The sequence below is a fragment of the Rhinopithecus roxellana genome, chromosome 15 (assembly GCF_007565055.1).
Source record: "Rhinopithecus roxellana isolate Shanxi Qingling chromosome 15, ASM756505v1, whole genome shotgun sequence".
Lineage (NCBI taxonomy): Eukaryota > Metazoa > Chordata > Mammalia > Primates > Cercopithecidae > Rhinopithecus > Rhinopithecus roxellana.
In genome coordinates, this window is record NC_044563.1 from 76,216,765 (window position 1) to 76,288,853 (window position 72,089).

Below are 72,089 nucleotides of genomic sequence, written 5' to 3' on the forward strand. Positions count from 1 at the left end.
ACATCTTGGGAGCCATTATTCAACCTACACCACAGAGTAAGGAACAAACACACACTACTGTAGACATATATCAATAAATGAATTAACAAGTGTTTATTAAACACTTACTATTTGCCAAGCTGTAATAGGGAAGGTATAAGAAATACATATCAGTATAAAACATGTTCTCTTCATTCAAGGACCTCACACTATTGTTAGGAAGAGGAAATGAATACCTCTGAAACAAGTACATTCTAAACTCTAGGGTACTAACTATAAATGCCATAGGGCTACAGAAAACTCACTTGAGTTGTATAGGTTGGAAGAACCCATGAAATTTTCATAGGGAAAACACAGAGGCTTCAAATAGATATGTAGAACATATGTGGGACAGGAAGTGAGGGAGGAAGAGATGCAATTCTAAATGACCTGGGCTGTAAGAGCTGAGATGTGGCCACAAAAATGGAACAAGGCTGAGACACACACAGATTTCCTCAGCTATGGGGTAAACAAACTAGGGGCCACAGGCCAAATGCAGTCCTCTACCTATTTTTATAAGTAAAGTTTTATTGAAACACAGATGTGTTCATTAGATCTTTGGTTGTTTTTGTGCTACAATGGCAGAGATAGACAGTTGCAATGAGGACCACACAGCCCCTGTGACGGTTAATTTTAGGTATCACCTTGACTGGATTTAGAGAAGTCTGGATGGCTGGTGAAAGCATTGTTTCTTGGTGTGTCTGTGAGGGTGTTTCTAGAGGGAATTGGTGTGTAAGTCAGCAGACTGAGAGAGTAAAACCTGCCCTCAATGTGGGCAGGCATCACCCAAAGAGCTGGGGCCCAGTTGAAACAAACAAGTAGAAAAGCAAGAATTCTCTCCTCTCCTCTCCTCTCCTCTCCTCTCCTCTCCCCTTCCCTTCCCTTCCCTTCCCTTCCCTTCCCTTCCCTTCTTTCTCTCTGTCTCTCTCTCTGTCTCTCTGTCTCTGTCTCTCTCTCTTCCTGATCAGGATGCCTTTTTTCTCCTGCCCTTGGACCTCAGACTTCAGGTTCTTCAGCTTTTGGATTCAGGGACTAGAACTAGTGTCTCCCAGGGGCCCTTGAGCCTTTGGCCTTGGACTAGGGGCCTCAACATCAGATTTCCTCATTCTGAGGCTTCTGGTGTTGGACTGAGATGCGCTACTGGCATCTGTGGTTCTCCAGCTTGGCAATGGTTGACTGTGGGACTTCTCTGCCTCTGTGATCTTCTCTGCCACTGTGATCTACCGTATGAGCCAATTTCCCTAATAAGCCCCTTCTCATATGTCCTATTTGTTCTGCCTCTCTGGAGAATCCTGCCTAATAACACCTGCAAAGCCTAAAATATTTACGTCTGGCCCCTTATAGAAAAAGTTTGCCATCCCCTTCCCTGGGTGAGGAATACTCACTGAGTAGGAAAGGCACTAGAAAGGACTCCAAGCAGAGACACCCCAATAAGGAGATCACGCCAGCTGAGGCCTCTCTTTAGTTCACCTTACCACAGTGGTTTCTGTTCTCAAAACTTCCACCTGGCACTACATTTTACAGGCCCTCTCCTGAAGTTTGCATTGGGTCCCCTGGCATTAGTCATTAGCTAGTGAAGTCATGCTTGGGAGAGAGCCAGGTGGAGGCAGGGACAACACAGGGAAGAAACGTAGGAGGCTGGTTCTTTGGGTTTCTGGGCTTATCATTCTTGGCTTCTGTATCTCTGATGGCTGATCATGGGACTTCTTTGCCTTATGGAATGTAAACCAGATCATCCAAGCCCTCATCTGCTAGCCTGGTTCTTGAAAAGATCTCGTGGATGACAAATATCTCTGATACGATCCTCAGAAGAAGTGAACTGCAATACAGCTCAGGATGTGTTTTCATAGTTGTTTCAAGGAGACAGGTGTGTTGGTGTAAATTCAGAGTGTGAAAGTGTGCTTCCTAGAAGGCTCAGGTCAAGGATTTAGTCTCCCCTTTAGTTTGCTGCATTCCATTCTTCTGAATGCAGCCCCTGTACCAGCCACACATTTCATAAAGGCCTCTTGTATGTCAGAAAAGGGACTGGACAAGAGAAACAGCATGATTCACTTAGCAGATGCCTGCCTACTCCTAACAACTGAGTTTGTGTGTTCAACAGATATTTATTTTGTATATAGACTGTGAAGAAAACAACAACAACAACATAATAGTCCCTGTCATCCTGGGAACTCTGAACCTTACTTAACTACAGAAAGATCAACACAAACACGCAAGGAACAGTTAAGTAAGAAGAGAAGACAGAATGTGATAAAAGCGTCAAAGTGAGGGAGACAGATGGCAAGTGTGATAGGAAGAGTTTGCAGAAGAAGGAGACAAATGTGAGGTAGATGTGCACAGAACAGTTTGGGAAAGGCTTTAGGGAAAATGGAATTGGAACTAGTCTTGAAAAATCGGTCACATTCAGATTGGGAGAGTGGAAATGGAATGCATTGATTATGGAAGGAAAAAAATGATCAAAGTTTGGAATTGTAATTATGAATAAAATCTAGAAAACAAATGAATAGCACCATTGGGAAGTTAGGTTAGTAAATTGTACATCCAAGGTACAAGATATTGCAGAGAGATAATCGTACCTACAGCAGTCTTCCTGTGGGTTTAAGACCATTGATCATCAGTCAAATAAATATGAGCTGAAAAACAGTGCTAGATGACAATGTATGATAATTGTCAAATGGCTGGTATGAGCAGTAACTACCATAACCAGGACATCCTGATGGGGATGGTCATGGATATCTGATGGAATATTATGTTTGAAAAGTCAGGTGTACTTTGTCCAGGCACTACATGGTTTTTGCTGATTATTACTTTTACTTGCTACCACCCAAGGGTGAAAGGGGAGATGAATGTACTCGGCTCTTACTGTTTACAGCCTTGGGACCATAGACCTTGTTTCCCAATTCTGTCTAGACTTCCTCCCCAGAGCTGTGTTGTCTAGACCACAAGTTCTGGTCTAAGTTCAAGAATAGGCTGGAATGATGCTTTGAACTCAATTCAAGGTTGTTTTTATTTGGACTGGCAACAAAGTCGTGCAATGGATAAAAACAAGATAAGCAGAAAGGTGAATGTGTAAGGCTCTCCATTGTACATCTGGTTGTCAGTAATATGTACCTAAAGTACAGTTGACTCAGCATTGCACTGCAGCCAAATGTGCTCCAAGTTGAATAAATCAGAGCTGTGGATTCGCTGCCTTCTTTATCCACAGACAGAACAGCACCCTCAAACAATGAATACCAAATATTTTGCTAAGAAATCCATCTCTCCTAGACCTAATGACCATGATCTAGAACTTAACGCTCTTGATTAAACAACACTGAAGCTATCTCTCTTATGTGCACCTGCACTACAGGATTTAAGAAATGTTCAATTATGTCCACTTTGAGCTTTGTGTGGAGATGCCTAGTCTTAGCCTGTCATATAAGATACCAGTAACCTCACATTTTTCCTACTCTTTAGAGTGCACGAAACCATGCCAGTGTGAAAATTCTCTATGTATAAGCTGTATATGGAGAACAAGATCAAATATAATGCAGACGAATATAAGGTTGTAGTTTTATCCTGTTTGGAAGGTGTCCTCACAAGGATTTCCTCAGTTCTGGGTCATTTCTGCTTAGTAATCTCGTTGGACACTGATGACTTTTACTTTTCCAGACAATGCCAGATTATATTTTCCAAAGTTGACTGCAACAATAATTTCCCATCCCACATGATCTTCTACAAGGTCATCTCAGAACATCCCCATCAAGAGGTAACCAAGAGCATGCGGTAGAAGTGATGCTTCCTAACTTTTGAGGTGAGGTCAGAAAAGGTCATACAGCATCTCCCTGACTCTCTTAGAAAGTTCACTGTTAAGATCCTCCCTCTTGAAACCCAGATGCCATTCTGTAATAAACCCAACCACTTGGAAAAGCCGTATGTAGATGTTTCAGTTGACAGTGCTGGCAGAGCCCAGCCTTTAAGCCAGTCATGGACGTGTGAGTGATGAGGCCTCCGGATTCCTGCTTCTGGGGGTACTGGTCACTCCAGCATTGGAGTCCTCCCAGCTAAGGACCAAGGCATGGTGGAGCAGAGACATCTCCTTTGGCCCTGCCCAAATTCCTGACTCACAAAAGCTCTAATGAAATGTTATTGTCTTACACTACTAAGTTTGGGGTGGTTTGTGGCACAAAAAGAATAACTGGAACGTAGACCCAACCACAGATTTGAGCTAAAAACAAAATCCTCCTTCTGCTTCCTTTTTCACATTTGTCCAAAGTCCAGTTTACTCTCAATTAATATTTTCCAGCCCTTTCCTTGAATATCTTAATGCATTTTTTCTTTATTAGCTCTTGATTAGCTCTTTCACTTCTACACTAGGATTGCATGTGTCTTTATTGTTAAGCTTCTTATTCTTTGATGAAGAAATAAGATGAATACTATGTATTTTAAAAATGGTTTGATATAATCCAGTCTATCCCTTCTAAAATTACTAGGAATGCTGTGTATGCTTTTAGGGTCATACTATAAAAATATATATAATTTGTGATGTGTTTAACAGAGAGTAACTCTGAATGTTTAGGGACTTTACATGTAGTTATTGAATGACTGAAAGAGTAAAGGTAGCTCCGGCTGGAGTAAAAACACAATAAACTATTCAAGAGGTGGGGGTGGGGTGGTGAATTTGAAATTGCTATTATAAGAAATGAAAGCCTAAGAAGAGAGATGAGTATTATTTTGTTTGGGCTCTAAGGGCAAAACCGGGATCAGTGGATAGGATGACAGGCAGATTTTATATCAGTGTAAAGACTTTCCTAACACTAGAAATGACTAAAGATAAAATGGACAGTTATAAGAAGCGAATTGCCCATCACTGGAGATTTTAAAGCAGTGACTGAATGTCTACTTGATAAGAATGTTGTAGAGAAAAATTGTGCATTGAACAGGGGGAAGCAGAGGGTGGAGAGTGGCAGGAAGACATGGATCTTTCTGGTCCCTCTCAAGCCCAGAAGTCTATGAATACTTTATGTTACTTTAGTTCCAGTGGGAAAATGGCAGCATCTATTTATAGAGCTACTGATGTCAACAATGATTTCTGCCAGAGGTGTGAGTCTTTGTAAATGGTTCAAGCTTTGGGGCAAATAAATGGACAATTCAGTGGAGAGGATCCATTGATCAGAATGAAGATAAGTGGAAAGTAATTAAATGAGACAGGTATCAGTAGGAGGGTTTCCAAGTGTAACTAAGTTAAACGTTGAGTGTGATTGGAAGGTGAGGAGAACATGACTGCCATGCTTTCCTCTGGGGTCCTTCGAAATAAGGAAACTGGTGGAACGGGGAGGATAGGACAAGAGTCTGTGAGTCAACAAAACTCTGCTCAGGAAGGAATATCAGAGCTTGCTTGGAGTGACTGTGTTCTTAAGTTCATTAACAGAACAAAAAAATCAAAAGTATGAAAGTGATGCTGGCACTGATTGAAATAAGCAGATGGTTAAAACCACCTGTAGGAGAACCTACTTTTGCCAAGTCAAGAAACAGCAGCACCCACCCAAGCAGAGCCTGAGAAACAGAGTAGGCTGGTGTATTCGTTTCCCAGGGCTATTGTAACAAAGTACCACAAACTGCATGGCTTACAATAACAGAAATTTATTATCTCACAGTTTGGGAGGCCAGAAGTCTGAGATCAAGGTGTTGGCAGGGCCATGCTCCCTCTGCAGGCTCCAGGAAAAGAATCCTTCCATCTCTCTTTGGTGGCCACCAGCAATCCTTGCTGTCCTTTGGCTTGTAGCTGCATCACTCCAGCTCTTCACATGCCCTGCCTCTTCACATGGTCCTCTTTCCCACGTGTTTGTTGCTTCACATGAATCCATAGAAGGAACCAGTCACTAGATGCAGCGCCCACCCTCATGCAGTATGACCTCATTTTAATTACATCTGCAAAAACTCTATTCCTGAAGAAGGTCACATTCTGACGTTTTGTGTGGACATGCATTTTGGGGAGACACTATTCTACCAGTACAATTAGGAGCCCCAAATTTTGTGAAATAGCACCTGAAACCAGTTGAAAATAGAGAGAAAAGGGCACCAATCTGTGTCCGTGTGTTATTCTTATTTTTAAATTTTCACTTACCATTTTTCTCATTTTAGCAACAACTATAGCTTAATACTTGCTCTTTCCTTTGTGCCTCACACTGTGCTAAGCTCTTCACATGCATTCTCTCACTTCATCTTTATGAGGTGGGTGCAATTACTAGCCCCATTTTATAGAAGAGCTCATGGAAGATTAGAAAGGATAAGAAACCTGCTTAAATTCACTTCAGTGATAACTACCACAAGGCCCCAAGTCAAGATCTGTGTGACTGGAAGTCTGATAGAGACATGTGCGTGATTACTGATTAATACGTACTTACCTTGTTATTTTTCTGAAGTCATGTTTATATTAACATCCTAACTGGGTGGAATATATGAATTAATCTCAAGATTCTAGTTATCTCTGCTTGAGAAGGAACTTACTCTTTTGGGCATTCGTTATCCATTCACTTCGTGGTAACTATGTTGGACTGGAAGCATAGTTCCAGTCCACCGGGATCGACCTCCTACAGTACGGGAAGGAGTCTAAATTTGGCAAAATGAAAGTATTTTCAAAACATCTATGTGTACATACAGCATGTGTAAGTTGCCCTGGTACCCAATCAAAAGGGAGTTGCCATTAATAAGGGGGCGATTCCTCACACATGATTATTATTACTGTCATTAATTTTTAAATCATAATTTTTAAGGCATTGATTCTCAGCCAGGGGGATTTTGTCCCCCAGGGGACACCTGGCAATGTTTGGAGACATCAGTTGTTGCAACTGGCGGGGAGGATGCTATTGCATCTAGTGGGGTAAAGGTCAGGGATGCTACTAAACATTCTACAATGCACAGCACAGCTCCCCCAACAATGCAGAATTATTGAGCCCTACATCTATCTCTAGGGTGCTGAGGTTGAAAAATGCTATTTTAACAGTCTGTGGTAAAAGAAGGTGCTCCCTAGGGTTCTCACCACTAAACACAGGGTTTCACTGCTTTTCTCCAGGCCTCTGACACTTAGTAACATTTTTTATGATCTGCAAACTAGTGACTACTCTCTCAGTACTGATGATAATTGATAATGACGGTTAATAGTTTTTGAGTTCTTGCCTCGTGCTAGGCATTGTTCTAAACACTTTTCATATATTGACTCAATCCTTGCTGTGACTCTTTAGTGAAGTACCACTATTATTCTTATTGTACAAACGAGGAAACTAAGGCACAGACAGTTTGAGAAACATGCCCAAGGCTACAGAACTAGTGTGGGGCAGAGGCAGGATGCTACTGTGCTTTCATTCCTTTCTTCTTCCTCCAGCCGTGGACCAGACTGATTACCTGGGTACATGTCCTGAGGTACAATGCAATGGATGGGAGTCATACTCCCATTGAACAGACGGGGAATTGGAGGCATTAATCAGAGAGGCGGAAACTGGCACATTCGCCCATGGGTATCAGGCAAAACCACTTTCATGGAGTACTCAGCCATGTTTGTTTCCAATTCACATGTTGAACATGGATTTGTTTCCCAGTAAGTCCTGTGTGAGAGGGTGATGTACCTAGCAGAGTTTGAATAACTCTAGTAGTGCCACATGAATACTGCTGGCTGGATAAAAGGATGCATGCGTACGTGGATGGATGGATAGATGGCTGAATACTGAGCCACTAGGAGGGTTTAAGGAATGGTACATTGGTGCATTAGGGCAGAGGGGCTTTATTCCTAATACTGTAACCAGGATCAACAGTTCCATGTTCTTAAAGGTGACAGCAAAGCTGGGAGCCTGCAGAGCTGGAGAAAGCCAGAGACCAGAGATAGAAACAAAACCTACAGTTTGCCTGAAGCCAAGTATCATAGAACCTGCAGGCCCTTATTTGTCACACCCTGGAAGTAACTCACCATTAACGTGTTTGTATTTTCGTTGTCCTTCTAAACCAGGGTTTCTCAACCTCAGCACTATGGACATTTACGACCTGATAATTCTGTGTTTGGGGGCTTTCCTGTGTATTTTAGGATGTTTGGCAGTCTCCCTGGCTTCTGCTCACTGAATTCTGATAACACCCACCCCACCCCAAGCCATAGCAATAAAAAATGTCTCCAGACACTTTTGAATGTCTCCTAGGGGGCCCAAATGACCCACAATTGAGAAAACTGTTCGATACCTAGTTCCTACGGGACAGAGTTTGGGTTTCTTCACCTTATTGTCTATTGTAGAGCTTGGCACAGTAATTAAAACTTCATAAATGTCTGTGGACCAATAGATTGCTTATCTCCTTTGGCAGCGAAAAAGTCAAATTCCGGGGAGAAAATGCAGAAAAAAATAATGAAGGGAAAGAGAAAGGAAGGAAAGAAGAGCAGGAGGGAGGGAAGGAGGGAGAAGGAAGGCTGCTTGTAGACAACAGCGATGCGCCACCCATGACCTCCTCATGTGCTGGTGGCTCAGCAGCAGATACAAAACAAACTCTCCAACTCAGCAAGGAGCTTCAGGTGACTTCACCTCTGTTTGAACCAGAAAACTCACACTGTTTTGTATTCATGTTGTTTAAAGGGGACCAGGGTTGTCTTTGTGTGTGCATGGATGTGTGTGTGTGCGTGAAAGTATAATTACCCATCACTGATTAATCTTCAGACTGAGTCAAGCATTCATTGCAAATCCTTGAAACAAACAAGTCTATTTATATTTTAATTATTTTTTTGGATTTCAAGTTGATTTGTCTTTCTTCTGCATATTTATGAAGCTGTGGATCCTATGGTAACCTTACCCTTACCTCTTGTGGAGCAGGAGGAAGAGAAAGAAAAAGAGAAAGAAACACAGAGAACTGGCTTTACCCCTTTTCTTCCCTTCCCTTCCCTTCCCCAGAAGCCACAGCATTCCCACAGCTCTAGAGGACAGTGAGGACAATACAAGAACAAAGGCAGTTTTTTTCAATTAAGGTGTAATTAATTAATTAGGACCCCCTGCCCATGGCTGTCATTCTTATTTAAGGTGACCTCAGCTCTTGCTGAAATCTGATTTTGGTCCCGGTTCCCTCTGCCTCCTTGTTACCATTATCTTCAATCCTCCTGCGCCTTTATTACAACTATGTTTTCAAAAGACATTAATTTTTTTCTTAAATCATGCAGATTCTTAAATAAAATTTGATCAATGAATTTGAGTTATTGGAGAAATTGTGCAGGTTTTTTTCTGCCTGGCAGTCCACAGTTCATAGATGTGAAAAAACACAAATGCGAGGCCAAGGGTGAGCTGTTCACTGAATTGGCAAGTGGATCTACAGTCCCACCTCCATTGATGATCCACTAACGTGTGCCAAAATGGCAACACATTTAAATAACTGGGTCTAGTGGCTCAAGGGTATGCTGGGCACTACCTAGCTAGTGCTTTGTCTTCTATAGTAGATTATTTTTCAGCAAATCCTCACTCCCACTGACTGACTTCCAAGGAGGAATACACTTCCCAACTCAATGGATGCTGGGCTTGGCCATTTGACTTGCTTTGGCTGCATGGTGAGAGGAACATGCTTTCTTATTTCTTGCTGAGGCCAAAGGGATGTTAACAGATGCGATGCAAGCAGAGGCTTGGGTTCATATGTTCCTGATTATTGCTGTGAAAAGAGCATGCTTTGGGAAATTGCTGGTCCAAAAAGCATGAGAGAAACATCCTCATTGAACTAGATCTACAACTTGCAGCTAAGCCCAGCTGAGCCGGTTCTAGATCAACTAAAGTCCAGCTGACTGTCAGATGTGTGAGCAAGAAATTAATGCTTGTAGTTTTATGCCACTGGATTTACAGTTCATTGTCTTATAGTTTCAAGATGCCTCAGCACACTCAGCTTTATCAAAAATGTCTTTTAGACATAGGATCTTCTGTTAGAGCCAGATCTCAGGAGACTAGTCTGCCCTTTCACAGCACACAAACAGTGGCTTATCTAGGTCCATCGTATTATTACTAAATTACTATTATCACTATTATGTAATAACTGTTTGCTGAAAACTATTTTGCTTTCAACGTATTTGAAACACTTTGCTTATCTAACACATCAAAGCTGTAAAGTCATATTACTTTCCTCTCCATTTCACAAGAGAGAAGATAAGCTCAGAAGACTGGACCTATGTTGAATGGTTTGGCTAGGATGATGGAGTCAGTATGAGGAAGATCTTGGACCTTAGTCTTCTCTTTGTCTCACTCTTTTATCACTCTGTGTTGTCAGTAGTACATCCACATTAAATTGAGTGGTGACAATTTGTTCAGAGACAAAGTAGGTCTTCAGTTTTCAATCTTGCCCCCTCTGCAGCCCCCTTCAGCCTTGTGGACATGGGCCAGACACACTGCATCTCGACCTCTTGGGACGTGTTCTCAGATGCAGAAGACAGAAATTTAACAGTTCACCGTCAGGCTGGGCATGGTGGCTCACGCCTGTAATCCCAGCACTTTGGGAGGCTGAGGTGGGTGGATCACCTGAGGTCAGGGGTTCGAGACCAGCCTAGCCAACATGGTGAAACCCCGTCTCTACCAAAAATACAAAAATTAGCTGAGCATGGTGGTATGCACCTGTAATCCCAGCTACTCTGGAGGATGAGGCACAAGAATCTCTTGATCCCGGGAGGCGGAGGTTGCAGCAAGCCGAGATCATGCCACTGCACTCCAGCCTGGGTGACAGAGTGAGATTCTGTCTCAAAACAAAAACAAAAAACAGTTCACCCTCTTTCATCCCTCCTTCCTCGCCCTACCCCACTGCCTACACCCTAAGAGAGACTACCTGTCTCTAAACATCTTACAGTTCTATTCTGAAAAGTCAGTCCCACTGAGGGTGTCCTAACATCAAATTATCTCAAGAGATGATAACGGAGATCAGCAAACTTTTTCTATGAAAGGCCACATGTAAATTTTTGGGCTTGGGACAGCCATACAGCCTATGCAGGTGTAGGTGTGAAAGCAGCTATAGACACTATGTAAACCTATAGGCCAAAAAATCCCCTTTATTTACCAAAACAAAGGGTGGGCAGAACTTAGCCCACTGGCTGTCAGTTTGCCCACCCTGGTTTATAGACTTACAGAGAAGAGAACTGAACACAAATTATGACATCAACCCTTGCCCCTCCTTTGAAGTTACACCTTCTAGTAAGGCAATAAGAATGCTTTTCCTTTCTTCCTCTTCCTTCTTTCCTTTCTTCCTTTCTCTCTCTCTTCCTTCTTTTTTTCCTTTTAACTTCTAGTCTTTCTTCCTCCTTTTATTTTCCTTTTCCTTCTTCTTCTTTTTTTACTTCTAGTCTTTCTTCCTTTCTGCATCTCTTTCTTCCATCCTACCAGCAAATATTTACTGAGCACCTACTTCACAGCCTCTGCCCTGAGCTCTGCTGACTCCTCCCCACTGTAAGCTCTAAGCACTTTGTTTCTAGCGGTGCCCTGGGGAGCAAAGAGGGAAGGGATCAGTTGGTGGGGAGGTGAAAAAGGGAGGACAATCCACAAAAAAGGGGGGTTTGCTGTAGGATCCTCAACCCCAGCAGGAGGCATAAAGGTACAGGGGTCTACTCCCGAGTCTCTGTTTCAGCATTCCTTTCATCTAGAGTAAGACTCTTTAATTTGTAAACATTAATAACCATTATTATTATTAAAAAGGAAAGAAAGTGAGTAGCCCTGTAACTAATTACTTTAAGTGTTCTCAACAAGGCACAGTTCAACTCCTTTATAAAACCTCATGCTGTGAAGACCAGATTGTCATTATGATCAGATCCTTCCTTAGACCTATTAATTTTACCCAGAATAACAGCAGAACAGATGCAAGAAGAAGGCTAGTCTGATTAACATAATTCTTTTCAAAGACCATTTCCTCCCTAAGGGCCACCGTACTGAGTCTTCTATCTTGTCTCAGATCTAATTACATTCAGGAGAATTCAGACACTGACGGGCGATCTCAGCAGATGTCACTTCTCAGATTTGAAGCACACTTCAGGATATGAAACCTTATCAGAAAATCAATTGAAATTAACAATTCCCTCTCTCTTTCTCTCCATCTCTTCCCTCGGCCAGCGCGCTCTCTCCCTGTGTCTTTTCCTCGCTCTTTCTCTTTTCTTTAGCCAGATTAAAGTTGTTTCCAAACACTAATGTTTCTCAGGAGGAGAGACAGCATTTCTGGGAATTCAATAAACCTGAAACTCAAAATTTTGCTTACCTTTTGAAGTGTTTTCTAGGCTTCTCCCTTGCTTAGCATAATGAGGGTGTGTGTGTGTGTGTGTGTGTGTGTGTGTGTGTGTGTGTACGTGTGTATTATGAGCAGCAGTTCTTGAGGGTCTCTACAGGGTATAAAAATAAGGTAAAAACAGGAGAAACAGAAGGGCTTTCTGCAGCACATTGAAAAGATACACACCACAAGCTATCCCTTCAGTATCTGATCTCTGATTGAAACCAGAACCGATTTGGATCCCAGTGTCTGATCTTTGATGGGCAAAAGCTGCAGGTTTACAATAGAGTCTCTTGCTGCTTTTAATGAAGTATTTGACTTTTTGTCTGCTGCTTTCATTTGAGCTCTGGGAGCTTTGGATAGAAGTCTAAGGGGAGCAGCAAAGGAGTGGAGGCTGGGGTTTTGGTGCCTAGTGCCTAGGTCAAGGTATGGCAGACCCAGAGCTCCAGCAGCACCAGAACCTCCTCTCTTTACTCAGCCTCACCATTACCTCTAGTGCCTTTTGTTCAGGGATCTCAGAATATAGAAAATGAGGCCTGAAGAACCAATTCCCTGAAAACCAGCCATGCTTTTTCCCGCTACCATGCTTTAGCTCCATTGTAGTATGCATTACCTTGACTTTTCAAAGATGCCTGGGCATAGGAAAATAATGCCATGGACAGGAGTATTTAAGGACATAACTGTAGGCAGAAACTATGGCCAAGCTATCTATTTTACATTTCCTGGGAGAACAATGAAGAAAGAGGTAGAAAGTGGAGCATGCACTTCTGCATTATGCATTGGCTTTTTGCGGTTTGCAGATGCTGTTCAGTGCCTTGCTAACCAGAGCACTAGGCGGCCTCCACTCCCCAAAGTCCCATTGCAACAGCTGCTGTTGCTTGGCTGGGCCTGACTCAGTGTCTCTGTGGTGGTGTTCCACGGGATGGCCAGCTGGGTGTTCTCTCCAGACCTGTGGCTTTGGCACAGGCCTCTGGGAAGCTGCCAAAACAAGAGCATTGAAGCAGGATGGGCACTAGGCATCGCTTTGCAGGAACACTGAAAAATCTCCCCATCTTTACACTGGTGGGGTTATAGCTAGAGTGGGAAACTCTAGGAGAGGTGAAGAGAGTTATGGAAACCAGAGCATTTTTCTCACTTTCTGGCTTGCACTGTACATCTTGCTTTCGATCCCATCGAGAGTCTAGGAGTATTTGACTTTTAAATACCTGTCTACGCTATATGGCTTTTCCATAGTCCAGCCCTGAGAATGACACCAGCATGTGCATAATTGATGAGTGAGGAGCCTGCTGGCTCCAGAGAGATTGCTCTGTCTCAGGCTTTACACTCTGAGGATTTCTAAGAAGGTTTATACTTATGCAGTAGTTACAACAATAAAACAAGAGGAAACCAACCCCTGTGCTCTTCCAGGGTTTGCTGAGTGAAATGTCATCATTACACAGTCTGCTCTTGTGGGAGAGTGAGGAAGCTTATTATGGTAGAAGGGAGGCCCATGGTATGTCTGGGAGTCCATAGCAGCGAGGGGTTTCTCATACCATCTGTGCTGTTGCAAAGCTGTAGGCAAGTTAATGCATTAAGGTTGGTGCCACTGAAGCCGGCCTGGGCCGACTAGGTGTTCCTGCAATGCTCAGTTTGTTGCTGCCTTTGGGAAAAGAGAGCCCATCTAGGACTCAAGTGGAAGAGATGTGAGTGAGTCCCCAAAGTTCAGCCTCCACCTTAGTTTCTCTGGGTTTAACGTGAAAACGTAGGTTCTGCCTGGTATAGTTTTGGGAATGGAATGGAATGCCTGAATGGAAAAACATGTTGGTTTGTGATTTGCAACATCCTTCTGGGCAGTCTAATCCATAATTCAGTGAAAAACTAGCTATGGAGTATCTTTAATCTGTAAAAGCTTTCATTTACTCAGCATTTATTAAGCATCTATCACGTGCACTGCAATGTGGTAGATACTAGGGAAAAGTGATAAGAAATAAATCAGACATGGTCTCTGACAGACACTAAAGTAATTTACAGTATGGTGGATACACACAAACATACACAAATAATATACAGAAGTGGAAACAGATGGGAATGTTAATATAAAGATGATCAATTTCAACTTTTCAAAAGGAATTATAGTTTCTGTAGTATACAGGGGCTGCCTCTATTTTAAAACAACATTTTTTCCTTAAAAACAAATAAAATACATGCTTAGCAGTCAAAATGTGGAATAATAGAAAATTCCCCCTAATCTCATCATCCGGAAATAATCGCTATTAATGGTGATACTTGGATATCTCCTATTAAGCATTACAAGCTTATAACTGAATTTTACTTCTACACATACACAAACACTTACATAAGTGTATACACACACACAACCCTGAATCAAACTCGCATCATCTGCTCTATCCTCATATCATGGCAGCCTCTCAATGACACCATCATTCAAATGGTTGTTTAAGACAGAACCTGGGAGTCATTGTGAATGACTCCATCTCCTTATCTAACATCCAATTATCCACAAGTCCTTTCTATTCTAACCTACAAAATATAACTTAACTTACCTATTTTGCTCCCTCTTCACTGCCACAACCTAGCTCAAACCAACCTGCTCACCTAAGTTACTCAATAGTCTTTCATTAAGCCTACTGACTTCACTCTTGCCTCCTCCACTCCATTCTCCATATCATAGAGTAATTTTTTAAAAGTAAATTGGATAAAATCATTCTTCTGTGTAATACCTTCAGTGGTTTCCAACTGCACTTAGAATCAACTTTTTTTTCTGAGAATAAGGCAGGCTACATTGTTAGGAAAGTCTCATGTTGACAACAACTAATTATAATGAATAACTATTTTTTTTTTTTCTTTTGAGACAGAGTCTTGCTCTGTCGCCCAGGCTGGAGTGCAGTGGCGTGATCTTGGCTCACTGCAAGCTCCACCTCCCAGGTTCATGCCATTCTCCTGCCTCAGCCTCCCGAGTAGCTGGGACTACAGGTGCCCACCACCACGCCCGGATAATTTTTTTGTATTTTTAGTAGAGATGGGGTTTCACTGTGTTAGCCAGGATGGTCTCGATCTCCTGACCTTGTGATCTGCCCGCCTCAGCCTCCCAAAGTGCTGGGATTACAGGCATGATATAATGAATAACTTTTTAAAAAGATTCTTAAAGGCATCAAAGCGCGAATCTTATGGTAAATAACTACTATGTCAAAATCTATTGGAAATTAAGAACCCTGAGCGTCAAATGGTGTATTTTGCCGCAGTGGTATTTGCTGAACCGGGTGAACTGATTATAAACTTATCAAACAATGAAGACAATAACCAAATTCCCAAGCCTTTCTAAAATGAGCATGAAATAGGATACCTCCCCACAAAAAGCTGAGACACCAAAAGGCAGGTGTAGCCACCCCACCCCACGGATTTAAAGGATGATTTCCCCAGTTCTGAACAGATCCATAAGAGAAAAAATAAGCTCTTATAGAAGTAAGTATGAAATGGTCCTGTAGTAAATTTGTGGGCTAAATTCTCATGACCTGAAAGGGACATTAAAAAGCTGGGAATATGGTTTGCTATGGCCAAACTCTAGAAGTACACATAGGCATAAACAAAACAAAACCTACATAAATTATATTTGAAGGAAGTTATACTATGCTTCAACAATGTCTCAGAAATAATTTTCCAAAGATAATGAATAGAACACAGCAGAAAATACCAAGATACAAAGCATAAAGCATCATGAGGAAGAATCAGCATAAACAACAGACAGCAAAAAGTCTGACAGAAACTTTTTATTAAATTAACAGAAGCCTTTTATAATACATATTTTGAGAAAAACAATATATGAAAAAATATCTTCATGGAACAGAAAACTATAAAAAGCAACCTAGAATATTTGAAATAAAAACAAATGGAATTTCCAGAAATGAAAAATACAGTAATAGAGACTCAATGGATTTAACAGCTGACATGCTAATAAAAAAGAATTAGTGAACTAGATGATAACTCAGATATTACCCAAAAAGCAGCAGAAAGTAAAAAATGAAAATATAAAAGAGACTAGGAGATAGAATGAGACCTGATATTTGTTTATTTCAAGTTATAGATGGAGAGGAGAGACAAAATGAGGCAGAGGTGATATTTGAAGAGAAAACGACTAAGAATTTTTTTGAAATTCTTTAAAGGCAGATTTAAGAGTCCTTACAAGTCCAAACAATATAAACAAAAAGAAATTCACTCTTAGATACATCATAGTGAATTTTAGGATACCACAGATGGTGAGAAGGTCTTAAAATCAGCCAGAGGAAAAAGTGTGCAGTTATAATGATAGCTGAATTCTCAACAACACTGCATTTATAACCAAATTTAATTCATTGTTTTAGCTGTAAGCTCCTGTATGAGCTATGTCTGACCTCCCTTTTCCATCTTCACTTGTGCTGTTCTCTCCCTCTCTCCCTTGCTTTGCATTCACTGGATTCCTCTCATGGCCATGAACACAGTATACTTTTTCCCATCTCTGCAAACACTGCTCCACCTGCCTGGAATGTTCATCTACCTCTTTCCACATGACTGGCTCCTTATCCTTCAGGTCCTAGGACCATTTAGGCTAACCTAAATGTCACCTCCTCAATGAAGCTTCTCTAACCACCCAGTCTGGAGTAATTCTTAAAATTCTTTCTCATATAATTTTATTTTTTCTCTCTTCATTCTGCATGTCTTCTGCTAAACTATGCTCCAGGAATACCAGAACTATAACTCTTTTGTTCAGACTTCTATGCCTAGCAGCCTGAAGAATTTCTCACGCACAATAAGAACTCAGTGAATAATTGTGAGAAGAATATTTTCATATAGACCCTTCTTGTCTTTTCCTGGGTGTATTTACTCACATGGCTATATATCATTTTTACTTTTTATTTTTATGAATATGGCAACATTCTGTTTTCTAGTCTATGTTTTAAAATTGTTAATATACCATAAACTATTTTCCATGAGTATAAACATTCTTCTACAACTTGATTTCTGATGACTACATGTTAGTCCACCATAAAGATGTCATTATTTATTTAACTAACCTATTACTATTACTGTTGAATGTTTAAATGGATCCTCTAAATCATGATGTGAATAAATCATTTTTTAATTTTTTCTTATTTCCTTAGCAATAACACCTAAGCCAAAATACAAAAGGGCTTCTTTCTCTCCTTCCCTCTCTCTCACTCCATATATACATATATATAAAGTATACATATATAATATACATATATAAAATATACATATAATATACATATACATATATAAAATATACATATATACATATACATATATTACATATATAATATACATATATATAAAATCTCACAAAAGTCTCTCTGTATAAAAATAAAAGAGAATTAGTGAATTAGAAAATAACTCAGATATTACCCCTAAAGCAGCACAGACAGAATAAAAAATGAAAATATGAAAGAGATTAAGATAGGATGAGACCTAATATTTGTTTAATTCAAGCATATATATATATATGATATACATGAAAAATATATATATATGCTGAAAAATCTCTGTCATATTCCTGTATCCCAGACACTCAGTTTCCCTACCCAGGGACAACAACTGTTACTTTTTTAATGTACATTATCATTTTGACCTATAAAAGTGGCAATTTCATCAAATTCTTCCTTTCCCTTTCTACAAATTGTACCTTAATAAACCCAGTGTATACTCCACCTTGGTTTTCTTTGGTTCTTATTTGCTTTCTTTTTTGTTTTTTGTTTTTTGTTTGTTGTTTTTTTTTTGAGACAGAGTCTCGCTCTGTCGCCCAGGCTGGAGTACAGTGGCCCAATCTCGGCTCACTGCAAGCTCTGCTTCCTGGGTTCATGCCATTCTCCTGTCTCAGCCTCCCGAGTAGCTGGGACTACAGGAGCCCGCCGTGACACCTGGATAAGTTTTCGTATTTTTAGTAGCGATGGGGTTTCACCGTGTTAGCCAGGATGGTCTCGATTTCCTGACCTTGTGATTCGCCCGCCTCAGTCTTCCAAAGTGCTGGGATTATAGGCGTGAGCCACTGTGCCCGGTCGGGTATTGTTTTATATCAGTACATAAAGATTTATCACATTCTTTTTAGGTGTTGCTTAATACTGTACTGTATGTTGTGTGTATATTATAACATGATGTATTTAACCTATCATTGGGTATATCTAGAATAAACTCCTAGATGTGAAATTGCATACTTCATTAAATTTTTCTTGATTTTGTTAAATAGATCTCCTTAGAAGTTTTACCACAATGTGTGCCTACTAGCAACATAAAAGACTGCACGTTTCCTTACACTCTCAACACCAATATCCTCTCAAACTTTCAGATGTTTATCCATCTGATATCTAAAACTGTTATCTTGTAGTTTTGTTTTGCATTTATTTTGTTAGTAATAGGACTGGTTGATAACCGTTTTCATTCATCTAAGGGCCATTTGTATTTCTTTTTCTGTGAATTATTTATATCATTGCCCATTTTCTAATGGATTGTTGTTTTTTCTTTATTGATTTGTAGTTACTCTTTACATTTTAGCCCCCATTCTCTTATCCATAATACTCTGAGAACTGAAAGCGTTTTCACAAATTCATTGCTAAAACTCATTTGGTGTAAAACTTTTGACTTGGATGCATGTGTGGTTTTATCCCCCTCACTTGCTGTGAAGATTCATTTGTATGCTGCAGAAATAACAATGTATTTGGTTATAGAATGTTGCCCTGATGCTGCTTGAGGTTTTGTAATATACTAAGTATTTACAGTATTACCCTCCCCCAAAATTTTAAAACCCAGTGGTTTTAGATAAGAAACTGTAGAAAGTACTGAGAAGATTTTTTTTCCCGGATGACTGCTTCTCCCCACTCTCCCCTACATATTCAGAGGCAGAGAAGCCAGATATAGGCAAAATAGAAGTTTCTTTGAATCCAATGTCAAATACATCAAATACAGATTTGCACCATTGGACCATAATCTGCCTATGTTATGGCCATATTTCTCTGTGGAAGGCATTTCCAAATGCATGATGGAATCAAAGCAGCTCACTGAAACTTCTTTACTGGCAAATCCAAAGTTGGCAGATGAGTCTGTTTACAGAAATATTAGTCATGGTTATCACAAACATGGGCTAGATTTCACACAATAATATTTTTTATTGTCTTATATCACCTAATGAATCATATACTTATAGAAACAAATTTTAAGGCCTCTTAGTAGAAAAGTCTTGTTCACTGAGATTATTAATGATTGTTCCCATGTTTTCTCATAGTACTTTTATGGATTCCTCATTCACATTTGTATATTTGATCCACCTGAAATTTATTTTGGCACATAAAGTGAGCTAGAAACTCAACTTAATATTTTATCAGATGGCTACCCAGTTGTCCCAACTACGTTCATTGATAATTCATCTTCACTCCATTAATTTGAAATGTTATCTTCATCATACACCAAATTAGTACATGTATTTGAGTCTATTTCTAGGTTTTCTTGTTTTATTAGTGGGTCATTTCATTTTGTTATATTGCTCTCTAGAGAGGTGCTATCAGTTTATACTCACATTAACAGTGTATGAGTATCTTGCCCTTCCACCCCCTTGACAACACTTACCTCATCATATCTTAAATCTTTTATCATTTTGGAAAATGAAAAGTATAATTTAATTGATTTTTGTTTGCATCTTTATTACTATCAAGGCTGAAGTTCGTTTTGTGTGTATGTGTTTGGTTTATTGAACACTTATGTCTCTTCTTTGTAAGTTAGATGTTTGTAACTTTTGCCCATATTTCTAAGGAGACATTTAACTTTTTCTTGATGCTAAGGGTATTCTTGATAAAGAATTTTCTGGAGGTTCAGTTGATGTCAAGAACTATATTAGAAAAGCAGGCTGGATGGAGGAGACCATTCTAAAATGTATTTTCAATAGTGGGTCTAAAAGCAGAGAGCCTTTTAAATAAGGAGGGGGAGGAGATAGGAATAACAATACCAAATATGGACTGGATGTCTGTGTCCGCCCAGAATTCATATGTTGCTGTCTAATCCCCAGTGTGGTACTACTGGGAGGTGGGGCCTTTTGGAAGTGATTGTCATGATGGATTAGTGTCCTATAAGAACAGATGCTAGAGAGCTTGCTTCCTCTCTTTGGTCTCCCCTGCACGAAAACACAGCAAGAAGAATGTCACCTGCAAACTAGGAAGTGGGCCCTCACCAGAACCTGACCATGCTAGCACCCTGATCTGGGGCTTCCCAGCCTCCAGAACTATGAGAAATAAATACCTGTTGTTTAAGCAACCCGGTCAATGGTATTCTGTTATAGCTGCCAGAACTAAGACAATATCTAATTTTGTGAACCACTTATATGCCAGTACTTTTCAAGTTTCTATTCATTGTCGTCAGAATCACCTTACAAGGTAGGGATTATCATTATCACTGTTTCTCAGATAAAGGAACTAAGGCTTGATGATTAAATAACAAACTCAAAGTCACATAGCTAGGACATTACGGAATCACAAGTAAAATTCAGCTCTCTGACACCAAAGTGAGAGCAATGTCTCTACTGAAATCCTGTTCTCCACTTGCTCCAGACTAGTGAAAAAGTCAGATCTATGCACATACAAAACATGAGGTAGATAAAGTTTGTCTTCAATGAACTGGTTTCTGTGTCTATCACACAGATGGACGGGTATCCTATGGACTGCACCTGCCCATCCCATCAGCACCCACTGTCCTGCTGCTGCCCCCAGGTGATCAGAGCCCTTGACCACTGTGCCCAATGGACCTGACCCCCACTCCTAGTACCCTCACCTGTGGACATGTCCCTGAACCTTCCCCTTGTTTTTCCTCAAAATGTCCCTGGCCTTCGAACTAAATGCCATAGTTTCTGCTAATTTGCTCAACCAAATTGAACAGAGTTTTTAATGAATGCTAATGAATTAATATATTATTCACATAGAAGCCAGGAGGACAGAGGTGAAGAAAAAAACTGAGCAAAGTTTACCAAGTGACAAATATAAATCTGGATTTTGGGGTAGTGTAGGTTCTCTTTCTCTAGGGATCCCTCTGAGAAGAAAAGTAAGCATTGGCACAAGGCTAGCCTGGAGAAGGGAAGATGATCTGGGGGACCAGGTGGGCCCCAGCTGCTAGGTGCACTGTGCCTCCCCAGTGTGGCTCCAGCACAGATCTTGGTCCCCTAGCCTTAGTGGCCACCTGGTCTCAGCAGCTCTTTCACCCCAAGGGACCTGCCCAACTAGTAAATACTGGTGATGGGCAGTGTGAAAGAGGAGTGTGAAGGAAGCTGTCGTTGGAGAGCTGGGGCTTCCAGGGGTTAATGCTCCAAGAAGCAGGTCAGAGATCATTCAGCTCACACCTAGGGAAAGACTCCTCTAGCCCCTCAAACTTCCCATGAATTGATTCAGTGCTACATAAAGAGTAAGAAAAGAGTAGCTCCATATTCATACTCAGATCTCCAAACCCTTTATATTTAAAGACAGATCCCATCCTTGGAAGATCTACCCGATCTACCGTATTTGCCTCCTGGAGTATTACTTCTGTAACTTTGCCACCATGGAAGAGCAAGGAAAGGGGGCTGGACCCTCATGTTTCCCACCTCAGATTGTTCAAATAGCTCTTATGTTGTTGATGGACAAAGGGTGGGCAAATGGGAGATCATCTATATATTTTTCACTTAACAAGGGCAGTGAAGTATTTTCGGAAATGTTTGCTTGAGGCTCCAGGTCTTCTCTCTAGACTTTTTGTTCCCCTTTGATAATGAGAGATACTTGTGAGGGATATATGATGCAAAGACCTGAATCCATCACCATGTGATTTAATCTGGAAGTGAGGGTCTGAATGAGATGAGGTCTCATGTCCTCTCCAGCCAGATGCTTCTGGGGTTGTGTCTGACTTTACCTGAAGTGACAAACTGCTTTCAGAATAGAAAATGATAAATGATTAATTATACCCAATTGAATGAAAACATTATTAAGAATAACCCCTCGCATTTGTCTTACTACTGTGCCTCTTTACCCTTATGAGGCATTAAGGTATTTCAAAGCTATCATGAGGTTAAAATAACCTCACCATGAGTGCTTTGAAATAGGTAAGATGTGCATTATTCTCCCATTCTCATGGAAGGGGAAATTGAGGCCTGGGAGGTCCAGGGGCTTGCCCAAATCCCAGCAGGAGTCCAATTCCTTTTCTGATAGTCCCAGCTATTTCCACTGGCTGTGCTGCCCTTCTCCGTAAGACTTTGCCTGCTGATAAGAGTGGCTTTTTTCCCCCTAAGCCCCATTGCATTGGACAGACGCATTAAAAGCTCCCCTGGGTAGAGAAATCCTGGGACCGACAGGTAGCTTTCCACTAATAAAGCAAAAATACAAATTAAGCCATTCTCTTGGTGATTCTAGAATAGGACTCTTCCCCCTCCTCCCCTGCCCTCCAGGAATCCGCAAACACATTTTTAAATAACAAAAGAAAATTGAGTACCTGATGCAGTTAGCAGTGGCCTCGTGGGGGCTAGGGAGACCAGGAAAAGAGTCTATTATTTTGCACCTGTCCTGCCCAATAGCTCATTGTGCAGCAGTATTTACTTAAAAAGCAGAGGAGGAAATCATTATTTGCTCTCAGTCCTGCGATTCCCGTGGCTATGCTCTTTGGAGGAAGTATTTTATTTCTTTTTTCCCCTTCTCCCATGCTTGAGTTGCAAGAGGTAAATGTGGAAGTGCCTGGCACATACGATACGGAGAATCAGCACAGAGGCCAGGATGGGCGCTTAGCACACGCCTGCTAGACTTTCTGCTTCCTTTTATGTCTGGACAGCGATGAAGGGCCATGAGCTCAAAAGGGAGGGTTCTCTCTCTCTCTATCCATCTCTCTCTCTCTGTCTCTCTCTCTCCCCACACGCATTATATATGCATACTATATATGTATGCATGCATTAAGTACATGAACACATACATTGTTATATACATATATGGTGTGTATATTACACGTATATTATCTAAACATATTTTATTGTGTGTGTATATTAAACACACATATATATTCCACTTCCCTCCTCCTAAACAGCAGTGCCAGCAAACACTGAAAAAACATAAAAAATACACAACCTAAAGGAAAAAAAACAAAGGAAAAAGCAAAGCCCATTTTAAATGTTGTAAGTATCTTCTAGTTACTAATGTCTCCCCCTCTAAATGGCTGTGTTTCTCCAGCTGGAAATTGGCAGCAATCAGCTTTACAAGTGTTGGAGAAAGATTTACTTGGACAGATGAAAGAAAATCATTTCCTCCTTAATGCCAGTGCCCACCGCAGATAATGTGGCACTCCCCTGCTTGGCAGAGGGCAGTGCATTTTGAAGGAGCTTGTTTTCTTGGAAAATATAGTCATTGGGCAGGGAAGACAAAAATATGACCAGGCTGGTAAAAATGTTATTGTTAGAGGTAACAAGGTGTTAAGGGCAGTGCTTTAAAAGTGGAGAGCCTTTCCTAAAGCTTGGCGAGTAGGGTGGGCAGAGGGATAAATGGCACTGGAGGTGGGGGGAGAGGACCGGCAGGACTGGCTGACCTTATCTTTAGCCATTTTTGTGTCCTTTGCATTCCTGCAGAATATTAGTGCAGAAAGGGGCTGCTACAAAGATCTTGTGCCCCCATCATCTCTTATGCTCATAAAGGAGAGAAAGCAACTTGCTCACATCACAAAGTAGTTGGAGGTGGACCTGCGGCTGGCAATCTCCAGACTCCCAACTGCATGCAGTTTGGTTAATGGATGAACCACATGCAGTCCACCATTCTTTACACGACACAAACAGTTTTCAATCTTCCTGTGTTTCAGGAGCTTTCCAAGGATGGGAGGAAAGCTAGGAGCTACTTGTTATGTTTGGGGTCCAAACCAGCTTCAATAAGAACAGCTCTACTTGTTATTTGTTTTAGTTGTTAACCTTCTAGAAGCTATTTGAAGGAAGAGATTCTGTGGCTAGAAAGAGTATGAAAACCAATGCTTCTTTTGGACAACAGCTCCTTTAAGCTACTATATCCTACCTCAGGCTTCACCCTATTTGCTGCTCATGGTCCCAGACTTAAACCACCCTCCTTGACATATTTTTTGTACCAGATTTACTCATTTATCAGATTTTGACCTTTCTGCTAATTTTTGCTTTCCTGCCCTAACCCTCCATCTCTCCTTTGCCTTTTGGATGGCATGTTCCACACTGTGTCCCTCGCGGTGATGTAAATTTCTCTACACTATTATTCTACTTGTCTTCCCCACTCACTGCCTAAGCCATCACAGGCTGCTTTGGGTGCCTGTCCCTTATATTTGACTCACACAGGCTCCTCTTATCATCTACCTGCTACTGATTCCCAAAATATTTCTTTAGCCAGCATCACTGGCCCAGGTTTGAGACTAATATGTCTCAGCATATCCTGGATATATTCATGGAAATGTCTCATGTTACCACCTTTCTTCTCAGACTCATTCCTACTGTCATTTTACTGTTTCACTTGGCAGGACCAGCACCTAAACCAGAGATGCAAGTTTCTCCTACACCAGTCAATTGCCAAATCTTGCTAATTTTATCCTTCTCTCAATTCTCCCATTTCCTATTTCCACTACCACCACTCTGGCCTGGGCTCTCATTGTCTCATCCCTGGCCTTCCACAATAACCTCCTCAATGGATGGGTCTTGGCTTTGCTCTGTCTTTCCCATGTGTGATCTCTGGACAAATGCAAGAATGAACTAGTCCCAGGTATGGCAGGTATGGAACTATTTCCAGTCAAAGCCCCCTGCTCTGGAACGACTGGCTGCAGCTCTCTGCGATCTAGCCCCAGCCTACTTCTCCAGCCTCGTCTTCCGCCCTTCCCCAGCATGCACTTTTACCTCCAGCAAACCAAGCTGTGTGCGGTTTCATGTGCCCTGGCGTTTCTTTCCTCCTTGTCTTTGCTGTTGCTGTCCCTTCTGCTTGTCACGCCCTCCCTACCATCTTCTCTTCTCATAGCCAATTTGAACTCTTACGTCTCAGGTGTTTCCTCTGCTAGGAAACCTTTCAGGCCCTCCTCCCTCCGCACAAAGTGGCTTAGATGCCCCTTCCCACAGCTCACTTGACACCTTGGGCCTGCCTGTCTCTATCCATTCATTATTCATTCATTCCACCAAGGTACATTGATTGCCTGCCACATGCCAGACATGGTGCTGGAAACAGCAGTGATTACAACAAAGAAAAACCCTTTCCTCTTGGATATTAAACTCTACTGGGTAAGAAACAAGACACATAAGTAACATTCAGTATGTTAGCCGGTGCTAAGGGCTAAGGAGAAAAATAGAGCAAAAAAGAGGAAATAGAAGTTTAGACAAAGTGGCCAAGGAAAGTCTTATGAAGAAAGTGACATTTGAGAAAGATTTGGGACCTGAGAGGGAGTGAGCCGTGCAGGATCCAAGTGAGGGGCATTTCAGGCAGAGGGAACAGCAAGTGAGTGCGAAGGCCCGGAAGAGGGGATATGTCTGCCATGTTTGAAAAGTAGCATAGGCCGGGCGCGGTGGCTCAAGCCTGTAATCCCAGCACTTTGGGAGGCCGAGACGGGCGGATCATGAGGTCAGGAGATCGAGACCATCCTGGCTAACATGGTGAAACCCCGTCTCTACTAAAAAATACAAAAAACTAGCCGGGCGAGGTGGCGGGCGCCTGTAGTCCCAGCTACTGGGGAGGCTGAGGCAGGAGAATGGCGTGAACCTGGGAGGCGGAGCTTGCAGTGAGCCGAGATCCGGCCACTGCACTCCAGCCTGGGCGACAGAGCGAGACTCCATCTCAAAAAGAAAAGAAAAGAAAAGAAAAGTAACAGAACACCAGTGTAAATAGGGGAAAATAAAGGGGAAATGATGTTGTAGAGGTAATGGGTGTAGGCAGGGCACATAATGTCCAGCCCTGTCTGCCACCGTGGGCTACTCCGAAAACCATGGCTTTTACTGTGAGTGAGCCAGACGTCCTGAGGGTGTAAGCAGAGAAGTGGCATCAAATTTACATCTTAGCCATACCTCTCAGACTGTGGTATTGAAAATAGACCACAACGAATTAGGCACAGAAGCAAGGAGACAAATTAGGAGGCAATAGCAATAATCTAGGCAAGAGCCTCCCACCTAGCCCCTGGAGTCCTTCTTACCTCCAGCCCATGCTTAGCCTAGGTGCCAAGATCATCTTCTTCGACCACAGAGCAGATTGCATGAGTTCTGCACATTCCACTGGAGGACACACGAGGCCTCCTTTCCAAGCTCACCTCTGGTCACTCCTTAGAGTGCACTCTGCCTGCTCCCTCCCCACACACCTAGGGACATGCCATGCTCTTTCCTCCTCTCTGCCTTTTCTACAGACTCTTCCCTTTGACTGGAAAGCATTCCATCCTTTCTCCACCAGATGAAACCCACTCATATAACAAGTCCCTACAAAGCTTTCCCAGCTCCCTAGAGTAAATGCATTACTTCCCTGGCAATATCTGTGCCATTTTGATATGGTATCCGCTAACCACATGTGGCGCTTGTGTGCTTGAAATATATCTAGTGCCATGTGTTAAAATGATAACATTTTGGATTTATTGAATAAAATAAAATATATTTTTTACCTGTTTCTTTATACCTTTTTAAAAAGTAGCTACTAGAAAATTTTAAATTACTTTTTTGACTCACATATTGCCCGACAGCCCTGGAGATAGTATTTTTCATACTTTTTTTTCTTTTTTCTTTTTCTTTTTCTTCTTTTTTTTTTTTTGAGACAGAGTCTTGCTCTGTTGAATCTCAGCTCTCCACAACCTCCACCTCCCAGGTTCAAGCGATTCTTCTGCCTCAGCCTCCCAAGTAGCTGGGACTACAGCTGTGTGCCACCACGCCCGGCTAATTTTTGTATTTTTAGTAGAGACGGGGTTTCACCATATTGGTCAGGCTGGTCTTAAACTCCTGACCTCGTGATCTGCCCACCTTGGCCCTCCAAAGTGCTGGGATTAGCAGAGTGAGCTACCGTGCCTGGCCTTTATACTTTAATGTGGCTACTGAATGCATGTCTATCTCCTGCACTAGAGTGTGAACTCTTCTACTGTAGGGGACATTCTTACTCCTCTTTGTGTTCAAAGGCCATTGAATGGGGTCTTATCCATGAGAGAATCCCCCTGAAAGTGTGCTGAATAAATGAATGAGTTTATTCATTCGTGTTTCTCTATATGAGAAACACAGAGTTACCTGTGGACAAGGAGGATTTTGACTGATGGAAAAAGAATACGCAAGAAAGTAGGATCACGAAAAGCGAGTGTGGAGAACCTAGGAATTTCTAAAAGCATGGGAAATCAGTAGAGAATGTGAATTAAATGGTTTGTCTGGAATGCAGGGACTGTGGAAGAGAAAGATGAAAATGTCTGTAGTGGGCAAATTGTGAGAGCCCTCCAAGGCCAGAATGAAGGGTCAACCTTCTTTCTGGAAGCAGTAGGAAGTGATTAAAGATTTGTGAGCAGGAACTAGCAGCCTTCACCATATAGAATGCAACGGTCACAAATAGCTGTGACTTGTAGTTTCATAGGCACCCAATTTGTCAGTGTGAATTACTTGCATTTATGCATTTGATTTATTTGCTTGATCTGAATGCTTGGGGTTTATACCCCCAATTTCAGAATCCCTAGGGTAACCCTGGCTTGTATTCCCATTCTCCATCTCAAATCCTCTTGGCCCAAACCTTTTCCAGGGAAAGGAGAAAGCCTAATTTCCCCAAGGATCTTCCCTGCTGAAGTTTACTCTTTGCTCCCTAGGAGGTGACTGGAGGAGCCCCAGAGAATCAGGCTGGAGGTTTCCAGAGTTTTTCCCGGCTGTGGACTCAGAGCTTTTGTTCCTTTGAACACAACTGTGTGGAAACAAGTGAGGAGTTGGCCACAACACCCAGCTCCAAGCTTTGATCTAGGGTTGCTGGGCCCTTTGATGCATGTATACCAGAGCCAGCCTTGGGGGATAATTAAGGCATTTTTCATAACGAGGTCCAATTTGCTCTTTAATTATAATTTTTCCCATCTTATTTTTTTTAAAGTTAACCACTTAGGTTGGTTGATGGAAACGTGTGATGGAAGAAGGAAAGAATGAGATTTAAATCTGAGCTCTCATTCTTTATTAGTAGCTGAAAGCAGGAGCCCAGGAAGTAAGGCTAAATCCAGAGATGGGATCAGGGCCCCAGCTCTTGAGAGCCAACTGAAACAGCTAATAAGCAAGCCTCCTTGAGGACACATAGGAGCCTTGGATCCTAACATAAAATCCCGGGAAGTCAGCACAGGATGGGGTTTGAGATATTTTGGTCCCACATTGTCATTCTATAGATGTCATTCGAAATCTAGAAAGGAGAAGTGACTTGTCCAGGACCGCACTTGCCATTGAATCCAGCCATGAGTGTCCTCAGACGCTTTCCAAAATGGATATAACAATAGTTTCTCTTTGCATGTTGTTCTACGCCCTTAACAGCTTTCCTCACCTTTTTCTCATTGATCCTCATGACAATCCGTAAGCTAAGTCGAGTGGTATTAAGTGTCACCTTCTTTTAAGAATCTGCATTTCCAAGTGGCTCAGTATTTGCCTGCAGTCACACCGTACGTGGGAAGGCTGGAAAATGTTTGCAAGGCCACGATTTTTCCATTTCTCTGCACAGCCTTCCTGTGCTCTCATTACAGATTCAGTCATTCATCAAACACTAGTTGAGAGCCCAGGCGCAGACCCTGTGCTAGTGGTTTTCTTCTATATCCCCCAGCCTCTTTCCTCCAAGCCTGATCTGCCTTCATGGGGGTGATTAAGTTTTTAGCCATAGGAAGAACATGATCTGGCTTGAGTTGTAGGAAAATGTCTGTGGTAGAATTTGAAAGGCGGCTTGGAGAGGGTAGAGCCTGAAGGCAGAGACACAAGCAGGGTAGCAGAGGAATGAGGAGGCCTCAAATGCAGAACTGGCAATGGGAACCGGGAACCGAGAGATGGAAGGGTGACTTTGAGAGAGCTTTCAATGTAGAATGTGGTTGCTGGGGAAAAGAGAACAGTTTAAAGAAATCTGAGATTTTACAGTTTAGTTACTGAGTTTTAACAGTGTTAACTACTAGGAGATTAAAGAAAGAGCTTGAGGTGCCTGTGAGTCATTTGGGTCGAAATGGCTTGCAATTAATTAAATGCACCTGTGTGTCTAGAATTGAGGCAAGAAGGGAGACCTGGAGTTGTCAGAGTGTTGGTGATAGTGGCCCCCAGGGAAAGTGAGACATATAAGAAGAGAGCTTGGGGTGGGTTCTCGGGGTTCATCACTTCATGCCTCAAAGGAAACACTAAAATCTGTGTTGGAAAGCCCTGGACTTGGATTCTGATCCAGCTTCTGCTTCTAACAGACTCATCTAGGCTAAGTCATTAATCCCAGTGTCCTCATCTGTAAAAGCTGGAGGAGAGGATCTGCACGCTTTCTTTTAGCACTGACATCCAGGAGCCTGTGATTTCATCTACATGAGCAGAGTATTGCAAAATTTCAAAGTCTAGCTGATCTCCCAGCTGGTGTGAAGGAGGCCTCCTGGCCCCGTGAAGCCACCCTACGTGCGGCTCTTCTCGCGTGGCTTCTCTCACACCTGCATGCGGCGCGCTGCTCAGGAAAGGCTTTCCTGTGGCTCCCCAGCCTCTACTTCTCTGCTCCATTCTGCCCTCCACCCCAGGTTTTATTACTCAGTGAGTGATGTTTGCCTGGAAACACTTTCTTTATGATTTATTAATAAAAAGCAAGAAGGGAGAAACGGAAGAAACACAAGGTAAAAGACCAGGATTGTATCTAAGTAAAACACTTTTCAAAGTGTCAAAAGGTCTTTGGGGAAATAGGAAAAATAAATGAGTCAAAGTGTGAAGCGAGTGAGAGGCAGGAAACTTTGGCTTCAGGAAATAAGTCCCCAGCAACAGCAATTTGAACAAACAGAACAAAGCAAAGCAAAATCTGACAAAATGAAAACTAACAATAAACATCGTCATATTCCTCATCGTTGTCACTCTCACCATAATAGCTGACATATTATTCTGAGGCTAGATTGATCTGAAAATTGACCAAGTCATAAGAATAATGGGACAAGGTCAATGAAGGAGGTCCAGGCAGAGTAGATGGTCAGGATTGGCTATGCTTGTCCCTGGGCCCCAGCAAATGGTGGCCCTGAGTCCCATGGGGCTGGGGAACATCTCCAGGGATGGAGGCAATATCCCAGATCAGGCTTTCTTACAGAATCCAGGGTCTTCAGGATCTCCAGACCTTTCCTAGAATTGTCTGCTTTTTATTGAAAAGGAGGAAGTAGCCACCAAGATTGCAAATCTATATGCCCTGTGAGTGAAGTGGGGGACAGATGGGGCAGAGGAGGCTGCACACTTTGCAAATCTTTGAGGTTCATTGTGAGATATGAAAAGCAGAGGCAACCTCCTAGAGGCCACCCAAAGATTGCTACACGTTAGTGGTGGCTCTTAGGGCTGAACCTTCAGAGAAGGTTTTAGTGAGAAGAAAATAATCCTGTTCTCTTATTCTGTGCCCCCCCTTTCTGAAGGTCCTCAATTTCAGGAGGTTTCTCATTTTGTCCCACTGCCCCACTGCCCCGGCGTTTAGGACATTGGTCAGCCTGGAGGGTATTTCTTCCAGTTAGTTGGCTTTGCAAATGCCCACTCCCATGGTTTTGTCCATGTTGATTCCTCTACCTGAAGCCCCTCTCCACTGTTGGCCCTAGCTCTGCCTTCTCAAAATACTGCCCATTTCCAAGTAGTAGTATTCAATGTCTCCAAGTGGAATTTTTCCTGCTTTGCTCTACTTTCATTGTGCGCATCACATTCATGAATGTTTTATGAATATTTGTACACATTCAAAACTTATCCTCCCTACTAGACCACAAACTCCTTGAGAGATGGAACTTTGTCTTATTTATTTGAATAATTAATGGAACAGGGAGCCTAGGAAATTTTCCAGATATAGGTGTAGGAAGTGAAAATGAAGAAAGCTATATGCATTCCCAGAATCAAGAATCAAAGCTCAGCAAACTGAGCTAGGTGGCCTAAAAAGCCTGCTCATCCTTCAAGGTCCAAGTCAAATGTCACCTTGTTCTTAAATCCTTTACCAGACATTTTCAGTTGGAAATGGACTTTTCTTCGCAGATTTTCTGTGAAGAGCATGAATGCTGATAAATATTTCCAGTGTTCCTTCTGGATATGGGGTCAGACTGTACTTCCCTGGCCCCTTGGAAGTTCTGTGTGGTCATGTGACTTTCTTTGAACAATAAAATAAGAGCAGAAATTGTTTGTGTCACTTCAGAGTGGAAACTTTAAAAGCCAGTGCAAGATTTATTGTGTCCTCTTTCTCCTACATCAGCAATCATGGAAACACAGAGATGGGGTCCTCCTAGGGCTGGAATTCTTAAATAAGAATACCATAGAGCAGAATATTTCTGCTGGCCCATGGTAGAAATAGAATGACAGCAAGAAATAAAACTTTGGTTTTTATGTGACACTGGAATTTGGGAGCTGCTTATTACTGCAGCATAATATAACCTATCCTGTCTGATATATCATAATACTTCCTAGTATTATATTATTTGTGGAAATGTCATCACCTTAATAAGTTGAACATTTCTTCATCTGTTCATTCATTCACTCAGTCTTTTACTTATCCCCAACAATTACAGTTGCCCCTTGGTATCCACTAGGGATTGGTCCCAAGACCACTCCCCATACCCCACAAATACTAAAATCTGCAGAGGTTCAAGTCCCTGATTTAAAATCACAGATTATTTTCATGTAACCTACACATATCCTCCCATGTACTTTAAATAATTTTTAGATTACCTAGTATAATGTAAATGCTACATAAATAGTTGTTAAACTGTATTTTTATTGGTGTATCATTTTTTGTTATTGTTTTCTTTCTGAATATTTTTGATTCTGCTGGCTGAATCTGTGGATGTGGAACCTGCACATGGAGGGCCAACCGTATTTAGAAGGCCCCATCATATGTTAGGCACTGCACTAGTTGCCTGAGATTGTACAATAATGAAAGGGTAGTATCTGACCTCCATTGGCTTTTGATCTGGACAGGAGGATGGATGGGTAATCAGGCAGTATCAGTGAAGTATGATGCATGTCATGGGGGAAATTCAGAATGCTACAAGAGCACATGGGTAGGGCACCTAACCCTTAGAAGTTTGGAAAGATTGAGGAAGATGCTAGAGAAATTTCCATCTAGGTGAAGACTTGGGATAAGTAGGAGTGATCCAGGTGAAGGAACAAAGAGAAGAGGAAAGAGGAGTAGTCCAGGCGAAAGGAACAGCATGTGTGAAGGCAACATGAGCAAGAAAGGACAGGGACCATCAAGAGCACTGCAAATGAGGCAGTGTAGCTGGATCATGGAGTCTGAGATGGGATGAAGACTGAGGAAGGTGAAGCTGGCTGGGCAATCAGGCTCAGACCTAGGAGAGTCATGCATGCCAAGTAAAAGACTTTGGACTTCATCATTAAAGGCAATAGGAAGCCATTGAGGGTTCAAAAGTAAATGAGTAACATAATCATATTTGTGTTTTAGATTTTAAAGATCATTCTGGCTGCAAGATGGAGAAGGGATTGGAGAGAGGCAGCCATGATTGCCTTGAGGGTACAGTCTGTTTTGGATTCACCTTCATGGCCCTTCCCCTTCCTCTCATGCCAAGCCCCTAGTACTGCATACGCGGTCTAGAAATGCTAATTGATGAAGAGATGACAGTAAGCATGCAAGTCCTCAACCCTGCTGAATCTTTCTCAGGCTCTGAGCAGTCACTCACCTCCAAATGGCAACCACTTGGAGTTTGGAGAAGCGATGGTTTTCAATGCCAGGATTCTGCCATAAGCAAACTTGAGCAAGCCCCAGCCTCTAAATATTAGCAAGCATGTGTTAGGAAGGATGGGCCTGCCCTCTTCCGAAGGAGGCAGGGAGCATCTAGGTACTTCCAGAAAAAAAACAGCAAGGTAACCCACTGTTGCCCAGGGTGTTACAGGAGTACCCTACTGAGCTTTGTCACACCTCACCTCAATCCAGCTCCAGGCTCTGCTGAGTCTGTGCTCCTCTCGGACCCCCAAACTTCGGAGGCAGGTGGGGCAAATGGAGGCTCATAGTGTCACAACAAAGAGTGAGGTTTTGTAACCCTTGCCAGGCCAGGCTTGGGGTGGGGAGGTACAACGTGCTGCCACGGCAGGCAGAAGAGTTGTGCTTTTCCCTGGGAGCTGGGCTGTGGGCCCAGCCAGGTGCTGCCAAGCAGGAGGGCTGCTCACACTCCAAGAGCCAGGCCGGCAATTCCAGAAGGCAAAACTTCAGTGTATTCCAATTTTCCAAAATAGAAAGAATAAAACAAATCAGAGCAGATGTTCCAACATGTAATTATCAACTAATCAGTTTGGACTTTTTTTAAAAAAGGGAAATTTCAAAATAGCTCCCAGATTTCATCAACTGCAGCCCTGGTGGAGACTGGCCGGGTTGGAAAGGAGTTACTGAAGAGAGCTGCTGCTGCCCAGGTGGTGGGGGAGGGGATGTGGGGTGGGGTGAGGGGGCACAGGTGCTTCTAGCACTGGTACTGCTGCTCCTGCTGGGTTCAGCAAGGAGGGAGCAGCTCCAGGCTACAGGTGCCAGGATGAGGCAGCTGGGCCTCAAGACAAGCAGCGTCCCTCCTAGAAACACTGTGAGCTGGGATGAGTCATCGTCCAGCCTCATTCTGCCCCAGATCTTGTCTCTGGCAGACACGTGAAATGCCTCACATGGAAGAACATAAATTGACCACTTTATCCTCAAGCCTAAGGCATTGGCCACCCCTCAATACCTTCTCTTTCCTTTTAAGCCAATAAGATGCAGAAAAGAAACAGGACACGGTCTTGGATGGTCAGCAAGTCCTTGAGCTGTGGGAATCCTGGGCCCCTGAGTTCAGTTCTGGAATGGGTTCTGAAATCTAAAGATGCGAATTTTCTGTGTAAATGCTGTTGGGACTTTGGAGTGATTCCCTAGCAACTCAGAATGAGAGGAAGGCAGCAGAGGAAAAGAAGGAAGAAGGAGGAGAGGAAGAAGAGAGAGTGGAAAGGGGAGGGAAGAGAGAGGGAAAGGAGAAAGACCGAGAGGCACTGTAGGATTGAAACCCCATGGTGGAATTTATATATTAGATATTCACAATGGAGTGCTAAGATGTTAGACATGGTTTAGAAATGAACACAGGCTTTCTGCTGATCAACACTTATGTATGTGTAACTAGAACTCTACAGATTATCTGCACCTTAAGCATGTTTAGTTTGCTGGAACGAGCACTCTATAGTCCCTAGAAATCTTTAGGAACAAAGTGTTGTTAACACACATACAGACTTCACAGCTTCCTGCAGAAGGTGCAGAATCCCAGGTTTCCCAACCCAGTGGGGAGCCCGTGGCCCCTTCGTCATTGCTATAATTTAGTTTCAATCTCATTTCCAGGTGAGGACTGAAAAGAGCAGCCCTCCTAAGTGCCTGCTTTCTAAGAGCCAGTTTCCAAAGACCACACAGGTGGCAAAATGACACAATGGTCTCAAGTGTGGGCTCTGTTGTCAGGTTGCCTGGGGTTGAGCCCCAGCCTCACCCCTTACTGGCCATCTGTCTGCAGTAAGCTGTTTAACCTTTCTGGCTTCCATCTTCTTGCCTGTAAAATGAAGATAATGACTATACTTATTGCATAGGGTGGCTGTGAGGTTTGCAGGAGGTAGTGCGCATGCAGGGTTCGACATACACTTAATAAAATGCTGGCCTTTCTGAGCACAGCGTGCCTCTCAATGGCCTGTTTGTGCAGGGCTGGAACTGAAAGGTCATCTTACTGGAAGGAAATGGAAAATGCACTGTGGTTCTGGGTGTCCCCTTCCAAGGAAGTTCCACCCATCCTTGGAAACCCTTTGAGATCCTTCTACAGATGCTCCTACACTTAGAATGGAGCGAAATCCCAATAAGCCCCTGGTAAAGTGAAAATACTGTTAAGTCAAAAATGCATCTGATGCACCTAACCTATTGAACATCATAGCTTAGCCTAGCCTACCTGAAACATGACACTTACGTTAGCCTACAGTTTGGCAAAATCTTCTAACATAAAGCTCATTTTATAAAAATAAAACTAAAATATTGTAATAAATACAAAAGATAAAGATTCCACATTTAAAGTATGGTTTCTACTGAAGGCACAACACTTTCACGCCATCATAAAGATGAAAAATGGGGCCGGATGCGGTGGCTCAAGCCTGTACTCCCAGCACTTTGGGAGGCTGAGACGGGCGGATCACGAGGTCAGGAGATCGAGACCAAACTGGCTAACACGGTGAAACCCTGTCTCTACTAAAAAATACAAAAAACTAGCCGGGCGAGGTGGCGGGCGCCTGTAGTCCCAGCTACTCGGGAGGCTGAGGCAGAAGAATGGCATAAACCAGGGAGGCGGAGCTTGCAGTGAGCCGAGATTGTGCTACTGCACTCCAGCCTGGGCGACAGAGCAAGACTCCGTCTCAAAAAAAAAAAAAAAAAAAGATGAAAAATGGTTAAGTCAGATCATTGTAAGTTGGGGACTGTCCATACATTTTTTTAAAATTTTGAGCCTTTGCACAAGCATTTCTCCTACTGAGAATGCCATTTTATCTCCTTCCCACCTTTGCATGGCCAAATTCTGTTGACCCCTTGATAACCAAGTTGATGCTCATCTCCTGCATGAAGTCCTCCCAGGTGCCCCACCCCAAAGCCTCTTAGCAGTCTCTCAGGATATTTATTGGTGTTACTTATGACTCTCTGGTTTGTCATACAGTTATTTGTGTATAAGTATTAGCTCCCCTAAGAGACTAAGAGATTGTTGAGGAAAAGCTCTTTGCTGGGTCAACTTGATGAGGACCCTGTCCCCTGTGACTACCACAGGGCCTGCCCCAGGTAGATGCTCAGTCCATGCTCTTCAGTGCGTTCATGAAAGCAGCTCATACTCTGGATGAAGCCTGGCTCAACAACAGTGCTATTGAGAGGCGAGGACATGGACCAGCCTCGCAACTGAATATTAGTGAGGACCTGTAATCTTGGGTGAGGCACATGAACCAGGAGACATCAGGGGAGCCATGAGAAATTCTCTTTGTCTTCATAGTTCAGAGGCTTTGGCATTCTGGAAAGAGAATGGTCTATCTTCTGCCTTTTGATTAGAATAATTGCATGGACTTTTTTACCCACCTGTTACCTTGTTATTGAGAGTTGGCTTAGCAAAGTGGGTAAAAATAAGCACTTGAATTGGATTGCCTTGCTTTCTATCCCAGTTCCTTTTTACCCGCTTTGCTACCTTGTGCAATCTACTTGACCTCTCTGTGCCTTTTCCTCAACTCTGAAATGTGGAAAATAATCCTACCTATCTTTTAAGTTTGTTGTGAAGATGAGATAAGGTAACATATGTGAAGTATCTAGGTGGTACTTGGCACATGGTAAGTACTCAGTGGTAGTTATAATGACACATCCACAAGACCAAACCACAGAAATTACTGTGCTAGGCTCTCAGGGCACCGATACGAAAGCTGAGACATCCAGGTTCAAATCCTAACCTTTGCCTACAAGTTCTTTAACTGCAAGGCAGGTTCTTAGCTTCCCTGAGCATCGATGCCTCAGGTTTTACATCTGTAAAATGAAGGTTGAATTTATGATTCCTAAAGGCTTTTCTCAAACTCTATTTTAATAAGTCTGTGGATATTTAGGAGACCAGGCACAAGAAGCAAATGTTAGCTATGCTCAAATGCTGTCTTTGTGTGCCCTTTTCCCACTGTCTATATCTTATTCCTTATCTCTATTTCCCCTTCTCCTCTCCATTCTTCCTTACATAATCTCTAATCTGTGATCTCTCTCTCTCTGTCACATACGTGCACACACTGAGGCACTCACATGCACACACACACAGCTTCTTTTCTTCTTGTCACCTCATTTAATTTCTTTCCTTGCAGGCTCTGCCTCTGATGCATCTCTCAGTTTTTCAGGAAAGCTCAGGGTTAAGGGGTCTGGGCAGGGTGGAGGCAGGAAAGGCCGCACTCCTGCTCCATCCGTTACCTGCAAAGCTGAGGAAGCTGCAGAGGCTTAGGTTTTATTAGATCTATATATGCCCCGGCTTTCCATGGGCTGAGCTTCCCTCATGCAGCAAGAACTATGTGGGCTTCACAGGTAGTCAGGGCACTGGAGAAAAAATGAAAAAGGATTTTTTTTTACCTTTTTAATAAATGATAAAGAAGGAAGCGAATATTAATACACTTCAGACCCCTCCCCTTCTCATTTGTCGCCTGGTACAGAGCCTGTGCACCCACGTGGAGGGGCCGCCCCACACATGTGGCCTCCTTGTGTGGTCTAACCAGCAACGTGACCCATAGCAGAATCTTCAAGATGCTGCCTGGGAACTGTGTGAGGGTTGTTCCTTCTGCAGAAGATCTCCTGCTGTCTCTTTTTCTTGTGCTGCTGGGTCTCTCTCTAGCTCTTTCTCTTTTTCCTGACTCTTTCTCTCTCCCTCGCCCTCTCTCTACCACCCTTCTCTCATCGCTTCCCCAACCTTCACGGAGAGGCTCCAATTAAAGCAGAAATGGCAGTTTGGCTCCTGAGCTGACATCTCCGTTGCTGCAGAAGCTTTCTCAATTGACAGAAATCTTTGGCTTTCTTACCTCTTTATGTGCTATGTTTTGGTGGCGGGGGGCATCCCGCAGCCCCACTAAACCCTTCCTGTTCTCCCCCCTCTGCCTCTCCTTCCACAGCCCCTGTGCACCCAGGACAGCAGGACGCTTGGACAGGAGGGCATTTGCAATCCCCCTCAGCTCCTCCACAGCATCCTGCTCCTGCCAGGGTGGAAGCGCCTTCCACGTCGCATTTCAATTAGGTTCTGAAGGAAGCGGCACAGGTGCCCAACCTGATTGTGGGAGCCCCCTTTGCCTGCCTGCCTGCTATTCAGAAATGTCAGGTTTTGTAGTTTGGTGTTTTCCAACACTGTTCACTAACGATTACATTTTGTGAACATTACCCTGAAAGGCTGCAGCTGAGCAGCCTTCAGTTTGCCTGCTTCCGCTCCCAGCCCCGACATCCTTCACTGCACCCCTTCCTGGAGATGCAGTACTAGATGAGGGGCCTACATTTCACTGCTCTCCGCAGCTCCGCTGACACTGTCTCTCCTTCGGAGCCTTGGTTTCCAGCTGCCTGCCACGCAGTACTCCAGGGACTGCTCAGCCCTCACCCCAAAGCATCCAAGAGCTAGCTCATTACCTGTTCCCCAGCAGCACATTCAAACCTGCTCTTCCCCCATCAACCTGCTCTTCCTCCGAAGTGACAGTGTTGCTATTCTTACTCCCCAAGGCTAAACCCCAGTCATCTTCAGACTCACCATCCCTACTTGCTTCCTGGAGTCAGTGGTCACCTTCAAGTACACCTCTCTCCTTCCCCACTTTCACATTGTCTGTCCTGTCACTGCTGCTGTGGCCTCTGCCTAGTCTCCTTGCCTCAGATCCCATGCCACCTTAATCCATGATTTCCTCTGCTCCTGGGGTTGTTATTCTGAAACCTGGGCTGTTCCTTGTCTATCCCATCCTCAAGAACCTGCAATGGCTCCCTATTGCTTATGGATTAGAGTCCAAACCCTTTCAATCTTATGTCTCACTATGATACTCCTCACCCCAACTGCCTTCCACCATCCCCCAAAGTCTCCATGTTCTTTAATAGCTCACCATCTGTCTCCATGCTGTCTTCTCAGCCTGGAATTTCCTCTCCCTCCACTTGTCATTGTGTCTTGTCTGGCAATTTATGCTAATAGGATATCTTGCCTGTGAAAGGCACATGATAAATATGTATAGATTGATAGACTTAAATTTAAACAACTAAAAGTTATTAATGTATTTTATAAATATGTATTACATGCCTACGGTGGATCTAGCACTGTGCTAGACCCTGGGGATACACAAGCCAATAAGAATAAACTGAGGCTCCTACCCTTGATTTCCTTACAATCCAGAGGAATGGCAGAAATGGAAAGAAAGGAATTACATGGCAACATTCATTTGACAAATCATCGTTTATTAAATGTCCATTCTATGTCAGGAACTGTGATAGATACTGAAAATAGAGAAATGAGTAAGGCCTAGTCTTGACCATGGAGGAGTTTCAATTCTAGTAGAAGAGACTCACAAGGAAAAGGGAAACACAGCTGGGCGCGGTGGCTCACATCTGTCATCCCAGCACTTTGGGAGGCTGAAGCAGGAGGATGGCTTGAACCCAGGAATTCAAGACCAGCCTGAGAAACATAGTAAGACCTTGTTTCTATTTTTTAATAAAATTAAAATTAGCTGTGTGTGGTGGCACACACCTATAGGCCCAGCTGCTTGGAAAGCTGAAGTGGGAGGATGGTTGGATTCCTGGAGGTCGAGGCTGCAGTGAACTATGATCATACCACTGTACTCCAGCCTGGGCAACAGAGCAAGACTCTGTCTCAAAAAAAGAAAACAAACAAGGGAAATATGTGCTCTGGGATATGTAGCAGAGATAGTTGATACAGCCTTGGGGATTCAGGAGGGAACATCTAAGCTCAGTTATGGGAGGTGAGCAGGAGATGGCCAGGTATGGGAACAGGATAGCAATGGGGAAGCAGTAGAGAGAGTAGCAGATGAGCAAAGGCCAAGGAGAGAAAGCAGTTCTGAGAAAGGTAACCAGCCGGGCGCGGTGGCTCAAGCCTGTAATCCCAGCACTTTGGGAGGCCGGGACGGGCGGATCACGAGGTCAGGAGATCGAGACCATCCTGGCTAACACGGTGAAACCCCGTCTCTACTAAAAAATACAAAAAACTAGCCGGGCGAGGTGGTGGGCGCCTGTAGTCCCAGCTACTCGGGAGGCTGAGGCAGGAGAATGGCGTGAACCCGGGAGGCGGAGCTTGCAGTGAGCTGAGATCCGGCCACTGCACTCCAGCCTGGGCGACAGAGCAAGACTCCTTCTCAAAAAAAAAAAAAAAGAAAGAAAGAAAGGTAACCAGCAGGCACAATGCTGGAGCTGGGGAGCTGGGGCGTGAGCACAGAGAGGTTAATAGTGAGAGGGGAAGCTTAAGAACTGAGAAGAGACCAGAGCAAGAAGGCCTTAAAGAGGTTGGGTTTTATTCTGAGCATTGAGGAGTTTCAGCAGAAAGAGGTGGCCAGGTTTGCCCTTTAGAACTTCCACTCTACTGCTGTCCTTCATTCCTCATTCATTCACTAACCGATTCATTCAACATATATTGAACACCTACTGCATGCCAAGAGTGTGCTAGCCATTGTGGGGAGGATGAGGACTGGAACTTGGGATTCAGTTTGGAAGCTGCAGCAGAATTCAAGAGAGAGGAGACAGAGGCCTGCAGTACAATGATGGAAGTGAGGACTGAGCATCTGGGGCACAGGTGAGAGTGTTTTCAGCAATAGAAACTACAGGGCTTGATGATAGGTTAGGTGGGGCTGTGTAGAGATAAAAGGTGATTATAACAATTACAACGTTTGTGGAGACTTTTCTATGTGCTAGGCATGATTCCAACCGCTTCATATGCATTAACTTTTTAAATTCGCACAACAACCTATGCGTTCAGCTCTATTATTATCCCCATTTTTTACATAAGGAAACTGAGGCACAGAGAGGTTGAGTGACTTGGTCAAAGTCACACAGCTAGGAAGAAACGACACCAGGATTTAAACATGAACAGGAGGAAAAGAGACACACTCCTAATGTGGAAACAGCCTGGGTAAAAGGGGCGGGTAGAAGTGGACATGTCAGGTGGAAAGGAGCAGAAAACATATATTTAATCAATTTAGACAATTTTAGATAAATCAAAAGTCAGATGAGGTATTGCAGAGCCTTTAGGGCTTGGAATGAAGCCAAGGAGGCCACTTTCTCGAATCAAAATTTTCAGCAATTTCAGGAGACCAAACTTAACCTGTGAAAATAGGTGCAGGTTTTGGTGGCAGCTTGCTTAGAGGGCCCAGTAGTTCTCTGGATCCAGGAAAACCTGGAGCAGAAGGGCGCTATTCTTTGTTGGGTTGGAACATGCTCAGACATGTGCTTTTGACTTCCTCACTATTTTTGAGTTCTATCATTCACTGTCTTCCTCTTCTGATCAATTCCAGGAAACCGCTCCTTACCATTGTATTCCATCGGCATTCTGGCCTGTCTTTGGGCCATGCTGACAAGTCCATTGTATGTATGTTCTTAAAGGGTGTTGTGCATGCATATATCCAAGACTGGCTACATAATTTGCAGATCCCAGTGCAAAATTGAAGTAAGGGGTCCCTTTCTTAAAAGTTTCAAGAAAAATTTCAAGACAGTAACAGCGGTGCCTTAAACCAAGGACAGAGCCCTTCTGAGCACAGGACACTGAGTGACTACACACCCATGAAGCTGGTCCTGCATATATCACTCGCCCGGTTACATTATACCTGTCTTCAGGGTAAGGACTATGCCTGCTGCCCAAAAATTAGGAGTACAGAAAACCCCGCCAAATTTTGGACAAACAATATGGGAGAAGGGAAGTGAACTTACATTAATAAGTACATACATGTCTAGCCTGCAGTAACTGTGTTTTGTAGACAAGTAAATGAAGGCTAGGTGATTTGCCTCAGGTTAATTGCTGCTAATAATGGATGGAGCCTGGATGGGTCTGCATATTTTTCTGCTCCAAAGCCCATACACTTTGCAATATACCCTCCAGTAGAGGGATGACTCGTATAAAGGGGACCTAAGCTAGACCCATCCCACAACATTTCCACCCCCTTCATCAAACTATTGAGACCATTGAAATGCTTCTAAGGTCAAGGAGCTTGGGGCATAATTTTGTTCTTGCTGAACCCCACTTGATCTTACCTGGGTGGCTTCCAGTGTTTACAAGAATCAGAGAAACTTAAGTTAGAGATGATCTAGGGATCTAAAATCAGCAGAGGCTCAGGGAAGGAACATGCCAACAAGTTCTGACTGATATATCCTACGTGCCTGGCCCTGTGCAGTAGGCTGCACATGGAGAGAGGTACAGTCAAAGATAGAGTGAGACTCAGGAACAGCGTAAGGTTCTCTTTGCACATTCTATTTGTTAATTGTGCAAGCTGCAAGTTTAATCTTTATATTAAGTTTCTGAAATGTGCACAGCATAAAAATAGCCCCATCGTAATGGCTTCATGTGGATTTTTGCTTAGTAAAGCAGTGGTTCCCAATGTTTTTCTTCTTTCTAATGCTAAAAATACTTTGAAATCTCCCACATCAAAGTGGTTTTTCTTTAAAGTATCGGTTCATCAAGAAACCATGTAATGACAAAACGCCATACTTTAAAATGTGTTTTATTCATTGCAACATTTGTAGCATTTGACAGATAATTGCACATAGTATGTGTGAGATACACTATCAGTGGAGCCCGGAGACTGTGCTAGGTGCACCTGAAGATGTACTCACCCAGACATGCCCCATCCCACATGCATGCATGCACATAAATGTACATGCACAGATGAGAAAGCCACTGAGCTGGTGCAAGGAAGCCCAGAGCATGGAGTCTTGGCTTGAGCTGCAGCTCGCAGATGCCATCAGATTATGAGCCTGTTCCAAGAGGCGTGTGTTTGGAGATTCCCAAGCTTCTGTTTGCAAACCAGCTTGGCCTGGTCCCTCCTCAGGCCTTCTGACATGGCAGAGAGATGAATGGTCTGATTTGCAAGGAGGAAGCTGCGAGCAGCTACCTGAAGAGCAGCCCGGACAAACAGATCCTAGAATGAGGGAGGATCTCATGGCAGCTCCTGGGAGAACCTGTGATTACACCTTTTTGATTATAACCACTGGGTGAATACAACAGCTTTGTCTAGTGAAGTTATTCTTCCTGCAGCATGCTTTCCTGTGATGAGTGCAGCAATTACAGTTGATCGGGGCATAAATAGCTATCAAGATGCTCTGTTGTACTGGGAGTTGGCATTAATAAGGATGAGTCGAGGGAGTGTGGCCCTGACCCCCAGAGCCACAGCAGGACACCTCCCTGCCGGCCCCTTTCCCCAGGGTGCAGCCATAAGCCCAGGAGCTTGGCTATTTACAGTCAGGCTCTGATATCTCCGATGATTACCTTTCAGATCTCAAGTGTGAGGTCTACTTTATGGAAATAGCATGGTACAAACTAATTGCAGGCTTCAAAGTGCATCTATTTTTTTCCCACTTCCTCTTCTCTTGCCACCTTCTCCCCCACCCTCACCCTCACTCCATTCCCAGCACCACCACCGCTATCTCATTTTTTCGCAAAGATCAGAAGCAACACAATGTGACTGGGAAGCTGACAGCCCTGCAGAAGGACCACCGTCTCTATTAACCCCTGGAAAAGGTGATTCTCTCAAGGGTACCAAAACCTACCAGACCAGGTTTAAGCCCTGAAACTTTGCTGGAAATTTCTTAGGTTTTTGCTCAAAAGCTGGCATGATTCCAACAGAGCATGGTACCTTAGCATCTCCACAGCACCTTAGAGGTCAACCAGTGCCACTTCTAACTCAGATTTCTCCTGTTAGAACCACCACATAGCCATCCTTGCTGGAACATTCTATAAAACGGAGCTTACCCCTTTCCAGTGCCACCTGCTCTACATTTAAAATAATTCTAATTATTAGAAACTTCTTAAAGTGTAATTTGTCTCTTTAGATATGCTCTTGGACAAAAGTGAGAACAAGTGATATCCCTTTTCCAGATGTTATCCTATAACCTACCCAAAGATGGCTAAGCTATTGTCAGGCCCTACCTAGTTCTCAGCCTTTGCTAGCCCCCTTTGTCCTCAGCTGGGGCCACTTAATCACCTCTGGACTCAGCTCTGCTCCCAGGTGCTATGACTAATCTTGGCCTGGGGCAGGAGGAATTGAAAGAGCTCAAACTCAACTGTGTGTGATTAAAAATCAATTTGCTCTCAATGCTAATCTGGATAATATGCTTCTTTCGTTGTGTCCTTTTTCTGATTAAACTGGCTTCTACTGATTTTTGTGATAATAATGGCTATCATTTTTTGAGTGTTTGCTATGTGCCAGACACTGTGCTAAGCATGTGCTAGTTAATTTAATTCTCCCAGCAGTTCTCTAAGGTACACATTACTATCCTCAGTTTACAGATGAGAAAACTGAAGCCTAGAGAAGTACAGTGACTTTCCCGAGGTCATGGAGGTAATGAGTGACAGAGCTAAGGCTACAACCCACTACTAACTTCATTCTCTGGCCTTACGACTGGTCACCACAATGCGGTGCCGTCTAGCCCAGCCCTTCCTTGTGCCCTCAGTATTGGTGCCTGGATCCTGTCCTTGCTGATACCCTTGTGTCCCTCTCAGCACCCCTGAGTGAGGGGTTTGCCCTTGTAAGTCCCCATTGCGGAGGCTGGAGTCCTGTCTGAATCCCAACCCAGGGGTAAGGCCCAGACGTCTGCCTGCAGACTTCTTGGCACTGCCTGGCTGTTTGCCTCCTTCCGTCTATTTTGCATGCTTGGATTTTTCTCACCATTCTTTTCCCCTAGCTTGGTTGTGATAGTTGGTATCTGCATATTTTCTCTTCTTCATGATCACAATGATGAGGCTATTGGAGAAGAGACACCCCCATCCCTACTTTTCTTTTTTTAGTTTGTTTTTATTATTATACTTTAAGTTCTAGGGTACATGTGCATAACGTGCAGGTTTGTTACATATGTATACTTGTGCCATGTTGGTGTGCTGCACCCATCAACTCGTCAGCACCCATCAACTCATCATTTACATCAGGTATAACTCCCAATGCAATCCCTGCCCTCTTCCCCCTCCCCATGATAGGCCCCAGTGTGTGATATTCCCCTTCCCGAGTCCAGGTGATCTCATTGTTCAGTTCCCACCTATGAGTGAGAACATGCGGTGTTTGGTTTTCTGTTCTTGTGATAGTTTGCTGAGAATGATGGTTTCCAGCTGCATCCATGTCCCTACAAAGGACATAAACTCATCCTTTTTTATGGCTGCATAGTATTCCATGGTGTATATGTGCCAAATTTTCTTAATCCAGTCTGTTACTGATGGACATTTCGGTTGATTCCAAGTCTTTGCTATTGTGAATAGTGCCACAATAAACATACGTGTTCATGTGTTTTTATAGCAGCATGATTTATAATCCTTTGGGTATATACCCAGTAATGGGATGGCTGGGTCATATGGTACTTCTAGTTCTAGATCCTTGAGGAATCGCCATACTGTTTTCCACAATGGTTGAACTAGTTTACAATCCCACCAACAGTGTAAACGTGTCCCTATTTATCCACATCCTCTCCAGCACCTGTTGTTTCCTGACTTTTTAATGATTGCCATTCTAACTGGTGTGAAATGGTATCTCATTGTGGTTTTGATTTGCATTTCTCTGATGGCCAGTGATGATGAGCATTTTTTCATGTGTCTGTTGGCTATATGAATGTCTTCTTTTGAGAAATGTCTGTTCATATCCTTTGCCCACTTTTTGATGGGGTTGTTTTTTTCTTGTAAATTTGTTTGAGTTCTTTGTAGGTTCTGGATATCAGCCCTTTGTCAGATGAGTAGATTGCAAAAATTTTCTCCCATTTTGTAGGTTGCCTGTTCACTCTGATGGTAGTTTCTTTTGCAGTGCAGAAGCTCTTTAGTTTAATTAGATCCCATTTGTCAATTTTGGCTTCTGTTGCCGTTGCTTTTGGTGTTTTAGACATGAAGTGCTTGCCCATGCCTATGTCCTCATTGGTATTACCTAGGTTTTCTTCTAGGGTTTTTATGGTTTTAAGTCTAACATTTAAGTCTCTAATCCATCTTGAATTAATTTTCATATAAGGAGTAAGGAAAGGATCCAGTTTCGGCTTTCTACTTATGGCTAGCCAATTTTCCCAGCACCATTTATTAAATAGGGAATCCTTTCCCCATTTCTTGTTTCTCTCAGGTTTGTCAAAGATCAGATGGCTGTAGATGTGTGGTATTATTTCTGAGGACTCTGTTCTGTTCCATTGGTCTATAACTCTGTTTTGGTACCAGTACCATGCTGTTTTGGTTACTGTAGCCTTGTAGTATAGTTTGAAGTCAGGTAGCGTGACGCCTCCAGCTTTGTCCTTTTGACTTAGGATTGTCTTGGCAACACGGGCTCTTTTTTGGTTCCATATGAACTTTAAAGCAGTTTTTTCCAATTCTGTGAAGAAACTCATTGGTAGCTTGATGGGGATGGTATTGAATCTATAAATTACCTTGGGCAGTATGGCCATTTTCACGATATTCTTCCTATCCATGAGCATGGTATGTTCTTCCATTTGTTTGTGTCCTCTTTGATTTCACTGAGCAGTGGTTTGTAGTTCTCCTTGAAGAGGTCCTTTACATCCCTTGTAAGTTGGATTCCTAGGTATTTTATTCTCTTTGAAGCAATTGTGAATGGAAGTTTATTCATGATTTGGCTCTCTGTCTGTTACTGGTGTATAAGAATGCTTGTGATTTTTGCACATTAATTTTGTATCCTGAGACTTTGCTGAAGTTTCTTATCAGCTGAAGGAGATTTTGGGCTGAGACAATGGGGTTTTCTAAATATACAATCATGTCATCTGCAAACAGGGACAATTTGACTTCTTCTTTTCCTAACTGAATACCCTTGATTTCTTTCTCCTGTGTGATTGCCCTGGCCAGGACTTCCAACACTATGTTGAATAGGAGTGGTGAAAGAAGGCATCCCTGTCTTGTGCCAGTTTTCAAAGGGAATTTTTCCAGTTTTTGCCCATTCAGTATGATATTGGCTGTGGGTTTGTCATAAATAGCTCTTATTATTTTGAGATACATTCCATCAATACCGAATTTATAGAGCATTTTTAGCATGAAGGGCTGTTGAATTTTGTCAAAGGCCTTTTCTGTATCTATTGAGACAATCATGTGGTTTTTGTCTTTGGTTCTGTTTATATGCTGGATTACGTTTATTGATTTGCGAATGTTGAACCAGCCTTGCATCCCAGGGATGAAGCCCACTTGATCATGGTGGATAAGCTTTTTGATGTGCTGCTGGATCCGGTTTGCCAGTATTTTATTGAGGATTTTTGCATCTATGTTCATCAGGGATATTGGTCTAAAATTCTCTTTTTTTGTTGTGTTTCTGCCAGGCTTTGGTATCAGGATGATGTTGGCCTCATAAAATGAGTTAGGGAGGATTCCCTCTTTTTCTATTGATTGGAATAGTTTCAGAAGGAATGGTACCAGCTCCTCCTTGTACCTCTGGTAGAATTCAGCTGTGAATCCATCTGGGCCTGGACTATTTTTGGTTGGTAGGCTATTAATTATTGCCTCAATTTCAGAGCCTGCTATTGGTCTATTCAGGGATTCAGCTTCTTCCTGGTTTAGTCTTGGGAGAGTGTAAGTGTCCAGGAAATTATCCATTTCTTCTAGATTTTCTAGTTGATTTGCATAGAGGTGTTTATAGTATTCTCTGATGGTAGTTTGTATTTCTGTGGGGTCAGTGGTGATATCCCCTTTATCATTTTTTATTGCATCTATTTCATTCTTCTCTCTTTTCTTCTTTATTAGTCTTACTAGCGGTCCATCAATTTTGTTGATCTTTTCAAAAAACCAACTCCTGGATTCATTGATTTTTGGAGGGTTTTTTATGTCTCTATCTCCTTCAGTTCTGCTCTGATCTTAGTTATTTCTTGCCTTCTGCTAGCTTTTGAATGTGTTTGCTCTTGCTTCTCTAGTTCTTTTAATTGTGATGTTAGAGTGTCAGTTTTAGATCTTTCCTGCTTTCTCTTGTGGGCATTTAGTGCTATAAATTTCCCTCTACACACTGCTTTAAATGTGTCCCAGAGATTCTGGTATGTTGTATCTTTGTTCTCACTGGTTTCAAAGAACATCTTTACTTCTGCCTTCATTTCCTTATGCACCCAGTAGTCATTCAGGGGCAGGTTATTCAGTTTCCATGTAGTTGAGCGGTTTTGATTGAGTTTCTTAGTCCTGAGTTCTAGTTTGATTGCACTGTGGTCTGAGAGACAGTTTGTTATAATTTCTGTTTTTGTACATTTGCTGAGGAGTGCTTTACTTCCAATTATGTGGTCAATTTTGGAATAAGTGTGATGTGGTGCTGAGAAGAATGTATATTCTGTTGATTTGGGGTGGAGAGTTCTGTAGATGTCTATTAGGTCTGCTTGCTGCAGAGATTAGTTCAATTCCTGGATATCCTTGTTAACTTTCTGTCTCGTTGATCTGTCTAGTGTTGACAGTGGAGTGCTGAAGTCTCCCATTATTATTGTATGGGAGTCTAAGTCTCTTTGTAAGTCTCTAAGGACTTGCTTTATGAATCTGGGTGCTCCTGTATTGGGTGCATATATATTTAGGATAGTTAGCTCTTCCTGTTGAATTGATCCCTTTACCATTATGTAATGGCCTTCTTTGTCTCTTTTGATCTTTGATGGTTTAAAGTCTGTTTTATCAGAGACTAGGATTGCAACCCCTGCTTTTTTTTGTTCTCCATTTGCTTGGTAGATCTTCCTCCATCCCTTTATTCTGAGCCTATGTATGTCTCTGCATGTGAGATGGGTCTCCTGAATACAGCAAAGTGATGGGTCTTGACTCTTTATCCAGTTTGCCAGTCTGTGTCTTTTAATTGGAGCATTTAGTCCATTTACATTTTAGGTTAATATTGTTATGTGTGAACTTGATCCTGCCATTATGATATTAACTGGTTATTTTGCTCGTTAGTTGATGCAGTTTCTTCCTAGCCTCGATGGTCTTTACATTTTGGCATGTTTTTGCAATGGCTGGTACCGGTTGTTCCTTTCCATGTTTAGGGCTTCCTTCAGGGTCTCTTGTAAGGCAGGCCTGGTGGTGACAAAATCTCTAAGCATTTGCTTATCTGTAAAGGATTTTATTTCTCCTTCACTTATGAAACTTAGTTTGGCTGGATATGAAATTCTGGGTTTAAAATTCTTTTCTTTAAGAATGTTGAATATTGGCCCCCACTCTCTTCTGGCTTGTAGAGTTTCTGCCAAGAGATCTGCTGTTAGTCTGATGGGCTTCCTTTTGTGGGTAACCCGACCTTTCTCTCTGGCTGCCCTTAAGATTTTTTCCTTCATTTCAACTTTGGTGAATCTGGCGATTATGTGTCTTGGAGTTGCTCTTCTCGAGGAGTATCTTTGTGGCATTCTCTGTATTTCCTGAATTTGAATGTTGGCCTGCCCTACTAGGTTGGGGAAGTTCTCCTGGATGATATTCTGAAGAGTGTTTTCCAACTTGGTTCCATTTTCCCCCTCACTTTCAGGCACCCCAATCAGATGTAGATTTGGTCTTTTTACATAATCCCATACTTCTTGCAGGCTTTGTTCATTTCTTTTTCTTCTTTTTTCTTTAGATTTCTCTTCTCGCTTCATTTCATTCATTTGATCCTTAATCGCTGATACTCTTTCTTCCAGTTGATCAAATCGGTTACTGAAGCTTGTGCATTTGTCACGTATTTCTCGTGTCATAGTTTTCATCTCTGTCAGTTCGTTTATGACTTTCTCTGCATTAATTATTCTAGTTATCAATTCTTCCACTCTTTTTTCAAGATTTTTAGTTTCTTTGCACTGGGTACGTAATTCCTCCTTTAGCTCTGAGAAGTTTGATCGACTGAAGCCTTCTTCTCTCATCTCGTCAAAGTCATTCTCCGTCTAGCTTTGATCCGTTGCTGGCAATGAGCTGCGTTCCTTTGGAGGGGGAGATGTGCTCTTATTTTTTGAATTTCCAACTTTTCTGCTCTGCTTTTTCCCCATCTTTGTGGTTTTATCTGCCTCTGGTCTTTGATGATGGTGACGTACTGATGGGGTTTTGGTACAGGTGTCCTTCCTGTTTGATAGTTTTCCTTCTAACAGTCAGGACCCTCAGCTATAGGTCTGTTGGAGATTCCTTGAGGTCCACTCCAGACCCTATTTGCCTGGGTATCAGCAGCAGAGGTTGCAGAAGATAGAATATTGCTGAACAGCGAGTCTACCTGTCTGATTCTTGCTTTGGAAGCTTCCTTTCAGGGGTGTACTCCACTGTGTGAGGTGTGGGGTGTCAGTCTGCCCCTAGTGGGGGATGTCTCCCAGTTAGGCTACTCAGGGGTCAGGGACCCACTTGAGCAGGCAGTCTGTCCGTTCTCAGATCTCAATCTCCATGTTGGGAGATCCACTGCTCTCTTCAAAGCTGTCAGACAGAGTCGTTTGCGTCTGCAGAGGTTTCTGCTGCTTTTTGTTGTTGGTGGTGGTGGTGTTGTTTAGCTGTGCCCTGTCCCCAGAGGTGGAGTCTACAGAGACAGGCAGGCCTCCTTGAGCTGCTGTGAGCTCCACCCAGTTCGAGCTTTCCAGCGGCTTTGTTTACCTACTTAAGCCTCAGCAATGGCAGACACCCCTCCCCCAGCCTCGCTGCTGCCTTGCCATTAGGTCGCAGACTGCTGTGCTAGCAGTGAGGGACCCTCCCGGCCAGGTGTGGGATATAATCTCCTGGTGTGCCCATTTGCTAAGACCCTTGGTAAAGCGCAGTATTGGGGTGGGAGTTACCCAATTTTCCAGGTGTTGTGTGTCTCAGTTCTCCTGGCTAGGAAAAGGGATTCCCTTCCCCCTTGCGCTTCCCAGGGGAGGCAATGCCTCGCCCTGCTTCAGCTCCCGCTGGTCGGGCTGCAGCAGCTGACCAGCACCGATTGTCCGGCACTCTCTAGTGAGATGAACCCAGTACCTCAGTTGAAAATGCAGAAATCACCTGTCTTCTGTGTCGCTCGCGCTGGGAGCTGGAGACTGGAGCTGTTCCTATTTGGCCATCTTGCTCTGCCCCCTACTTTTCTTTTTTTGAACTCCTTGTGGTCCCAAAAAGTAACTCAAGGTTATTTGTTTATCCTGTAGGAGAGATCCTGGGAATCACTGAGAAAGCCTCATTTTATCTCACATTTAAGGAGTGAGCTCTGATTGTACCTAATCTGACTACCTGCTTAGCAGCTATGAGGGAAAAATCTTCCTTAGACCCCCATTCCAAAGAAGAAGATAGAAATATACTCTAAAGAGAAACATCCCCTGGGAGTTTCATAAGGGAAATTACATTTTCAAATTCCTTCAGCATCCATGAATCTAATCCATTGGATCTGGATAGTAGTCTACAGAGTATGGAGTTTGCCGAGATCTGTGGTTCTTTTCATCTGAAGCCGTTGTTAAGGAAGCCCTGGTCTTCCTCCTCCAGCCACATCTCAGGTCTGGGGCATTTTCCTACAAGGACACAACAATATTAAACTTTGTTAAGGAAGGAAGAAGAGCCACAAAGCAACTCACTCAGAAATTTTCTTGCTGACCCCAATCTAAGCTGGTTTATTCTTTATCTTGATTCTACTATGTAGACAAAAATGAAGATTTCTAAGACCAATCATTTTAAGGGGCAAATAAAAAGTGACAGTGCAAATACACTCACAAAAAAAAAGAAATGAACAGAAACCAAAATGAATACAAACCAAAAACCAGCCTCTGCACTCGTAAAACGTGATTGCTTTATGGTGAACAGACAGTCCACAATGAATGGCAAGTTAATTGTCTATTGATGCTGTCCTCTTCAGCCTCTTGGTAGGCAAGGATTTGATCATCTCATGTTCTTTAAAGATAAGAATGCAGACCATAGAATCTTGCTGGAGATGATAACACAGTTTCTCGAGTGAAGGCTATAAAGGGACAACACCACAGACCTTGGCAAATCCCAGAGCAAATCTCTTAACCTTGAGGCCACACTTTCCAGTACAGACTATGGGAACAGGGAGCACAGGGAAATGGAGTGATCAGAAATCTTCCCTGATACTTGATGAGCTTCCTTTGGGAAAGTTAAAAGGGAGTACATGTAAACAGCAACCTGACTGAGTAGTCTTAGAGGCTGCAGACTGCAGTCAGGTGCATTGCAGGGGCAGCCTGTTGAATACTTTTGAAACTGCCCTTTCAGTAGAGTAGCTATAAAGGAGGACTGCTATGGTCTGAATGTTTTATTCTCCCCATAAGTTATATCTTGAAACCTAATTCCCAATGTTACAGTTATAAAGGGAGGACCTTTGGGGGGTGACTAGATCATGAGGATGGAGTCCTCATGAATGAGATTAGTGCCCTTATAAAAGAGACCTGAGGGGGCTGGGTGTGGTGACTCACGCCTGTAATCCCAACACTTTGGGAGGCTAAGGTGGGTGGATCACAAGGTCTGGAGTTTGAGACCATCATGGCCAACATGGTGAAACCCCAACTCTACTGAAAAAGTACAAAAAACAAGTCAGGCCTGGTGGCACAGAACTGTAGTCCCAGCTACTCGGGAGACTGAGGCAGGAGAATCACTTGAACCCGGGAGGTGGAGGCTGCAGTGAACCCAGATTGCACCACTGCACTGCAGCCTGGCAACAGAATGAGACTCTATCTCCAAAAAAAAAAAAAAAAAAAAAAAAAAAAAAAAAAAAAAAAAGACCTGAGGAAGTTTGTTTGCCTCTTCTGCCTTTTAATGACCCAGTTGTAAAGCACCATCTATAAGGAAAAGAACCCTCACCAGATACCACCAGTGCCTTTGTCTTAGGCTTCCTCAGCCTCTAGAACTGTGAGAAATAAATTTCTGCTGTTTATAAGTTACCCAGTCTAAGGTATCTTGTTATAGCAGCCAGAACAGACTAATACAGCGACTGAAGCGTGCATCTTAAATAGGCCAACTGTCACTATTATGAAATGTGCTATCCACATCCTCATTTTTTAGTTAGTAAGTTTGGGTTGTCAGTTTTTCTTAGTTCCCTGAAGTGTGTAGGTTTAGAAATAAATTCTTTCATTATTTTTTCTGCACAGGGGAAAAAAAAAAAATGGGAACAGGCCCAGGCCAAAATCAAAAAGGCAATTACTGAGTGTACAGAACAATTGACAAAGGCCATGTGGCCCCTGCCTCTGGCCTTGGCTGAGCCTATTACAGGCAGGAGAGCACTGAGTAGACAGGTTGGTGGAGAAGCAGTCATCTGATCTTCCTTGAGAGATGTTGATCTGCAAGGACGACCCTGGGGACCTGCAGGCCCTGCTTCACCACAGCCTCTCGGTAAGCACATCACCCCTAGAATCAGATGGTTTCATGTCTGCAGAAGCTTCCTAATTCTCTGGGTTTTTTAAATTATCTTTTTTTTCCCCAATTCATTTTACTCTCCAGTATAATTGTTGAGTACATCAATCTCAACTTTAGATAAGAGAAAGTATATTTATTTAAACTTGATTAAAGATATCAAACAAGAGGAAGAACTAAAACCCAAGGCATCATGTCATGTCATACTGTATTTGGAAATATAGACAGAAACATCAAGTTTACAATTAGGAATCAGACTCAAATTTCAAAAGGCTGCCTATCACAGGTGTTGATATGCAGGGAACAAAGAAAAATAATTATTAAAAAAAATAAAAGACTGTCTAGCTCAGTGATTTCATCAGCAACTGCAAGTGTGTTACTTTCCTCTAATAAGAAAGTCCAGGCTAGACCCCAGGAAGCACATAACCAGGCTGGGCCAATTAACTGTGTTATTCTGTTCTCCTGGCCTGTGATTGGTTCCAAGGATAGGCTTGTGACCCAAACCCAGACAAGTCAGTGATCTTCTGTAGGATATTTCACACTTAAGTTGGGAGGAAGACTTTTTCTAAGGTGAGATTCAGAGCTGCCTGTGGCTACATTTCCTTCAAATAGAAAAATTCTGTGATGAAGACTACAGATGGAATTAGACTGAGTTGAAAGATTGAGGGGGAGAGTGAGTGCGAGAGAACCCAGAGTGGCAAAGAAAGACGGCAGCACTCCAGCGGCACTGTAGACCTTGAGTGTTGTTGTCCCTGAGGTCAGACCCACTCTTGCCAAAACTGGGTTGTTTATTGGGCTAATGAATTGCCTTTTATTCCAGGATCATCCTCTTCTAAATGACTTCTAAATCTTGGCATCCCCAAGGTTCACTCCCAAACCATTTTCTTGTCTTTATCTATTCACTGTCTTGGTGATCTCATCTAGCCTCATGGCTTTAAATACCATTTATATTGATGGCTTGTAAATTTATAAGTGTAGCCCTTGCCTCTACACCCATAGATCTGGCTGCCTGATCAACAGTGCCTCTCTGCTGTCTGGTAGTCATTTCGATCTGACTCATCCAACACGGCACTCATCCCTCTCCTTTCCTCTTTGCCCCCACCCCCTACCTGGTCTTTCCACCTCAGTAAATAGTACCACCAATTGCATTTTTCAATGGTTCAGTCCAGAAACCCGACTTGTCCCTATTTTGCACCTCTAACATCTAATCTATCACCAAATCCTGCTGGTTCTACCTCTAAAATAAATCTCCCATCTGCCTACTTCTTTTCTTCTCCTTTTTTTCACATCCTGGTCTATCACAACAGCTTCCTAACTGGTCTCCTTGCTTTTACTCTTGACAACCTATAACATATTCTCCAACTCCACGCAGCACATAGGGCACTCTTTTTAGAATCTGAATGAGATAATGCCATTCCTATGCTTAACTTTCTACAATTACTTTTACAACAATTAATAAAATCCAGGCTTCTTATCATGGTCTACAAGACTCTATGATCTGGCCCCTGTCCATCTCTCCAACTCATCTTCTTCCTTAATTAAGTCTTCTTTCCTTGAAACTGTCAAATTTGCTCTCTGCCTTAAGGCCTTGCATTTGCTCATCTCTTCCCAGAATATTTGCACAACTGGTTTCTTTTCATCATTCCAATGCCTCAGAGAAGACTTCCCTCTCCCCTAAAGCTGTTATCTCTGATTCCTTAGTAACATTTTGTATACTAGGTTAAGTATCTTATCACAATCTGATATTCTCTTCTTCTTTTTTCTTTATATTTTGTCTCTTTCTACTAGAATGTAAGCACCATAAAACAAGGGACTTTGTGTTTTCATTACTGTTAACCTCAGCACCTAGAATAGCTTCTGGCAAAGAGAAGTGCTCAGTGGTTGTTGAATGAAAGAAAGTCATTTATCTGGGTTTCTCTTATTTGCAAATAAAGGAGATCCCAAGAGATACAAAATAGTTTCTTATAATTTCACATACAGATCAGTAATTTTCATAGTTTAGAACTTAATAGGTTATAAAGCTGTGTTCAATGCTGTAATAGTAGCAACAACAGCAGCAACAATGATATTTATTATTTATTGAGCATTTACTATATTCTAGACACAGGATTTTGCATTAGTCAAATTTAATTCCCACAGAAATCCTGGGAGGTGGGTATCTTAATCTTCTTTTAAACAGTGTTATAAACAGACCCAGAGAGATTACACGACTTGTCCAAGATTACACAGCAAGTAAAATTGGTGGGCTTTGAACTTGAACTTGGGAGTTCTGATTGCAATGTCAGTATTGATTCATGACATCACACTATCTCTGGAAAATAAATAGAATATAAAAGATAAATATTTAACATTCAACACTGTACTTCTTACTAGGTATGAGGTTTGCAGATATCTTGCTAGATAGAAACTTCACTGGTAAAAACAACAGCATAAAATAGGACTCGAAAGGCACTTTACAGGAGAAGCCAAAAAAATCAGTTTAACACACAGTTTGAATAATCAAAGAAGGTCAAAAGTCTAACCTTCACTATCTACACCTCACATTTTATTGTAGTGTAGCTTTAGAAGAAACAAAATATCTGCCCAAGCATCTCACAGTGATGTTGAGACATTGTGAAGGCATTTTGAGTAAGGAAAATTATATCATGTGCATGGGAGGTTTAATTATTTTTAGACTGGTTAACCCCTTCTTCCCAGAGAAAAATATCAGCTCATCCAAGAAGCTTGCAATTTTGAGAGTAAAGATGCTGTTTGTTCTGTACTGCTGTGAACTTATAAGAATTGTTCCTATAAGTAGGACCAATGAAAATAATTTTACATCTACGAACATTTGGAAGAATGTTGGAAGGAAATAGAAGGATATAGGCACAATTGCATTGGATCCAAATAGCCAGAAGTCACAGACCAAGAAGCTTGTGTTATATTTCCTTAGAAACACTACCTAGAAAGAAAGATGGAGAGGGAGAAAAAGACGGGGGAAGGGAGGAGGGAGGGAGAGGAAGAGGGAGTACAGAGAGATGGAAAGATAAAGAGAAAGAAAGAGGAAAGGGAGGGAGGGAGGGTGAGATGGTGGGAGAAAGAGAGGAAGAGAGGGAAAGAGGGAGGAGAGCTGTCAACGTTGCCTGAACTCTCTGGGCCTGTCATTCTGGATCCCTTTGTCCTCTCTGTGTATAGATGCTCCCTCTGGCTGCAGATTCCTCTGTTGAAGCTCTGGGACTGAGGCTTGCCCCACACTTCCTTGTTGCTGTTTACATGGGTGCAGCCTCTGCTCTCCCGCTTCTGCCTCAGAGGCCTGGAAGAATGATTGTAAGCAGTGCACAGAACACATTGGCTAGTCTCCTTCCCACCCAGGGGGTCTTCTTGTCGGGCTGACTGCTGCTTTGTCTTGATTTGGAATCTGTTTCCTCCTTGGCTCCCTGTCCCCTAAAAGTGTCCACTGGTTTATAAGGGTCACACTTCATTACCATCTCATTTATCTGTGGGCCTGCCTCCTCAGGACCACTCCATTCTCTGATATATTTGATGAAACTCTTATTTTCCTTAACTCCTCTCCAAACGATAACTCAGCCAGCATTTTTGCCAGCCTTATCTTTTCCCAGCAGTCTTAACTGATGCCACCAATTTTTTTTCTTTTTGCTTCATTCCCTCTCATCTTCTCCATTTGTAGGACAGATGTTTCCTTTTCTTCTTATTAATTATCACAAATACCCAAATAAAACCTAAAGATAGACTAACTTATTTTCTCTTCTCTATCAATAGGAATTAAAGAACTATTATCTGTTCCTTCCTGTTACTAAGGAAATCCTTGGGTAGAAAAATAAAAATAAAAACACTGAAATTACCCATTTATTTAATTACCAGGCACTTGCTTTCATAAGCCACATTGTCACTGCTGAGAACATTCTGATTTGGCAACAAAAGGCAAAAGCTACTTCTAGTGAGAGCAGCAAGGAGTCCACGCCTGCGATGCAACAGTGTGGAGAAAGCACGTAGGGCAGCTTTCATAGCTCTCCACCTTTGAGGGAGGGGCAGCCAGGAGGTGCAGACAGAACCCAGGTCTGGGGAGGTACAGATTTAGAGAGATGGACACAGTTAAGATGGGAAGATCCAGGGACTAGATGAAATGTTAACAAAGGCTAGAGCAACACAAAGAAACTTATACACCGAGACAGGGGCAAACTGGAGAGCCACGAAAGAGGTATAGTTTGTTAACTATGAAAAGTAGCGAAAGGCAGAAAAAGAAAGAGGCCTGGCCGGGTGAACACTTTGGGAGGCCAATGCAGGTGGATCACGAGGTCAGGAGTTTGAGACCAGCCTGACCAACGTGGTGAAACCCCATCTCTACTAAAAATACAAAAATTAGCCAGGCGTGGTGGTGTGTGCCTGTAATCCCAGCTACTCAGGAGGCTGAGGCAGGAGAATCACTTGAACCCAGGAGGCAGAGGTTGCAGTGAGCCGAGATCGTGCCACTGCACTCCAGCCTCAGCAGCAGAGCGAGACTGTTTCAAAAGAAAGGAAGGAAGGAAGGGAGGGAGCCCAAAGAGAGACAGAGATGAAGACTACAAGGCAGGTCATTAAAAGTTGGTCCAATTTTCCTGGGGACAGTGGCTGCAATTCAGTTAACTGTTACCTGTTGGTGACAGAAATTTTGGGGTTTTTGTGCTGCCATTTATCATTAAAAACTTCACAGCTAAATACACAAGATTCAAATATTGCTTGACATTTTCCTAGTGAAATAGGTTTTTATTAAAACACAAATGTGTTAGAGCAGTATTCTCTTAGATATACATAAATAAGGGAAATATAAGCAGAAGCAAGACTTAAAAAAATAGAAGAATCTGGGCACTATTGCAGTCTGATAGCCAGTTTAACTTCAGTTTAGATTGTTTCTCAGTTCAACCATGGTTTCTACACAGACAGACAAAATATTGACTGTTTCAGACATCAAAGAGGAGATCTGGGACTTGGCCCAGAAGCAATTACTTTAAGTGACTTGTCTAGTTCTGATACTAGCTGCTCAAGGATGTGGGCCTCAGAACTTCACATGAAGATTGTTTTAGTATGAAAATCTTCAACCACAGTATGATAATATAAGCATTATTCATCCCAAAGTTCACGGACACCATCTAATAAAGTTGCTGGAATGAAATGTCTTCCCTGTCTCATGGCTCACTTGAAAGGTTCATGGAATTCATTTAGCTCTGGCACAGCAAATAGATTTCATCTCAAGAGCAAACTCTGGTTAATAGATGGTAGCTGCCAGGGAAGCTCTGCTGAGACAAGATGTGTTGAGAATGAGTGTGTGCTTGGAGGGAAAGGGTGCTGAGCCTGAGGAGCTCCACGTGCCATAAATACAAGAGGGAGGGGTGCCAAAATGCCTGCTGTGAACTGAGGACCTCGTGACCTGGCGGAAGCTACCTTACTAATCCTTATTTAAGCATCTCCTTGAGAAGTCTGAGGCTGTTCTCCTGGGCTGTGGGCCCAGAAGGAGAGAAAACAGAAGAAGGTGGGCTGTCAGCTAAAAGAGACAAGGTAGGCCACCTCCTGGTTTCCACTAAACTCTCGTTTCACCTTTGTAATTTCATGTCAGTTTATTTCAAGAGCAGTTCCAGGAAGTTAAGAGGAGGGACACTGTCTGCTGTATGCTAGGCACTTGGGATATAGTGATTAATGTGACATTATCCAGCTCCCATGGAACCCATAGCCTAGTTGGGTGAGGAGGGAGATCAGTCACATCAAGATTTATTTTAATACACCATGAGTCATGCGATACTGAATACCAGTCTCCTACATGAAACCTTTCCATGACCCATTGCTTCCTGCCTAAAGGCCAACTTTCTTATTGTGGCACATGGATCCTTATTAACACAGATTCCGTTTACATCTCCAGCTTTCTGTGCTTCATCTGTACTGAACTTTTAAAAATTTTCCAAACAAATCATATTTCAATCCCCTCCAGACTCACCATACTCTTCCATCTGCCTGGAAAACTTTAACTCCTTTCCCGCCACTGCTCTGCCTAACCTGCTCACCAGCTCTTAGCCTTCCTCCAGCAATTCCAGTGGTATACATCTCACACAGCACTTTGCTCATCTGAGCACTCATCACTCTTTGTTGGGATTGGCTTGTTACATGTCTGTTTCTGCCTACAGACTGTTTACTCTGTGAAGGCAGGGACCAGGAATGTGTTCATCTTTGCATTCCCAGAAAGCAGCAGAAAGCCTGGCACTCATTCGGTTCTTACGGGGTATTTGCTAGATAAGTAAATCAACAGGAATTGTATTCGAGTGGGTGATTCACTATGCCTTTGGTTTATTGTTGTTACATATTGGACACAGAAAGGGGATTGCAAGAGATTTTTTTTTTTTGAATTTCAGAGGAAAGAGTTAACCACTCTGTCTCAGTTTAGCTTCTAAATGTGTCTAAGGCTATCACTCTAGGTCTTTCTCTGACACTTATTTTCAGTTTCTAAGCTCCAAGATTTTAGCTATAATAATATACACAAAAGTTTACTCCTCTCATGGATATTTGAAATTAAAACTTGGTTTCGGAAGATAAAAAAAGTCTTCAATGACTGAATAAAGAGCAACAGTAATTAATATGTGAACAGAGCTTTAAGATTTACACTACAAGCCCAAATCCCACCATTATGCAGTATAACAGTGTAACAAATCTCTACATGTACAACCTAAATTTAAAATAAATTTTTTAAATGCAAAAAGCTTTTATGTTATTTTTATTTGCTTCCTACAATAAACTGGGGCTCAGAAAGCTTGAGAATCTGCCCAGCAAACAGATTGGACAGAACAAGGCATCAAAGATGGTATAACTTTTAAATCCAAGTCCTATGTCCTTTCTCCTACAACACCACAGTTTCCTATGGCTGATGGAGGAATTCTAGGTACTGAATAGGAGTGTGAGAGAGCTGTTTTGGGATAGGTACCAGGCAAATCATACCATATAAGCAACTTCCTCCTCTACCCACAGGTAACCTATCCCTGGGGAGAAGATATGGCCCTGGCCCCTTCTTATTAGTGAATTAAAACTCATTAGTGAATTCCAGAGTTTGGTCCTAAGCTGGCTGAGCAGATTTAGGTGCTATCATGCAGTCTTACACCCTAAGTTGAATGTAAGACATGCATAGGCATATAGTGGCCAGAGATAGAACAATTTGCCAGCCAGGCCACCATCCTAGCTGGAAAAGAGTGGTTTCCCTCAGGGGTTGTGTTGAATGCCAACTGATGAGTGGACATGAACCCATGTCCTGGCAGGGTGGAGTCTCTCCAGGATGTGAATGCTATTATCAGAATACCAAAGCAAGAATGGGCAACAGCAACTAAAGAGATGGGGAGAGATGAATAAAGAGTAAATCCAAAGTTGGAAACTAGGTATAATGCATTCAAGGACCAAATGAAGTTGTATAGGCAGGATCCTATTGTGTTAGGATTATTATGGAAAGCTGAAACCCCATAACCCTGAAAGAGATCTGCTTTGAGCCAAACCTTGGAGAGCTGACTGGGAAACCAGTTGAGGAATAGGGAAGCTGAATGCAGGAGGCTAGCCAATCCCCACTGATAAATGAATCCCATCTCTGAAATTCCTAGAGTCTTTCCCTGTGCTCATCTGCAAAGTCTAGATCCAACCTTCCTTCACGTCCCTTCTCCATCCATTTGCAAACTGGGAAGGCTTTCTCTTGCTTCCTTTGCCTCCCAGGATTGTCAATATACAGAGGCATGCTATTTAGCTCTGTCACTCAGCCTTCTCCTACCTTAGGGCAAAAACTACCATTGATTACAGACCTATCCAATTAAAGCTTCACAACACTTAAGTGAGCAATTATTATTAGACACAAAATGCTGGAAACTGTTTTTAGGCATCATCTTGTTGTTTACTCTGACAGGTTTCCATTGAGCTTTCTCTGAACTACTCTGTGACTTGGAAGGATAGTTCCAAAGCTGTTAATTTCCTTTCTGAGCTTTCATGGTTCACAGCTGAGAATGAGTTACTCCTCAGGATGGGTTGGGGGGGTGGGTGCAATTCATCCATCCCCCTGCCTGAAGGAAGACTTTAATTATGTAAACTAAGAAGGCAGAAGACTTGGGAAGAATAGAACAAAAAGATCCCCTAATTTAAAGATTCCCCATGAATGGGAATTTCCTCTTCTATGGTAGGAACATTTGGAGGTCAAATTCCTCCCTGCAGTAGTAGCTGCACACAGAACAGATTGCACCTACAACACAGCCTTTACTGTGGTCCCTGCAGCCAAACTTCAATGTTTCATCTGATACCTGTTTATTTTTCAAGCCTGGTTCTCCAGCTTGGATTCTGCAAGTCTCCGATAGCTTTGCAATAAAGATAAGATAGTCCAGTTGGTTTCTATTGCTTCTTGCCTGGTGTGGTAGGTACACTTTCACAGCCAGTATACTGAGCATTCAGGACATGCCACAAGATGGTCTGGAAGTGAAGGGGAACGTAATTCATCATGGTTGGGCCAACTAAATGTCCCCAGAGGCCAGACTAAGCTGAACCTTGAAAAATATTATTGCAATATGAACAAGCAAGGGGAAGGGTGCTTCATGTAGAATGAGAGCCAAGAAGTGAAAAATACGGTCTGATGAAGCAACTGAAAAGCTTTTGGTAACTGCTGAGCAGTAGGGCTCATAGGAGGAGTGGCTGGAAATGAGGCTGGAGAAGTGGACAGGAAGTGTGAACTTTGTTCTGAAGATGATGGAGAGACTGGGCAGGAAGTGCTAAATTAGATTTGTGCTTTGTCTGGCACATGTACGGGGGGAGCACGGGAAGGAGCTGAGGCAGGAGGCAGGCAGGTATCTCAGAGCAATAATCCCGGAAGGAAATGATGAGACTATGTGTAGGACTATAGCGCTTGCCAGGTAAAGTGGGATTCAGGCAAAGGTAAAGCCAAAGAAACTGACTCTGATTGAAATAGACAGTAAATTGGAATGGTGATAGAAATTAGCATAGGTGCCCTGCAGAGAAATATTGGGTCTGCGAAGGTGAGATACATGAAAGGCTGAGCTGAACGAAATTCTCTTAAAATAACATCCTTCTCTTTCAGTGATTCTGTGTTCACATATGTATATATCCTTCAGTTCTTTTTTCAAAATTTCCCCATCTCCATGCTCATCCCCATCTGGCCTTTTGCTCCTTATTTTCCCCAACCTCACTATACAAAGGCATTCTGTGCTTTACCTTCAACATGCAGCCTGCAATTTATCTCTGCAGTTTACTGTCCAATCCTCTCTGCTCTGCTCTTCCCAAAGCTTCCCACCACAGAAGGCCAGGTTAAGCCACAAGCCTTTCACAAAGCTTTCCCTGATGGCTCCAGACAACCCTCCCTCTCACTGGGTTTTCTGTCATATCTACAGTCAGTTCCAAACAATAAATAGCTTACTAAATATACTGCCTTATTCTTACCCAAGAAAATGACAAATTTTTAACTTGTGGGCAAGGGCCTTGTCTTCTATGTCTTTTGTTTAGTCTGCGAAATTTAGCATGGGAGAGAAAGAAAAGTGGTAGTAACACAGAAAGTAGAGTAGAATATATAATTTGCATTTACAATACAATGATTGAGGCCCTATCCAAGGTACCACAACTGAAGGAAAATTGAAGCAATCAGCTATCGTCTAAAGCAGACATAGGAGGAAAAATTGAACTTGGAGATGTTTTGCAAATTTCAAGAGAAACATGCACAACGTGGTATTTAGAGAACTGTCATGTGATGGAGGGATGTAGACCTGTTCTCTGTATCACTAGTGTGTAAAACTAGGGCAATGGGTAAAAATTATAAGAAGAGGGTTTTCAGCTCAACATAAAGAGGTGCTTTTTAAAGTCACAGCTGTGCAAAGGTGAAGCGGGATATGCTAAGATGTTGTAAGTTCCTCTTTACTGCAGACATCCAAGCAGAAGCTTTAGAACCAACAGTAAGTGGCGTCAATGCAGGGTAGTGGTTAGAGCATAGACTGTTTCCTAAGCTATAAAATGAGAATAATAATATCTACCTCACAGAACTGATGTCAGGACTAAATGAGATAACATGTAAAGTGTTTAGCAGAATCAATTAATGGCAGCTCTTGTTATTTTGAAATAATTGATATAATAACAGAATTTGCACACCAAATGGGAGAAGCATCAAGTTAGATATTTTTGAAGTCTCTCCCAAATCCAAGTGTCCATAATTGTAAGATAATGAGTACTTACTGATGAACCTGGATTTATAGAAATGGTATATCATCTGCGGATGGCTGGTATCACATGGCTTTTACTTCCCTTAAGGATTACAATGATCATTTTAGCCCCAGAGCAGCAGTAAGAGAAGAATCACCAGAAAGATACTAGATCTAGAAGAGCTGATTCATAGCTGGGAGCAGAGAGTTATTAAAAGATAAATGCAGGCAAGAAATTAGAAATTAAGGTTACCAAGTCAAAAACGTACAGTCAGGAATAGATAGGGGGTCAGAGTCCAGACTGGTAAGACACAGATTAAAGGGCATACAGAAATAAGAGTTTGGAGGAGGCCAAATGTAAAAACCAGGCAGACAGGTCTGGTGGAGTCATCAGCAATCATTATGATAAAAATTTAATACAGGGCAAGCATTGCTTCACCAAGGACCCAATGACACATTCCCTGGTGGAAAGGGGCTCTGAATACCCCTTTTTAAATCTGCCAAAGGCACACCTATGGGGAGGCAGCCCATGGAACTTTACAAAGGCCATTATATCCCAATCCTGTACCTGCATAGGGAGCTGCTAAGCACGTGTCTTAGTTATTACATCTTTACTTTTTCATCCCAGGCTGCTGGCACCAGCTGTGAATTTCTTCTCCCACCACTGTTTCTCCAGTTCACCCTTGGGGGCAACTCATCTGCTGTTCCCGTCCTTGTTTCAGTTTTACTTTCACCCTACCTCATCCATTCTTTCATTCATACTAGCTTTGGTAACGTGCTTCCCCTCCCCAGGGTCTGATCTTGACTCAACCTCTGCTTTTGTTTCTCCACTGCCATATCAGCACTGATATCTTAAGTATAACTACCAGTCCAGAGGCACAGAGATCTGTGTACCCACCCTGTGACTAGGTAAGAGGCCGAGACAGCTGTGGAGGAGTACCACTTCTACTGGCTTTCTGTAACTCCTGGGTGGCCCAGCTTCCTCATGGCAGCTTCCCCAGAGGGGCCTCAATTCAACTAAAAGAATAGTTTGGGCATATACAGAACACAGGCCTTTCTCTTCCACAGCCACTAACAGCAAAGCATTTTAAAGAGTCTGTAAGAACACATGGGAACCCTGTTAATAGCCCAAGGTTCAATTCCACCCTTCTCTCACCTTTTTTTTTTTTTTTTAAACGAATCATTCTGTTGTCAACTTTGGTGAGAGTTAGCTGTGTTTCGACTGAAGCAGTAATTTGACAAGAGGTGTCTTCACTGTCACTCAAATTGTGGAATAGAGCTCTTAGCATATGCAGGGTTTGTTCTCTCTGCCACCTCCATCTCCTCTTTGTGAAACTCTGCCTTCCCCTTGGAGATACGCCTCCTTAAAGCTTAAGAAGAAAAAAACACCCAGTCCTAGAGGTCAGGAGGGCATGTGCTTAAATCTACAATGAGTTGGTGAGTGTCTAAGATTCAAGATGAGTTTTAATCCCAGGGAGACTCTTCAGGGTCAGGGAGGGGCAAGATATCATGACATAGGGAGCAGCATGGGCTCTGTTGGCAAAGACTCCTTCCTTTTTTCATAAATCAACCCGAGTGATTTAATTCCTCGTAGAGGATGATGAATGAAAGGCTTTGAGACTTGGCACAAAGCTGGGCTTGGTGCGGGACCAAGATTGCTAAAATGTCTGCCTGACTTGTCCCCGTGGTTGAGGAGCAGGGAGGACTCCTGGGTGCACTTCTGGCCCTGACTGCTGCTCAGGCCACCAGAGACTATGGACAGACATGTCCAATGCCAGACATTCTGGGAAACTGGGGCTAGCCAAAATCTGGATTTTGTGCTGATAAAACCTCGTGATTGGGAGTATGAGTTTTAGAATCAGAAGCACCTGGAATTTTAGCTTGTAACCTTTAACAAGGTGTATAACTTCTCCTTCTATAAAATGGGGATGAAATACCTACCTTAGAGTGCTAAGTACATGATAGCTGTTATTATGAGTATGGCGTGCATCTTCCCAAATGCACCTTGGGTTCCTTACAGAAGGACAACTGTACGGTCTGACATTAGGGTTTATTTAGGAACTATGCTAACCAGAGAGAGAAACAGGAAATGGAAAGAGAATGTGTCTATTGACCCTTCTTTGGAATTGTAATCCTTTCTGGGGTCTCGTCCTCCTTACTGCTTAGCTCAGTCCTATTAAGCCCTATACTCCTGAGTCAAGATGAGTTTTAATGCCAGAGGGGGCTCTTCAGAGACAGCAAGGGGCAAGATATCATGACACAGGAAGCAGCGGGGTTTATTGTAAGTGCATAAGTCCCCTGGTGGGGAAGCTGAGGAGCTTGCGCATATCTGACTCAGAGAAGTCCTTGAGTTCATTGTAGGGAATTCCCTGCATGGCCTTCTCTGAATTAGTCCATCAGCAAACATTTGAGTACAGCAGCATGCCTGCCAGGTGGCTCTGGGCAGAGGAATATACAAAGATGAACATGATGCAACCCCTGCTTTTGAGGGTTTGACCCAGAGGGGAGTATGGAAACAGATGAGTAAATTAATAGCAAGGATGTCATGTGAGGAGTGCAATAATGGAGATAAGTGGAGTGAGTATGTCATGGGAAAAAGGAGAGGGATGCCTGGCTCAACCAAGGCTGCTTCAAGAGGCTGGCCCTTCAGGGTTCACTGAAGCCCCCCAGATGTGAAGCCTTTCTGAGTCAACTCTCTTTTCCCAACCCACTGCCCCTTCGTACCACCCATCTCAGCATTTAAATATTTTGTTTCTTTGATGTTTATTTTATTCTCCTGGACCATCAGTAAATGAGGATTAAACTGAATGAGATGATGTTTATAAAGTGCCTGGTACAAAGCTGTGTTCAATAAATGCTGGTTTTCTTTTATTCCTTTCCTCTATGAGGGTAGTGTCTATGCTAGAGAGTGGGTTGAACCATAGGAAATTACCATTTTTGTAGGTGTAAAATGGTTGATTACTAATTTCATATAGTTTGAGTTCATATTTTTTTACATGTGCTTTATATATCTTTTTAATGGACAAATAAAAAGTTATATATAGTTATGGTATAAACATGATATTTCAATATATGTATACCAAGGGAATACTAAATGGAATGGCTAAATCAAGCTAATTAACATATGCATTACCTCACATAGTTATTTTTTGCGGTAAGAAAACTTAAAATCTACTCTCTTAGCAGTCTTCAAGTATACAATGTCTTGTTGTTAACCATAGTCACCATGATGTACAATAGATCTTTTGAACTTATTTTTCCTGTCTGTCAAGTGAATATTTTGTTCATTGACCCAGAGTTGATTCATGGCTTAATTGATTTAGCATAGAAGAAAACATTTCTTACTGGCAAAGACTGAGAGAAAATGAGAGGCCTTGCTCTGTCTATTTGGCATGATTTTGAACACCACCTACTTGCTAGTCACTCTACAAGGAACTAGTGATGTAAAAATAGAAGTTCCCTGCCCTCAAGGAGATGACAATCCAAGGAAGTGACAGGCAAGAAAAGTTCTAATTTAATATGATGATTCGTGATGCAGAAATCCACACAATGTACTATGGAAACACAGGAAGGCGTGATAAAGAGCTCACCCTAAAGGTCAGACAAAGCTTCACAGACAATAGACATGAACCAGAAGCCTGCAGAGGCATCTTTCCCAAAGCCAGGCATTCCAGGCAAAGGGAAGAACAAAGTCAGAGAGACGTGAGAGGCAGCACACGGCAGTTTCTGGGGACCAGTGGGCCAGTGTCCCCAAAACAAATATGAAATTGGGAATGCAAGTACCCTCGTCCATATCTTCAGGAAGAAACCCATGCCTCTAACTGGAGAGTTACTGGTGGTCCTTCTTGCTGAGAATATGAACAGGATTTTCTCATCATCTCTGGGGCCGTCTCCCCAGAGATGATGTTTGGCTGCTCCTTTGGGCCACAGGTGTGTGCCCTTCCTCCAGCAGTGTCTGCAGTGGTCCCAGGCCCATGTCCAGCCTGAGGCTCCACTTGGCTCCTCTGACCATGGCCCTGCTTGTCAGTGACTGGAATTTCTCAGCCTTCCACAGGGTTGGTCCTCTCCTCTACCCTCCCATTAACTGCAAGCAACAAGCTCAGCTCTGCCACAAAAGAGGCTGTTTCTTTGTCCTTCTTCTCATGGCCGTGTTGAAAGGCTGATGCTGGGGACAGCAGCTCTATCGATGTTATTGATGCTTCCATGGGTGGGGGAGGTAGAGAACTGATGTTGTTCTGTTAGACATGTGTGCGGGATAAATTGCTCGATACTCCAGCTCACCTCCCACTTCCAAGGTCTTTATTATTATACAAGAGCCTAGCTCCTTACTCTGAATGTCCTGGGGTTGGGCCACATCCCTCCAGACTGGATTGAGGCTGCAGATCCTCCAGGGAGTGACAGGAAAGTCACCGATGCGGGAGGAAACGCAGAAAGTGGGAAGGAGCCAAGTCCCAAGGAAAAGAGGTCCCAGGCAAGCAATGAACAATATTCAGTAGTTGAATGGAGGATGGGCATGGGCAGCGGGATGGGCAGAGTTGAGGAGAGGCTTGAGAAAGGAGGCAGGTCTTCTATTTTGCTGACTCTTGGAATTTTTACAAACAATAGGATTCAGATAGATGGATGGATGGATAGATGATAGACAGATAGAGAGATAGTAGCATCTGTATTTCCCTAATTAAACTTATTTTTCAAAGGATTTTTAGAAAGAAATTGGTCAGTCTAATGCTTTTCAGCCCCTCCCCTCTCCAACTCCCCAGCCCAGATTAATATTTCAACAGGGTGCCTGCACTCTCAGTAAATATACTGGCATCAATTGTTTGCTATAGCCCCTGCTCAAATCCGTCTTAGACGGTAATATTTTAAAGATGATTGGATCTTAGAACTGTAAGAGGTCCCTGGTGTCATGACTTTGCTGGCATTATCGGCTCAGCCATTGTCTTACCAAGCAATCTCCTACTGAAACTGTGATGCTCCCCCTTTCCCACCCCACGCCACAGAGGAGGGAGCTGCACGAGGCACCCACGGAGGAGGCTCACTTAAGAATCAAGTGATGGGGAAGAATGCAGATGCCCCTCCCAGCCTGCCTGCATGACCTTGGGAGTGTGGGAAGGTGTCCTTGCAGCATCAAGGGAGGCTCCCAAGCTTTTTTCCCCACTTTCCCTTTCTTTTCACTTTTTTTTTTTTTTTTGTATGCCTGTTGACAGTGTCATCTCTCAACTTGATAAACTTGTCAGAGGGAGCTCCGGGAAAGTGTGACACACAGGTTGGAGTGATTGCTGAGTATGCAGGGAGAAGAGGCTTGGGAGCTGCGGGCGGTAGTGGGACGTTAGCCTGGGGGCAGGCAGATGTTCTGGGGTGTTTGTGGCTCTCAGGCAATGTGCACCACTCCCACAGTGCAGTCTTACCAGACTAGGGCCCTGGAAGAGGGAAGTCATGGACCAGAGTGCCATGTGGGTGAATGGCACCAGCCAAGCAGTGTGTGAGGCTGGGTGTGTGCACCACTGTGAACCATGTGTGGGGCTTGCATGGGGGGGTCTTCCCAAGACAGACCACCTGTGGCTGTCTATGTGGGGCAGCTGGATGTGAGAGGTAGCTGAGGGTTGAAGGGCAGAGTGCATTGGCCCTCTCAGGATGAGACAAACTAGAAACAATGATGTGGGTGTTTCTTCTGAACCCTTCTACCACTTTCTCCCTGAAAGGTGTTTTTCGGATGCCCACCGGGAATCCATAATCATTCCTAATCATGGAAGTTTAAAAATTATCCAAAAAGTATTCTTTGAGTTTAAAGGGTAATTTAGCAATCCCCGTGTTCCTCAGCCTGACACAGTGCATTATATGTCACTGGCATTCAACTGATATAATCAAACAAATGTCAGGTCAGCGAGTGAAACTCAGAACCTCATTTTTGCCTGACTTAAAATGCTGGGGTGTGGGGATAATCCATATTAAGTCATGTGGGGTGTGAATTTGAATACCAGCTCTTTGAATACCAAATTACTTCTCCTCTCTAATCCTCAGTTTCCTCATCTGTAAATGAGAGATTTGAAAATGCATTACTGAGGACATCATCCAATAATCTAACTTTCAGATAAAAATAAGAACTGCTGCCATGGGGATCAGTACCACAGTGCGAGGAAAGGGGGTTTGAACATTGCAAAGCTCAGTACCAATTCAGGACGACTGTCCTGGGCTTCTCAACTAGCATAGGGTCCCTTATTACAGGTTCCTACAGCACCACAGCATACACTCACAACCAGGCCCACCTTCATGATTCTCTCTGGAGGGAAGGACTTGGCACTCCGCCAGTAGAACAGATGTCTTGTTTTTTCTATACCATCTAATAGTATAATAATCTTCTGTCCCAGTGTCTCTGAGTGATTAGAACACATCTCAGGTGCTGCCTTGAAGAGCTGAGGCCAAGAAATTCACCTCACCCGGGAAGTGCAATAATTGCTTTATGGTGCCCTGCCTAGAGTGTGATATTTATATGATAAAATAGGATTTCAGTCTAAAACTAAAGGAAGTTGTCAGAGCTCAGTATTATTGATACAAATGTGAATGACAATACTGACAGCTTAATGTGAAGCGCTCTGGTTGTGTCCAGGTTTCTAAACTGGGAGAGAGGTAAAATTATTAAATTAGACCAGTGACAATACCCAGAGAGGGAGGGAATTATCCTCCCAATTCATCGGATCACCTTTTTGGCCTTCATAGAAAGAGAGCAACACACTGGAAGCACAGTGCTGCTAAAGACACACACCATACACAAAGGGAGGAAACTGCTAATAGAATTAATATATTAATTAACTGAGTCATTGAAGAGCTCTACTCCATCAAATAATATGGCAAATAAAAGTAACCCCGTTATTATTATTCACAGATTATACTCATGTTCAGATCATGATAACATTTGGGTTTGAGTGAGTTGTCAGCATCGTGTCAAGGAAAGAGCAGGTAGAATCTAGAAGCTTGGGGTCTCATTCCTAGCTTTACATTGAATAGCCTCATGACCTCTGGGCCTCAGTTTCCTCAACTGCAAAATGAGGGGGTTGGACCAGAAGACTTCTAAGGTCTCATCCAGGTTTGACATTCTGAAGTTCAGCACTGAGTGTCATTTCATGGGTCTTTGTTGATGCAGAAGCCACTTCAGGACCCTACGGTGCCTGCATCGCCATTTTGAACATCAATGGCCTTTGTCTGGGAGAGTGTCAGCTACGGAGAGGACTGATTAATAGAATACGCAATCACAGGGCAGACTATTGTCGCTTTCTTCTTTTCTGCAGCACTTCTCTCCTTGGGGAGCTAAATAAGACTGGTCAGTTTTGCTTCTTTTTTTATTTTCTGGTTTTTATCTATACCTCCAGCAGAGATTTTGGTTTTTCATTTACTTTCACTGCAGGTTTCAATCTTCCCCACCCCCAAAACAATATCCTCTACCCTGTTGCACGAAATAAAAGCTTCAAATTGGCTCTGCCTCCTTAAGCTTTTGGAAACTTTTTAATGTGCAGGTCTACAAAAACCTAAATTTGGGGCCTGCACTATTCGGCGGTATCTCTTTGCCTCAGAGGAATCTTCTGGCTTTTCTCCATTTCAAAGCACCTAGGTCCACACAAATGCTCTCGAAGAGAGAGCTTTTTTTTCCCCCCTTAGCAAAAATTCAGGTCTGTCACCAGGAAAGAAGAGGTTTTTCTGTGGAAATCTTCCTCATGCTGGTTATAAAGCCACTCACATCTCAGTATGAACTCTGCTAGCTTGCTCCGTTGTCTTTGTGAGTGAGACACGAAATCCACACAAAGGTATAAAGAGCTGATCCATATAAAGATTGCTCCCTGGATTTCCATTGGGCAGCAGCTTTCTGATGACTGCATCTTTGCCGTAGACAGCTGTGCAATTGAGACAACAGCAGGACTCCAGATGTGCTGGGACTTGCTAGGCAACAGACTTAGAAGTTTGGCCAAATCAGCCCCAGATAATGACCAGGAAAGGAAAAAAAAAAAAAAAAAAAAAAAAAAAAAAAAATGCAAGGCTGGTCCAGTCTTTGTGTTATTTAGGAGCTGGGGGATTGGCCCAGGACAGAGATGGAGCAAGTTGCAATGGAAGGTCTCCTTCTCATAGAATGTGCAGTCTTTTCTTTGGCTACAAGAAACTTGTGGGACAGTGGAGTTAAGAGACCCTATCTATAGAGGTAGCACAGTATAGCAAAGCAGTTAGAAGCCTGGGCTCATGAGCCGAGCCAGTCGGTTTGAATCTTGGCCCTGCCTCTGACCAGCTGTGTGACTTTGAGGCTACGTTGTAGTGTTTATGCTTACAAAGCAATTAGAACATGCCTGACACACTTAATCATAGCTGCCTGTCCTTTTACAAGGAGGCGTTTAACAACTAGCAAGGCACAGGAACTAGATAAAAATCAAACAGTTAGTAGCTAATAAAGGTTAGTCTAAAACCCAGTTCTCCTACCTCCCAGCAGAGCATTCTTTCTACCACACCAGCATCTCCAGATTCACCTGGTTATAAGAATCATTTGGTTGAGTGGCTCTTGAATGGAGTCAGGAGTCTGAATACTAATCAAATGCTCCATGTGAGTCTCAAAATGCAAAAGATGAATTTGAGAAAGAC